This window comes from Lampetra fluviatilis, chromosome 45, assembly GCF_964198595.1.
Source record: "Lampetra fluviatilis chromosome 45, kcLamFluv1.1, whole genome shotgun sequence".
Classification (NCBI taxonomy): Eukaryota; Metazoa; Chordata; class Hyperoartia; order Petromyzontiformes; family Petromyzontidae; genus Lampetra; species Lampetra fluviatilis.
This window is the reverse complement of record NC_136319.1, coordinates 6438109-6510197: the sequence shown is the minus strand read 5'-3', so window position 1 is coordinate 6510197 and position 72089 is coordinate 6438109. Positions and strand designations below refer to the sequence as shown.

Below are 72089 nucleotides of genomic sequence, written 5' to 3'. Positions count from 1 at the left end.
CAGGGTCGGAATCCAACCAATGACCTCCTGCATACCAGGCGAGGGAGTTAACATATCCTAGCCACAACGGCGTCCCTCCTTAACGTGAGACACCAATCCGGTGTGAACCCAACCTCGAGTCTCAGGGTGTCGAGCAACGCTTAAATGATTTTGATTTGACACATTGATTATATTGTACCAGTTGAAATAATTGTGTAAACGCTAATTGCATTGTGCTCTGGGCTGTGGATGAGATTTCTATTTTCTTCATTGCTGGCATGGGTTTGACTTGTTTTGCTATTATTTTCATTTTTGTGAACCAGGTAACTCTTGTCAATGAGACTTACCCTGATCTCCTGAGTGATAACCTCGTTGAACTCAAATTCAACACGACTCGATCATCATCAGCAGAAATATCATCAGCTGCAGAATTAGTAACAACAACAGGAGCAACAGCATTAGCAGTGGTAGCTCCATCGTTAGCATCATGATCAGTATCAGAAGTAGGGCCATAATCAATAATAATACAATCATTATCAGCAGTAACAGAATAATCAATAACATAAGCAGCAGCATCATCGCTAGCATCATCAATATTATCAGGAGTAGGACCAGCAGCATTAATAATAATATAATCAGTAGTAGTAGTAACAGAATCATCAGTAGCAGCAGAAGCAGCAGCATCATCATTCTTGCAACCGACACTCATCCTAGTATCTTGAGTTCTCACCTGGTTAAACAAATCGACTTTAACACGTAGGCTTTCGCGACCAATATTATCAATAATAAAGGTTTCTTGGGTTAAATCGCGTAAATATAAGTATACTTGATTGTGTTCTGGGTTACCTGTGAATTGGAATCACGTTGTATTGTGGGTCAAGGGTCAAAATATTCTGGGTGAATAAAAATTAAATTTGAAAATTATTTTCAAGATTGTCATCCAGGCTTGAATGTTTCTCTCTCAGAGCTGAGCCTGACTGCCTTGTGTTATATTACGCGAGATTAAACCCGGTACGATTTGGAAATCTACAGCATACGCCTTCACAGGTAAGTGCTGTCTGTAGCATTGGGCTAAATTCTATGGCGTGTCTCGTGGTATTTATAACTGCACACTCAGTCAGTTTGCTTGTTCGTATTCACGATGAGCTATGATGAATTGATCCCGACTGATGGATGATGATGAAGAGTATGATGATGATAAAAAGTAACAATGACTATGCTTGGTAATGATGACCACAACCCACTCACCTGCACCCAATACTCTCCTACCCGATACCTGTCACACCTTAACCCACGACTCACCCAGCCGTCTACAGAGACCCTCCCTCCCACCTGCCCACACTCACACCTGCTCGGCCATACACCTGCCCATCCTGCCACCCGTTCCTCCTACCCTCCCACCTGCCCACCCACTCGCCCACCTACTCGACTGCCCAACCTCTCACCCGTCCACCTCATGCATATTCAAGTACCCATTCCCGGCTGATCTCCCTCCCACCTGATCGCCTGCAAACCCGCTCACTCACACACACTCACACAAAGACAAAGATCCCCCGTATAATTCTAGATTTGAAGCTTTCGTGACTGCAAAGATTCATATTCTTAGGTTTTTTCAGTAAAGTCACGTCGGTAAAGCCACGTAGGTAAAACATTAATATTAATAATTAAGGCTCACCCTCTTAAGCCTCACCTTACCATATGAATAAAAAGTGTGCTGTACTTGGCCCTTCCCCCCTCTCCAACCATTATATAAACGGAGTGGTAGCTCCTGCAATCTCTCATTTACTTGATACAGCTGTCGTGGCTGTGACGGTTCCACCTGAAGACGGAAGCTTGTGTTGCCTCCGAAACGTCGTGATTTTTATTTTATTTTACTTTTATTAATTTTAATGTTTTACCTACGTGACTTTACCGAAAAAACCTAAGAATATCCCCCGTATAGCCTGAACAGACTATTGGGCAAGTCCTGTTAGCGAGCACCTATGACTTCTGGCACGGCACACGAATGGGTTGGTGGCCAGCACCAAGCCCTTTGTCTCCCGAGTGGCGATGTTTATACTCCGCAGCAGGTACTCATTTGAGGCTGAATCGACCTAGGGGATGCCCATGACCGGTTCAGGCAATGGTCACTGGTGTTGGTGGCCGTGAGTGGATGTCGAACTTGGGTCGGCAGGTTCGTAGCACAGCGCACTCACCACTACAACACTAATCTCCACCTACACACACACCTGCTCAACCACCAATACGATCACCCTCATATCCTCCCACTCATGTACACGTGAAGTTGGGAGATGATTTGTCAAATTATTAACAATATTAAGTTAACTATTTTTTAAAGACAATTTTTATATATAATGCTCAAATAAATCCTGAACAAATAAATGGCAATGATAGAGACGACAATTAAAAAAAACTTTTATAAGAATGTTTTACAAGGTACGGTTTGGTGCAGAAATCCAACGATCCTCTCCAGAGCCGACGACATCAGTCCAAGGAACAAACCATCACCGTTTGCCTGGCCACTCTGGGTTTTGCAAAAATCGCGACCTGTAAACCCCAACACCGCGGTGTGAATGCAACGCTCCTGTCTACGCAGGTGAGAGTCGATTCGTGTCTTGGTTCGTCGCCGCCGTGTGCGCTCCAGCGACAGCGTCTCTCAGCCACAGCGAGCGGCTATCGGTGAGAAGCCACTGAGAGTCGTGGCGAGCGCAGCTCCCACTGAGAGCGTAGCGAGTGGACCTGGCTCCCGTCTGGAAGTGGTCAAAGCCGACCGTGTAACGTGTCTCACGTTGCGTCTAGACAGCTGCGTGCGATACGAAGCTCGTGTCTGTGACCTTGACCACCTGAGCACATTTCCACGGAGTGTCTCGTGAGGTTTGTAACCTCGTGCTAAGTAATGTTGGCTTCCTTGTTCATCTCCGATGTTGTGAGTCCCCAGGATGTTGATGGTTAAAATATTTTACCTGGAAAGTCGCTCGATTTAACTTCTCATTCGCAAGGGTGTTCTCGGTGTCAAGTGACACATGCGTAAAAACTTCAATAAGTTTACTGTGGACTATATTTTGTTATATTTCACCAGGTAAGGCACACTGAACAATGTAGCTCTTTTTCAGAAACGATCTGGCCATCACAGATGATAGCTCAACGAAGTGGTTTATCGTGTGGAAATGTATAGGAGTAGCTTAATACTCTAAACGCGTGATGTTGATTCTAAATGTGGAGGGGAAAAACGACCCCAGTGAGAGAGACACGCTAACTCCTAATATGCAGCAGGCGTCGGGGTCGGGATCGAATCCACGACCTCCTGCAGACCAGGCGAGGGAGTTAACATCTAATCACTCCAAATAAAAACGTTACAATCTACATCTTACACGGTTTACGTTTATAAACAACGTGAAACACATTGATACAGAGCCAAGAACAGAGGCAAGGCAAAACACCCACGAGCATCAGAGGGCAGTCAAACGCACGAAAGCGCGGTGCGCACTGACGGTTCATGTGGGACGTTCTCTCGCTGTCACAAAGTAACTCAACGCGTTCGTAAAACACTGCGTGGAGCTTAAAAGTAACATTAAACGACGTTTCAGGCAACGGACCTATTCATAGGACATCATTGAGAGTTAAAGGAGGAGGGCGATTCTGAATGAGTGCGTGCGTGCTTGGGGTTTGTACTCTGATGATCGTTGCTTGAGTGAATGTAAGGGTTTGGAATTGGTTCCCACGCACGCGTTTCTCTCTGTGTGCACGTGGCAGAGTTAAGCGGATCAACAGCGAATTAATAAATAAATAACAACGCCAGCCTCTGTAGCGCCTAAGCATGGCGAGCCGTTCTCCAATCACCAAAATGTTTTGGTGACGCTACGTTTGGCAGTGGCGGACAAATAACAACAACAAACAATCTCAGCACATTCGTAGAGTCGCTCTACCTCTCGTGCTGTGAAGAGGGGCCTTTGCTCGAAACGTCGCCTGTTGTATACAGTACTGCCTTTTAAGGCCACAGAGTGTCATGAATAAACGTGAGTTTTTATTGTTAAAAATACGTGTGTATTTGCACGTGTACATATATATTTTTGTGCATTTCAGTTTCTACGTGTCTTTGAGAGTGCAACTCACACCACTGAGTAGCTATGCGAGTGTGTGTTAATATTTACTACCCAGATTCAAGCGATGAGGTTGTCCATAACATGACACATCACACTATCTACTGTGTACAGCTCAGATACAGTATACCTGTGTGTAATGTTGTTACATACCCTCACCATGTACTATAGCTGAGTTACAAAGTGTGCTGTATAGTGTGATGTGTAATGTTGTTACATACCCATACCTGTCAACCCATATGGGTTTACCCGTATTGTTTCTTGCTGTGGTTGTCCCACCTGATGACGGACGCTTGTGTTGCGCCCGAAACGTCGTGATTTAATTAATTTTATACCTACGTGACTTTACCGAAAGAACCAAAGAGTATTAAATTATAAATATTACTTGACGCTCACGCCAGTTGGTTCAGGGCACGGGGTCTGCAACCTGCAGCTCCGTAGCGGCGTGCGGCTCTTTGAGGGACGGCTGCTTCGTGAGACGTTTTTATTTATCAAGGACCAACACCACCACCGTCTCTCGTATTCACACTACATTCTTATTTATCAAGCACCACCAGCACCGTCTCTCGTACTCACACCACGTTCTTATTTATCAAGGACCACCACCACCGTCTCTCGTACCCACACCACGTTTTATTTATCAAGGACCACCAGCACCGTCTCTCGTACTCACACCACGTTCTTATTTATCAAGGACCACCACCACAGTCTCTCGTACTCACACCACGTTCTTATTTATCACGCATCACCACCAGCACCGTCTCTCGTACCCGCACCACGTTTTTATTTATCAAGGACCACCACCACCGTCTCTCGTACTCACACCACATTCTTATTTATCAAGGACCACCACCACGGTCTCCCGTAGTCACACCACGTTCTTATTTATCAAGGACCACCACCACCACGGTCTCTCGTACTCACACCACGTTTTTATTTATCAAGGACCACCACCACCGTCTCTCGTACTCACACCACGTTTTTACTTATCAAGGACCACCACCACCGTCTTGTACCCACACCACGTTGCATTGCAGCTCTTGAAATAACGTGTTGGGTTTTTTTACTTACCGAATTGTAACAAACAAAGAAAACATGTCTCGTTATTTTGGTTTCTGAACCCCCTGGTTTAGGGGAATCGGTTTTTTAAACCCTGAATACGATCTGACAGCGGTGTAGTTTGCTGGGCAAAACGCACAGCCTCACCCTAGCCAGTGTTTTGTTTACGTGACAAACCTTTCTCATTGATTGTGTCGGGTGGTGGCGGGTTTAACGACACGTTAAATATTTACGCGATCGAACCCAAAAACACGTTTAATGAATAATATTGGTCGCGATTAGCCTACCTATATTTTTAAATCTGAAAAGACAGTACGAAGCGATAGAGGGACAGTACGGCTCCCCGGGACCATGGTTACTAATTGAAGTGCTAATGATGATTGATGGGACGAGCGTTGACAGGGTCACGTGAGGGGAAGCACGTGACCCAATGGCCGTGAAGTGTAAGATTGAATAAGAGACGGTGCGAACCGGACCTGGGAGCTGTTGTTGTTGTGGGGAATCGCCGTCGTCTCCATCGTCTGAGTAGTCTTGAGGCTAGAATTACATTGTCTCATCAGAATAGAGTCGTCAAATTACCCACGTGTATATCGTCACTCGTTACGTTGTCAGCAGACTTTATTCATAATAATTATACATGAACAATAAGACGGTGTCTCTGAGAGCTACATTACAAATGTAACGCCACGTCTACACAGGTGAGCACGGGCTGCCGCGGAGAACATTCCAGGGCGAGTCTAGTGGCGTTCATATTTTAACTGTAGGTGAAGTCAGATCGTTTCCTTGTTCGTCGTGGCTGCTCCATGCTTTTTACATATCGCTTCGGTGGCTAGGAGATGTTAACTACCTTGCCTGGTATACAGGAGGTCGTGGGTTCCATTCCAACCCTGACGCCTGCTGCTGTATATTTGTAGTTTGCGTGTCCCTCTCGCCGTGGTCCCGTGGATTTTTTTTCTGCTTCCTCTGGTGTCCCCTCGACATTTAGAATCAACGTCACGCGTTTAAAGTTTTTGGCTGAAAAAATATCCACGCGAAAAGCCGCTTTGTTGAGCTTTCAATCGTGGCTAGGTCGCTTAAAGAGCTACATAGCTCAGTGGATCTTACCTGGTAAAATATAAAGAAATATTTTTAATAGAATTTGCCAAAATCAGCCAGAGTAAAGGATGTAAAATGTTGACATTGATAAGAATAGGTGATGAAGACTTCTTTTGTTTAGGTATTGACGATTTTAAATATTGAACAATATATTTTATATTCTTGGTTCTTTCGGTAAAGTCACGTAGATATTTTTTTTTACCGAAACAATCAAAGAGTATGGATTCTTGCAGTCACGACAGCTTCAAATCAAGAACGATTAAAAGTGTCTGTCGTCAAAGTAAAAAGTCACATCGGCGATAAAATCGCGCCTAGTGAATTGAAAGAGACATTGATGAGACGTCAACCATTAATGTTGTACAACAACAACAACAGCAGCAGCTGCTGTGCGTCAACGAGCTGCGCCACCCGCACGCCGTTCGCCACAACGCGCTACAGACGCAGTCCATGGAGACACGGAGCCAAGGCGAAGTCGTCGCTGCACTCCGACAACAAAGAAAGCGGTGGATAAAGCAAAGCACTTTGTGGCAATCGCCCCGAATGTCAACAAGACGCAGGGAACTACTAACTTTTATATTTATATATATACTGTAGATGTACATAATGCAGGTTGTTTGGGTTAGATGGTTAACCACCGATTAAACTGTGTAATGGTTATTGGTCGCGAAAGCTTTACGTGTTAAACTACTGTTAGGTGTTCTAGATTTGAAACTTTTGTGACTGCAAGGATTCATAATCTTAGGGTTTTTTTCGGTAAAGTCACGTAGGTAAAAAATTTAAATTAATAAAAGTAAAATAAAAAATAAAATAAAAATCACGACGTTTCGGATGCAAGACGGAAGCTTGTGTTGCCTCCGAAACGTCGTGATTTTTATTTTATATTTTACTTTTATTAATTTTTACTTTTTAACCTACGTGACTTTACCGAAATAACCTAAGAATATTGTTAGGTGTGTTATGGTGATGTGTTAACTTTCCTTGTACTTGCGCTACTATCATGTTTGTGTACTGTTTGTTGTTGTGACGTTCTTACCCCGTGCTCCTACTGGACATCTGTTACAAAGAGCTTTACAGGTCATCGGATTCCTCCTGCAGTATAAATATTCCGATTCTGATGTACGTCAGTCCAAAGATGCCAAATTAACATATGTGATTACAAATCGCGTTACCGGTATCTGCTTTGATCCACATTGCTCACCGTAGCTGTTGGGCTGTTCGGAATGTACTACTCATTTAGCGGGGGGGGGGGGGGGGGTAGCAACAATTTTGCATTAACTTTTACTTTAAAACATAAATACACGAAGCAAGTCACAGCATGATAAAATCACTGTAACTGTTATTATACCATGATTAACAAATTACAATTTGAATCGATGGAATAGGGTAAAGTTTTTTCATAACATTGTGAAATAATGGTATAGAATCACCCCTGTGGTTGGTAATGATTTCTCCGTGGGTCATCGCAAGACAAATTATTGTATTCAATTGTAATTCAACTTTAAAGCATGTTTTAAACATGTTATTGTATTTAAACTTTTAAATATAGAAACACTTTCTTTCGTGTAAACATCCCCGATTGTAAATGTTGTTTTGGCCAATCAACAGGCGGGAAATAGTGAGCGTTAGCGTGACACACGCTGGTGCTTGTTAAAGCCAAGGGCGCGAATCTACAGGTACATCTAGACAGGTTTGTATGTTTGTGTGATGCGGGGCTTGTTTTTACATTCCTTAAACATCTGAGCACATTCTATGGGGATACCTCGTGAGGTTTGTAACCCCGTGTAAAGTAATGTTTCATCCTTGTTTCTCGTCTGTCTGCGAGCCCTGATACAAATACTCACCACTCACCATCTACACACGACAAACCAGCCGATATCCACAAACATTACTCACCATCTCATATGCACACACACACACTATTCACTCACCATACACACACACTACTCACCACTCAACATTCACACACCACTCACCATCCACACACACTACTCACCACTCACCATCCACACACACTACTCACCACTCACCATCCACACACACTACTCACCACTCACCATCCACACACACTACTCACCACTCACCATCCACACACACTACTCACCACTCACCATACACACACACTGCTCACCATCCACACACATTTCTCACCACTCACCATACACACACACTACTCACCACTCAACATCCACACACTACTCACCATCCACACACACTACTCACCACTCACCATCCATACACACTGCTCACCACTCAACATCCACACACACTACTCACCACACACACTACTCACCACACACACACTACTCACCACACACACACTACTCACCATCCACACAAACTACTCGCCACACACACACTAATCACCATCCACACACACTACTCACCAGCCGCCATTAACCAGGGGGAACATCTCCCCCAGGAATAAACCCGTTTCGCACATATTCTAATGGAGATAATGAGACCAAGAAAGAACTGCAAAGTGTAAAAACAAATCCTTGCAGAAAGAAGAGACAATGATGGCAACGAGAAAAAATTAACCCGGAAAAACAAAGTTTTTCACTATAAATCCTTTATATGCGTGGCATCGGAGCGGCTAGAGTCCTCTCGTCCTCTGGCTTGAGATGGCTGCCACCTATGGGTCAGATGATTGTCTGCCACCATTAAGCAATTGGTCATTAAATATTAAAAACAAATTCTCTAAACAGTGTAAAATTTGGGAAAAAAATTTCACGAAAATTAATTGTCACGCACAACGAGTATGTGTGCAAAATGTCAGCTCGATTGGATCACGGGAAGTGGGTTAAAAAACGACCGAAAGATTTGCACGGTCCTAAGCAAGCAAGCAAGTGAACTTAATATAAAGGATTTAAAAAGGCAGCTCCAACCAACTCGCCCTCGCATTAAATGGACTTGCTCCTCGCTACATTCATGATCTCCTTCAGCCACGAATATTCCATCAAGATCGTCAAGATCCTCAGCTTGTGCATTGCTCACCGTCCCACGGTCTCCAGGCTACACACGTGGAGGTGCGTTGGCAATTATGGCACCTACACTCTGCAACTCGTTGCCCTTCGAGGTCAAGGGGACTTCCGAGTCACTGCTCATCTTCACATCTCCACTAAAGCCGTCTCTGTGTAAAATGGCTTTCTCCCTTTAGTGATGTTTAAATGTCCTCACTTCTTTCCTTGGGTGATGTTCACTATTTTCTGCTTTACCATGCATAGCACCCCGAGAGCGATTGTTTATGGGCGCTTTGTACATGTTAATTATTATATTACCATTACTGCATGATTATGTAATCAGTAGAAATGTATTATTTAATTATAAAAATACTATTACTGCATTAGCATCATAGTATTATAGCACGAGCATTTATTTATTATTTATTTATTATTTAGGTGTCAGTATTAAACAGTTATTATAATTAAGTTATTAATACATGAAAAAACGCAAAATCATTTTATTATTATCCATTTCCAATTACATAATAATTAAATTATTATAATAACATAATAAAACTATACTACTTAAATTATTATTATTACTTGACGGTCACGCCAGTTGGTTCAGGGCACGGGGTCGTCAACCTGCAGCTCCGTAGCAGCGTGCGGCTCTTTGAGGGACGGCTGCTTCGTGAGACGTTTTTATTCATCAAGGACCACCACCACCACGGTCTCTCGTACCCACACCACGTTCTTATTTATCACGCACCACCACCACAACCGTCTCTCGTACTCACACCACGTTCTTATTTATCAAGGACCACCACCACCGTCTCTCGTACTCACACCACGTTCTTATTTATCAAGGACCAGCACCGTCTCTCGTACTCACACCACGTTCTTATTTATCACGCACCACCACCAGCACCACTGTCTCTCGTACTCGCACCACGTTTTTATTTATCATGCACCACCACCACCACCGTCTCTCGTACTCACACCACGTTTTTATTTATCAAGGACCACCACCACCGTCTCTCGTACTCACACTACGTTTTTATTTATCAAGGACCATCACCGTCTCTCGTACTCACACCACGTTCTTATTTATCAAGAACCACCACCAGCACCGTCTCTCGTACTCACACCACGTTTTTATTTATCAAGGACCACCACCACCGTCTCTCGTACTCACACTACGTTATTATTTATCAAGGACCAGCACCGTCTCTCGTACTCACACCACGTTTTTATTTATCAAGGACCACCACCACCTTCTCTCGTACTCGCACCACGTTGCATTGCGGCTCTTGAAATAACGAGTTGTTTGGTTTCTCTTTTACTTACCGAATTGTAAAAAATAAGAAAAAATGTCTCTCCTTGTTTTGGTTTCTGAACCCTCTGGTTTAGGGGAATCTTTTTTTGTTAAACCTTGAATACGAACTGACAGCTGTGTGGTTTGCTGGGCAAAACGCACAGCCTCACCCTAGCGGGAATGTTTTTTTCTTATTATTACACGCTTTTATTTAACTCACTCTGTTGTTGTCGTATCCTCAAATCTTGTAACTCAATTTTAACCCACTTTCCAATGTGGTATCGACTGCAAACTTTGTATACTTACGTCATACTGCTGACAATGCTATACTCTATAAAAAATGAAACAAGTATTTTTAAACAATCTTTTTTATATGTTATGTTTCGGCTTGGGTCTAATTGTCCACGCTCAACTGACGTTGGCTGTAAATCACCACGGTCCCTTACGTTGTAGCAAGCTTCGGGGTCACTTCCTGGAGTCGTCGAGTTCTGCCATTCCGAGTACGGTACATTTCATTAAAGCGTGTTTAAATATTACTTATTTTGTTTACGTGACAAACCTTACTCATTGGTTGTGTCGGGTGGTGGCGAGTTTTACGACACTTTCATATTTACGCGATCTACCCCAAAAACACGTTTTATGGATAATATTTGTCGCGATAGCCTACTTATGATTTTAAATCTTTAATACAAATTTACACGGTGAGGTTTACAGTGGAAAAACACAGCCTCACCCAAGCCGGTGTAACCAGTCTATAAGACAAACCATCACAGTTTTCATGGTTACCGTGGGGTTTTTGTAAAAATATATCAATTGCTACTCTTTAACCTTGACACTGTGTGTGTGAATGTAACACCACGTCTGCACAGGTGAGTTCGGGCTGCCGCGTGGAACATTCCAGGGCGCGTCTCGTGTTGTTTATAATTTATCTGCAGGTGAAGTCAGCTCGTTTCCTTGTTCGTTGTCGCTGCTCTGTGATTTTTTTTACATCTCGCTGTGGTGGCTGGAAGATGTTAACTACCTCGCCCGGTGTACAGGAGGTCGTGGGATCAATCCCGGCCCTGACGCCTGTCTATGCACTTGGAGTTTGCTTGTCTCTCTCACCGTGGTGGCTTGAATTTGTCTCCGGTCCTCCAATTTTTCCCTCCACACTTAGAAACATGCGTTTAGAGTGTTTGGCTGCTAGAAATGTCCGCATAATAAGCCACGTCGTTGAGCTATGATTTGTGGCCAGGTCGCTTCTGAAAATAGCTATAAACCTCGGTGGGCCTTACCTGGTAAAATAAAAATAGTTTTTTTTATAGAATCGTCTAAACTCAGCGATTCCAGGATGTAAAATCTTAACATTAACAATAGGTGATGAATATATATTTGTTAGGTTATTAAGATTTAAATCCTCGATTTTCTACGCATAATAGGAAAATGGACGGTGAAAGTCATATAGATAATGAGCTTAAATGAACCACGATGTTTGTTTAGCCAGGGGCTGTTCGCTGTGGTAATGCGTGAGGCCACCCATCCAAGTAACCACTAACTCAACTGCACGCCCCTCCCAGCCACCCTTCAGCCCTCTCTCACCACCTGCTCGCCCACCCTCACGCCATCCTCCTGCCCATCTGTCTCCCCTCTCACCAAATAACCCCCCCACTTACTCACTCAACCAATGCCACCCACCCACTCACATACCTCCGATTAGCACGGTTGACTACGTATGGTGTGAAAGAAGTTCAACATACGTACAACCATCGTCCACCCAGAATAAAACGGTGTCGTAGGAATAAAAAACAAAAACATATTTGACACATGAACAGAGGACGCACAAAGCCAGTTGTTCAAATGCTGATAAAGATGTTAGACGATTACAGACTGCGAAGCTTAAACAAACAGGCCTTGCAAGAAAAAAATGGATAAAGACACAGATGGAAAAAAACAAGTTAACCTTTACATCAGAATGTTTCCACAAGGTGCGGTTCCATTGTGCAATACACACGGCCTGACTACCCGGTCAATCAGCTTGTAGGATAAACCATTATTGCTGTGTCCCGGGTTGCTGCTGCTGGGTTTTGTTTGTACAAATATATCAATTGAGCCCGGTCAAAGCTATGTATGTATGTTGAACTTCTTCCACACCGTACATAGCCAACCTTGCTAATCGGAAGTCCAGGGGAAGGACAACAAACTAAACACAAAAATCAGTTTTAGCTATTACACAGTGCGTGACTGTACCGCCACGTCTACACAGGTGAGCCCAGCCGCAGTGTGGAACATTCCAGGCCGTGTCTCGAGGTATTTATAACTTAGCTGCAGGTGAAGTTAAGTTCATTTCCTTGTTCGTCTCCGCTGTGTGAGCAGCTGCTGCGATAGCTCCTCCGTGAGCCGCGGCGAGCGACTGAGTCCGAGTGAAGCCATGGGCCATGGCGAGCGCGTCTCCCAGTGATTGTGTCGACAGTGAGCTGAGCTGCCCCATCTGCTTGGGCACGTTTGACTGCCCCTCCACGCTGAGCTGCGGACACTCGTTCTGCCTCCGGTGTCTGGACGGTGCCTGGGAGACAGCGAGCAGCTTCAGCTGCCCGCAGTGCCGAGCGGCCTTCCCTGAGCGGCCCCAACTGAAGAGGAACGTGGCACTCGCCAACCTGGTGGAGCAGCTCAGAGTTGCAGAGAAGATGGCTGCAGTTGTCTTCTGTGACACCTGTGGTGATGGGGAGACTCCTGCAGTGAAGACCTGCCTGAGGTGTGAAATGTCCCTGTGTGAGTCCCACCTGAAGCCTCACATCAATAACCCCAAGTTGAAGGACCATGTCCTGGTAGCTCCCATTGTCAGCCTGGAGGAAAGAAGATGCAAGAAGCACAGAGAGGAGCTCAAATTCTACTGCAAACAGGACGCGAGCCTGGTGTGCATGGCCTGTACCATTACCGGAGAACATAGAGGGCATGATGTCGACACACTGGAGGATGAGCATGATACGCGGAAGGTGAGCACCTCAGTGTGTGAGAATGGTATCGCTTCAGTTCAAGGTAGCCATTCGGTTTTGGCAGGGAAAGGAAGGGACGAGAGTTTGAGTGTAAGGAGGAGGAGGGTGGTTCGACGCATTTTGGGTGAGGCGTGCTCGAGGAAGGTCATGTTTGGATGTTGCTCATGAAGTGAAGAGCTGTTGTGTTGAACGATCATGTCCCTGTCCCCTGATGTGGCCTTTACAAAACCAGGAGTGGAGCTGACAAATTCGCAACGTCTACATCTCATTCAATCAAAAATACCAGGAAGTTATTCTCATCACTGCGCCTTGCCTACTTGCTTACAGAATGTTAAGTCAGTCCAGCATGACAAACTGAGTACTCTTTTGGTGGACAATTATAGAGCCATCACTGTGGAGTGCTCCCTGTGGACCGTGGCTGAGAGGGGGGCCGCTCAGGGAGTGGAGTCTCCTATGGTGACTTTGTCTCTTGCAGAGTGGAGTCGGAGAGGAGACGCGAGTGGTGGAGGAGAAAAGGAAGAAGGCGGAGGCGTCCGTGGGACGGATGAAGGTCGCTCGCAAGGACGTAAAGGTACCACGCATGGGCTCTTATCTTGTAACCTTCACCCTCCGTGGAATCTGTGACTTCCTGTGAGGACAACTCCGTAGATTCAAGCGAACGTCGTGAGGCGTCAGTGTAATAGGAAAGAGCAATACATGATGTAAATTGCTGCTTGAATGTGAATATTAAAATGCAACGTTTATGACAAAAATTTAATTTCTAGTACCACTGCAAAACCATATACGGGATAACTCGAAATACTTTTTACAGGTTTGATAAAATAAAAGTGCATGGAGCAACGATTATATTGGATTAAAATCTAACACTTATAACAAGTGTAATAATCCTTCGGGAGACGGCTTCGGAATCAGTCCTTTTATTTCTACTCCACAATACACTTTGCTCACTCACTCTCCGTTGCTGGCAGACAACGGAGAGAGGACAGACTTCGCACTAAGTCCCCACCGCGCACGTGGCACCCAGAGCCCCCGTCCGCACGTGACCCTGCTCTTGTCAGTTTCAGTCTGCTCTCGATCGTTCTCTCTCACTCGCTCTTAATACCTTCGTCACGTGGTTCCCCCAGCCAATCGTTCATGGACAGCTTCGACCATTCTTGATGGTTCCCTGTCAATCCCAGGACCACGCCCCTCATCCGGCTCCCCATTAGCTGGGGCCCCGAATGGCTAGGCCAATCACTCCTGATGACCTGTCGTGATCACGCCTGGGCCATGGTCCCTATCTCAACCCTTATTGGCTACAAGCAGGACCGGCAAGCCAATCCCCACGTGAACCCTCTATGGCTGTTATTACATCACCCCCCCCCCCCCCCCCGGTGAAAAAATTTAGCCGTCTCGGCTGGGAAAAGGGTGAAGAACCAATTCCGCAACATCTTATTAGGGCACCAAGGTGCGTTTAACAAGTCGAGGGTGAACCGGCGTTCCCGCGCCTAACAACATTTAAAACAGTCACCCATAATAAAAAATCACAACATACATTAGGGCGCCCCTGCAGCGCAGTAACGACAGGGAAATCAGCGAAACGATCAAACGTTAACGAAACGGAAGAGATTTCGACCGCGTACGCGACGCGGGACCCTCTCCGCTCCCAGCGCAAGGTCGCTTTGCTTCCGGATGGACAGGAGGCGGCAGGCTCGAAGAAGAAGTCGGTTGTTGGTGCTTGGTCACGTCCAGGGCGGGCCCCGTTGGAGGGGGGGCAGCGGGGGCTTCCTCAACCCTCAGAACCTGTTCATCTGCAGGAGGCACAACACAGTCCCCCCTGGGATCAACGGGCGTGTCAAGCGGTGTAGTCGGCCCAGCAGAACCCGGCAGGTCAGCTATTGGGGATGAAGGACCGACACGCGCGTCAACATAGGGTTTAAGTCGCGAGGAATGAACATACCACCGACGTTTTCCATATTGAACGCGGATACTTTGCGAGTTCCGAACATCAACGAGCATCACAGGCCCCCGCCATGGCCTGTGCAGTTTAGGGGATGTGCCCGCCGGTACCTGGGGGCAGTGGAGCCACGCCAGGTCTCCCACTGACCAAGGCATGCGAGTATGCGATCGACGCGCGTACCATTCGTTCCTTGCCTGAGCACGGGCCGTCGCACACCGGGCAGCCTCTCGCGCCTCCGTTACTCGTTCAAGCGAGTCACGCACGTGGTCAGGCAGGGAGCGGGACGGTTGTTTACTCGGCGTACCCAGTTGCACATCGATGGGTGGAACATTTTCACGGCCATACATCAAAAACAATGGTGAGTATCCCGTGGACGTGTGCGGAACCATGCGGTATGCCGCTAAGACGCCTGGTATGTGCAGGTCCCAATCGGTTTGCTTTTCACTGACCGTGTGACAAAGCATAGCCAAAAGGGTACGGTTGAATCGTTCCACCATACCATCTGTTTGTGGATGGTATGGGGAGGTGCGAACTTTCTTTTTACCTAGCGCGTCACAAACTTCCCTAAGCAATTTAGAGGAGAAATTCCGGCCTTGATCTGTGAGCAGCCTTTCAGGTGCCCCCTTGTCCATGACATACCCGTTCAAGAAAGCGTCGGTGATGGATGCTGCCGTTTGGTCGGGCAGAGGCCAGGCCATCGGCCATCGAGAAAAATATTCCACCCCGACCAGAAGGTATTTATTGCCCCTAGCCGACGGGGGAAACGGCCCCAGAATGTCGAGAGCCACTAATTCGTTGATACGGGACACTTCAATGGAACGCAACGGTGGTACATAGTGGTTCCGAGGCGGCTTCCTCTTCGCACAATCATGGCACGAGCGGACAAAATCATTGATGTCTGCCGTCATACCGGCCCAGAAAAAATCCTTTTGCATCGCGGCCACAGTCTTTTGGACGCCGAGGTGCATCAACTTATCAGCGTGCAGAGCACGGAGCAGGTCGTAGCGAAGCGAAGTAGGCACCACCAAGCGTGGTTGGTCAGACACCCCGTCGGTACACATTAACAATCCCGACTTACCCCGGAACATCTGCCACTTCCAGCCCGCCAATTGCGATTTCTGTTTCCCAACCAATTTACGTAGCGGAGACAGCGAGGCATCGGCCTCCTGCTCGCGCAACCAGACCGCGTGCGGCAGCCGTAAGGTATCATCGGTGTCCACCGACACCTGCTGGTCATCCTCCTTCGCTTTCGCCCCTGCGTCGTCCTCATTCGCTATCGCCCCCATAGCTGGGCAAGGCGACGTGGGCGGTGCGGCGCAGCGGTGCGTGCCCGTCAGGCAAGTGCACGGAGGAACGGGCGGCAGCCTTGAGAGCGCATCAGCGTTCGCGTGACGGGCCCCCTTTCGGTATGTTATATCGAAGGAAAATTCCTGTAACGATTCCAACCACCGGGCCAATTGGCCTAACGGCTGATCCAATTTGAGGGAATATTGCAAAGCCGCATGATCAGTGCGGACCAGGAATTTCCGTCCATACAGGTATGGCCGGTACAATCGAACAAAATGGACAATTGCCAAAAGTTCCCGTCTTGTCACGCAATATCGCGTTTCCGCAGGGGACAGAACCCTGCTGCCGTACGCCACCACCCTCTCAACCCCGTCCTTACGTTGCGACAAAACGGCCCCAATGCCGATATCACTAGCATCCGTATCAAGGATGAACGGCTGCTAAAAATCTGGGTAATCTAACGTAGGCGCCGAGGCGAGGTGGTCCCGAAGTGCCATAAAGGAACTTTCTTCCTCCGCCCCCCATTTAAACCTTTGATTTTTGCCAGTCAGAACATGTAATGGTTTTGCCAACGTCGCAAAGTTCTTAACGAAGCGGCGATAATAGGAAGCGAATCCAATAAACCGCCGAACATCACCCACCGAGGTGGGTGTGGGCCACTCACGTACACACTTCGTTTTCAGAGGGTCAGTGGATACACCGTCCGAACTGACAATATGACCCAGGTAACGGACGGAGTGTTGCAGAAGGTGGCATTTCCTCGGTTTAAACTTAAAGTCAGCCGCACGCATTCTTTGAAAAACTGTCTCAAGGCGTTGGAGATGTTCCTCGAACGTGCGGCTAAAGACAATTATATCGTCTAGATATATGAGGCACGTTTCCCACTGCAGTCCCGCCAACACCAATTCCATGAGCCGCTGAAACGTGGCCGGAGCCGGGTTCAGGCCCATCGGCAACCGATTAAATTCAAAGAGGCCTTGCGGCGTGCGGAATGCCGTTTTGGCTTTTGACTCGTCATCGAGGGGAAGCTGCCAGAAGCCCGAGGACAGGTCAAGAGTGGAAAAGAATTTAGCACCCGATAAAGCATCCAATGAGTCATCCATCCTCGGTAAGGGGTACGCGTCCGCTGCCGAAATTTTGTTCAACCGGCGGAAATCAACGCAAAACCTCGTACCACCATCTTTCTTTTTAACCAGAGCGACGGGCGCGCCCCAAGGGCTGTTGGATGGCGAAATAATATCCGCCGCCAGCAATTAATCTACTGCCCCACGCATGTGTTCCCTTCCCGCCGGGCTCATGCGGTGAGGGTGCATACAGACAGGAGGCGCCGCACCGGTTTCAATATGGTGCGACAAAAGCGACGTGCGGCCGAGATCCAAATCGTTTCTGCTGAACACATCAGCGTACTGCAGCAACAGCGAACACAAGGCGTTCCTATGGTCATTTGACAAGGAAGAATTTTCTCCGCATAAATCTGCGATCCAACGTTCTTGTGAACGATCATGCGGAGGCCCATCCACGGGCATCCGAGCGCGCGGCGGTTTGTCACAAGAGGCGAAATCGGTAGTGGCGTGAGCCAGCACCGATCCCTCCGGAACAACAACGCGGTCAGGTCCCCCATTCAAGACCTGTATGAAGGGTGCCTGACCTGGGCGCACGATCGTTTGTGCCGCCGCCAAAGAAAAATATTTCGATACGGAATTCGATGGGGATAATAGCACGCCCTTCGCACCCCTTCCCATTTGAAGTGGTTTTCGGTAACGCAGCGGGATAAGCATTTGCGCTCCCGATGGAACCTCCACCGTAGCCGCAACTACAGCAGTAACTGCGTTACCTGTAGGCGCCTTGGCCAGCAGGGAAGGCAGGAACGCCATCCTACGACCCCCCGGCATTTCCAAACAGTCCTGGTCGACCCGTATTCTCAACGGCATCCGGCGCAGGAAATTCGTACCCAACAAGCATGGAACAGCTAGCGAGCGAGAAATTAACACAGGTCCTGCTGCAGTAATATTTCCGATAGCGATGCTCACATCCACCTGTCCGCAGACACCCATGCTCCCCCCATTGGCGGCAACACACGCATCATTAACCTTGCGTATCCGCGACGCAGGAATGGACAACAAATGAAAAATAACATCTGAAATGATGGTGGCCGATGCGCCAGTGTCCACCAAGATACGGACGTCAACGCCGTCGATGGTACCTCGTACCGTCGACGAGCCCGACGCCGCAGCCACAATCCTGCGAGCCCATTTCTTCCACTGTGTAGCAGAGCATGTCAATGGAGCAGGATAAGTAAAATTATCCTTAGGAGTGTAAGAATGAGTGCGAGTGGATGAGTGATGTGACACGACCTGCCGGGTGTCCGATTTGTGCCGACTCGCCCGAGGTTGTTGCAGCTCCGCAGCAGGTAGAGGAGATGGAGGTCCCCTTGGCGGAGGAGGCGACAGCAGAGGTCGGCAGCGGCAGTCACGGGCGAAGTGGCCCCGTCTGCCGCACTTGAAACACGCGGCCGACGTCGGCCGGTGGTCGGACGACCCGGCCCTCGCACGCGGCCGGCCCGTGTAGTCGCCCTGCTGGTCGCGCAGCCGCCGTCCCGGAATCCTATGCGGGACAGCAGCAGCCAGCATGTCGTCGTCGCCCGAGTCGTCGGAGCAGTGGACAACCAGTCGCGGAGACCACCCCAGAGGCGGCCCGTCGATCTCGGGTTTCCCCGTCCACGCCGCCATCTGGTCCCAACGCTTGATATTAAACTTAGCGTCCAGGCCGCGCGCCACCCACCGCGATGAAAGCGGTTCGTGGCCGCACACTGGTAGAGAGATGTTGAGCTCCCAGCGCTTCTTCCTCCGTCCAGTTGACAGATCTAAAAGCTGACGCGAAGCGCCACGTAAAAGCACTCCAATCGCCCCCGGCGATAAATTCTTTTATTTGTGGAAGGCGATGTCCGCGGTGGCAGGCGCGTGCCGCGGGCGTCTCCGGCTGCCGTTCAAGCTCTCCGATCGGTGCAGACATAATGGCGTCCGGCGGCCGCGTGGTGGTAGGCGCGCCCAAAATGGCGGGCGACGACTCCGGCGCAGCCGCCCCACCCAAGACGACGGCGTCCTCCCGCGTGGCAGGAGCAATGGTGGGTCCCGCTTCCATAGCAGGACCCCTTCCCGCGGCATCCAGCTGATCGGCGATCTGAAGACCCACGGCTGGTGAGGACGCCACCGCGGTCACCAGGCTTAGCAGAATGTCACGCAATGACTCAATCTGCTCCGCCATCAGCCGCCATTCGTCTCTCGGTCCTGCGGTGGTCGCATCCTCCCCCGGTCGACGCTGAGAGGCGTCGAGGCGAGCGTCATCAGCCGGCGGCACCAGGGCTGTAGCTCCCAACAGCTCATCTTCATCCGTCTCGACCTCTTCCTCCGATAGAGGCACGGGCAGGTTCTTTTTTCTGGGGTGCTTAGACATCTTGACGATCGTCCAAACAGTCGCAGAATTACTTCTGACACCAGTGTAATAATCCTTCGTGAGACGGCTTCGGAATCAGTCCTTTTATTTCCACTCCACAATACACTTTGCTCACTCACTCTCTGTTGCTGGCAGACAACGGAGAGAGGACAGACTTCGCACTAAGTCCCCACCGCGCACGTGGCACCCAGAGCCCCCGTCCGCACGTGACCCTGCTCTTGTCAGTTTCAGTCTGCTCTCGATCGTTCTCTCTCACTCGCTCTTAATACCTTCGTCACGTGGTTCCCCCAGCCAATCGTTCATGGACAGCTTCGACCATTCTCGATGGTTCCCTGTCAATCCCGGGACCACGCCCCTCATCCGGCTCCCCATTAGCTGGGGCCCCGAATGGCTAGGCCAATCACTCCTGATGACCTGTCGTGATCACGCCTGGGCCATGGTCCCTATCTCAACCCTTATTGGCTACAAGCAGGACCGGCAAGCCAATCCCCACGTGAACCCTCTATGGCTGTTATTACACAAGTAAAGATTGTGATAAAATATAATATAAAATCTTAGCTCTTTAATTCTAGAACACAAGAGATGACTTGAAGGGATATTACAGGTAATGCAGGGAAAACGTTTCGTCACGCATCCAAACGTAGAGACAGTGCATGGACTAGCGACCACGAATGGTTAACTTCAGGTGTGGAGACATTATAGGAGACGAGTGGTAACAACAGAGACAGTATATACGACTAGTAACCACACCAGGCCAGGAAACAGAGGGGAACGATTGAATATTCAGGAACCTGCGAGAGAGTTTGAGAAGTGGGTCATGGGCAGGAGTGGTTGCATGGGCCACGCTGGAGGATAAAAGCGGGCGAGAAGCGGGGTTCTGGGCTGCCGTGGGGATCGGGGTCGATGCTGTCATCATTGCCATCGCTGTCGGCACTGCGTCGTCAGTCATCGCTATATAGTCCGTCGTTGCTATATAGTCAGTCGTCGTTATGTCCTCAAGTCGTGACTGTGTCATCGAGCCGACGCTGTGAAAATGTCAAGAAATAAATAAACCCTCTAAAGTCAGTTTCTCTGACGTCATTACATAAGTGAAGTTGAGTTGGAGAATAGTTGAAACACTTATTTAATTCACCAATGCACAGCAACACTCGTTCCAAACCAACCCCGAACACATGTCCCACAGCCCCTTTTAACCTCTCCGCCCTTGCTCCCAATACACATCCACGTCTGGTACGCCTCTGGACTGGGTAACGTCATTTGCCCTTTAACCCCTGACCCCCGTCCAGCGTATTCCCGCGCATGTGATTGGTGCATATTCGTGAGAGCGGAGATGTCATGTCTGCTTGGTGCGTGTGAGGAAGGGTGGCTCACAGATCCCTTACATCACCCCCCTTCTTCCTTGAGACCAAGCCGTCCTCGGCTCAACAAATGTATGCCTCGGCCGTTCAAAATCAACTGCGGCCGGGTGTATGTGTAATATAGTAATTACGGCGGGAGACCACTTGACGGGTAGCACACTTTTATTAACGTTCACTTAGCCACAACGACACGTGTAGCCAACTACAGCCTACGCTACGCGTTCCACTCGGCTACACACGCGGGCTCTCCGGCCCCGTAGCTTCCAGGGGAACTCCCAGACCAACCCGACTGGGGTATGGGTCCCGACCACTGGGTCCCACGGCCGGCCCTCACACGGACGTCCGGCCCCGGGTCCCACGGTCCCGCCTCTGAACCACACAGGGTCCCGGCCCTTACAAGGACATGGGGGCTAGGGGTCTCAGGGCCCTATCTCTTCCTCCTCCGTCTTCTGTCTTCACTGGTTACCAACTCTCCGAGTGCTGCTGCGCATCACCCTAAATAGTCCTCCGCTCCAGGGGGCGGGGCCTATGCGGACCTTGATGTGGACATCTGCCTGCGGACTGCGATGTAGCCACACCCGACCCGCTCTCACACGATCCCCCCCCCTTGTCAGCACGCACCGCCACTACACCACGCGATGTAGTCACACCCGACGCGCTCTCACACGATCCCCCCCTGCCAGCGCGTACCGCCACTACATATGCAATCCAAACGATAACAAAAATTGAGTGAAATGAAGCAGTAACACAACACATGAAAAAAATTAACACAACACACGAATGAAATAGTGCAATAAAGTAAAAGTAACAAGACAATTTCCCCCTCCGTCTCCTTGTTAACAAGAGTGCCGCCTCTGTCGCCGACCTCCCCCATGATCCGATCCCTCGACCAAACACAACAGGGTTGCACGGATGTCCGTGTCCACAGCTGCGACGAGGCATGCGTGAGCGTGAGTGGGTCACGGGCCCCCGTCCTGTGGCCAAGTCCTCTGCTGCCGCTGTCTTCAGCCATGGACAGCAACTGTCGGACGTGAACATCTGAGCACAGCTGACTCCGCAGGGAAGAGGGCACCACCAGAACTTTCCAATTCAAAGTCGCATCCTAGTGCATCAACAAACCTTCCCACATGAGGAAAAACTTCCCTGATGTGGGGAGATCTTCAGCGCGTGCCGTCTCTGCCAGCCGGCGAAACGGTGCCAAAGATGCGTCTGCCTGCTACCGGTCCCTCCATTCCCGTAGGGTGAGCCCCAAATCACTATTAAGTGATACCGTCGGCCACGGCCGGTCTGTGTCCCCGGCGGAAACCGGCACCACGATCTCGGGTTGCGCCGCGGCCGGCGGACTACAGCGCTCGAATCTGTCGCCGCAAGCGCACTTATTGGGGGCTGCCAGTCTGGACAAAGCATCGGCGTTCGTATGCCTAACTCCTTTCCAATGCACCACCTGATATGTGTACTCCTGCAGGTGCTCCAACCATCGGGCCATCTGACCGGTCACTTGGTCAATGCGGAGTAAGTACTGCAATGCCGCATGATCCGTCCAAACCGTAAATTCGCGGCCGTACAGGTAGGGCCGAAACTGCTGCACAAAGTGGACGACGGCAAGCAGTTTGCGGCACGTGACGCAATACCGCTGCTCGACCTGCGACAAGACGTGACTTCCATAGGCAATGACAACCTCTCTCCCCTCCTGAACCTGGGAGAGAACGGCCCCAATGCCCACGTCGCTCGCATCCGTGTCCAGCAGGAAGGGAATCGTAAAATCGGGGCATGCCAGGGGTGGCACTTCTGTCAACCGCTGGCGCAGTGTCAAGGACACGTCGGTCTCTGGCTGACCCCAATGAAACGACTGTCCCTTCGCCGTGAGCGCATGCAAGGGCTTAGCGATGGTTGCAAAGTTCTCGATGAAACAGTGGTAATAGGAAACAAACCCCACGAATCTGCGGACTTCAGGCACGGACGTGGGTGTTGGCCAATAACGGACGCATGCCATTTTGTCGGGATCCATCGCAACCCCCGACGCGTTTACGACATGCCCCAGGTATTTAACGGAGGAGCTAACCAAATAGCACTTGGAGGGTTTTAATTTGAGCTTGGCGTCCCGGATTTTCGAAAACACTTGTCGCAACCGGGTTAAGTGCTCCTCGAATGTGCGAGCGAACATGATCACATCATTGAGATAGATGAGGCACGACTCCCACTGCAATTCAGCGAGCACCAGCTCCATCAATCGCTGGACAGTGGCGGGAGCCGTCTGTAAACCCATCGGCAAACAGTTGAATTGAAAAAGACCTTGAGGCGTTTTGAAAGCCGTTTTTGATCTGGATTCGGCATCTAATGGTAGCTGCCAGAATCCTGCCAAAAGGTCTAGCTTGTGGAAATGTTTTGCTTCTGCGAGGGCATCTAATGAGTCGTCTATGTGAGGGAGCGGGTAGGCGTCCGCCAAGGTAACTTTATTAATCCGCCTGAAGTTAACGCAAAACCGCAAGGATCCATCCGATTTCTTCACCAATACAACCGGTGCCCCCCACGGACTTGTCGATGGCGATTTGATGTCTGACTCCATCATCTCATGCACTGCCTGCCGCATATGCTCCTTCTCCCTAGGACCCATCCTATAGGAGTTCTGCCGAATAGGTGGCGCATCGCCCGTGTCGATTTGATGCTCCATCAGCGTCGTGCGACCAACATCATAGGGACCCTGACTGAACACGTCTACAAAGTTACTCAACAAAGTCCTGAGCTCCTCCGCTTCCCTTGCCAACAGATCTGTGTTCTGTGCTAGGAGCGCGTCTATCCATGACGTGTCCTCTGCGCCGACCGACGGGCCGTCCAATTGCACATAGTTGACGGTGTGCGCCTCAGGGTTCGAATGCATGGGACTGACATTTGCGAACAAGGTCCCCTCCTAAATTGTAACGGGGGTGTCGGCCGTGTTGAGGACCTGCATGAACAGAGGCAGATTTTTGCGCATGAGCGTGTCAGCTGCTGCTAAGCAATGGCGACCCACCACCAACGATACTGCGGAGACAAAAAGCGGTGCATCCGACCAGGAAGTGACGAGCGGGGTGCGATATCGGAGCGGCACCGAGGCCTGGGCACCAGGCGGGATCGAGACCATAGTCCTGACCAGCGCCTGAACTCGTGGAAGCTGCTTCGGTTCACCGTCTGGGCGCAAGAAATACAAGTGACCCCCGACGGGGTCTCGACTCAGCCTACGTCCGTCAGAATGCGCAGAGGCATGAGACTCAGCAGGTCCTTGCCCAGTAAGCAGGGAACAGTGAGCACACTGGAGACCAGTACCGGAGCACGTACCTCCAGCTCCCCGATGCGAACCGGCACTACTACTTGGCCCACTATCCCCATACTTCCCCCATTTGCGGCTATGTACCTGGCCTGCACTGGCGCGAGACGACGCTGTCCCTCTGGTAACAAGTCAAAGATACGCAGGGATATGATGCTGGCCGACGCACCCGTGTCGAACAACACGCGGACGCGAACCCCTGCCACCGAGCCTACCAACATGGACGTCCCCCTCGTGGCCGCCACCACCCTTCTGGCCAACCGACGCCACTTTTTAACCATGTCCGGCCACGGGCCCGGACCGTCAGCGGGAATCTGAGCCGCCGCCCATGAGGAATGAGATGCGTGATGGGGTGAACATGGCTTGCATGGTTCCGGCCGGGTGTCCGAGGTGTCAGCACTCGCCTGAGTCGGAACAGCCGCGGACCGAGGCTGACGATCCCGGTTGGTCGTCCCTGGCCCACTCGTCCTGCTGCGGCATCCGCGGGCGGTGTGTCCCTCCCGGCCGCAGTGGTAGCAGATGATGTCGTCGTTGACCCGAGGATGATCTCCTGCCTCGCGAGGTGCCCATCACCGGGGTCGGCGCTCCGCTTCCCGCGGGATCCTCGGATACTGCCACAGGGCTGCCACCGTCTCTCCCTCGGCCTCCTCCGCCGGCGGCGCGTGTCAGGTTGGAGGCCGTGGCCGCTCCTCGATGTTACCGTGATCAGACGCAACGTGCCACAGCTCACGCGGGTCTCGCCATCTTCTCGTGTGCGTAAAGATGGCGTGCGACCCATAGCGAGGTGCGGACTTCCTCCTCCACCACTAACAGCATCGATCCCACCTTCCTTGCCATGGCAAGGAGTCGCTCTGCCACCAGCGAGTCCAAGGCCAGCTCGTTGAGCCGCGGGAATGCGGCTTCTGCCATGGCCAACAGTTCTGTCCTGAAAACCAGGAGCGATTCGGATGCTTCACGCTGGCAGTCTTGAAACCTCTGGCGCACACCGGACTGAGGATCGAACACGTCCGCCATCTCCTTGTAGACACCCTGCAGGGTTCCTCGTTTTTCAGCCGGAATCCGGTCGAACACCACCAGCGCGGGATCGTCCAACACAGTGGGCAGCATCGTCAGGGCTTGCTCCTCTGTCCACCTCATTGCCCGGGCGGCCATCTCAAACCGGCGGATGAAAGCACGCCATTCTCCCGATCTGGACGCGAACTTCTGTATCGCGCCCAGCTGGTGGCTCCATCCTGATCCTTCCTCCGCATGCTGCCTCGGCTGAGGTTCCGGCTGCATCTCGCCCCCGGTTGCCGCTGCTGACAGAGGATCTCGGGAGGACAGACTCGAGTGTTCTCCCAGGTCCCGCGCGGGACGCACGGTCAGTGGCGTCGCTGATGCTGCTCTATCCCCGGAGAGATGCTGCGGATTGCCTGGTCGGGAAGGCTGACTGTTGGCCCCGTCTCCTCGCTGGGGGGATGTTGCGGCTGAGGTTCCCACCGCTCGTTCGAGCTCAGGACCCAGCCGGCTAAGCAGCGCGGTGACTGCCTCCAGCAACAGATCCATCCTCTGATCTCTCGAGGATGATCTGCGGTGGCGGCGGCACTGTGTCTGCACCGCCGGATTGGTGGAGGAAGGTGGCCACACGGGATGAGCAGCTGCGACGGATCTCGTCGATGAGCCGGGAGACGAATCCCGACTCGTCCATTCCGTTTCGGAGCAGATCTCATCCTGGGCACTTAGTGTCTTCTTGCTGTGTCTCCCCCCTTGGGTTCGTGCGTCGGTTGAGGCGAGACATCCCACTGCTGCCACCAGATGACGAGGAGTCGGAGAATAGTTGAACCACTTCTTTAATTCACCAACGCACAGCAACACTCGTTCCAATCCAACCCCGAACACACGTCCCACAGCCCCTTTTAACCTCTCTGCCCTTGCTCCCAATACACATCCACGTCTGGTACGCCTCTGGACCGGGTGACATCATTTGTCCTTTAATCCCTGATCCCCGTCCAGTGTATTCCCACGCGTGTGGTTGGTGCATGTTCATGAGAGCGGAGATGTCGTGTCTGCGTGGTGCGTGTGCGTAAGGGTGGCTCGCAGATCCCTTACACAAGTATACAGTAGACAATGCATACATAATGAAATGTTAAAACTGGTTTCACTTGCATTGCAGTTTGCATTCATTGTGATGTATTAATTCCTGAATCTTGGTGTCGTGCACATAAGGCAACCGATAATTATGCAATTGCGTATACTTTTAATATTTCTGCAAGGAAATGGGTCTGAGCCTGTTTGCTATCAACCACATGGATTTATATTCTAACTAAATATATGACATACAAGAGAGCATTTCATCATATAGAAAACTTGACGCCTTTGACTAGTGGAGCTTGCGACGGAGACTTCACATTCACTCTGCGAGCTTTTCTCAAATACCGGAGTCCATCGATGAACAGCAGGACAGCCGCTTTCTGAAGCAGTCACAGCCAGGAGGATTTGGCTCTGTGGATACATTACATAGGCTGACATGTTGGCTCATCACACCAGAGCTCTGCGTGGAATCATTGATGGCCTTCCTCACTATTGGAGGTGGCCCAGGGGCAGGCAGAGGCTGACCTGGACGCACAATTGAGGCCGATCTCAGGCATTCTAATCTAGGTGGCCTGCTCTTGGCATGGTGTGGAACCCAGGACAGGGTTGTATCATGAGCATCGCTATGCACCAGCCTGCTAACTATTGATTTGTATCCTCCATCGAGTCACCTTGTGATGGTAATAATAATTTACACCAGTTTAACACTTTTGCGACTAATATTATATTATCCAAAATTGAGGTTTTTTGGGGTTAGATCGTGAAAATATAAATGTGTCATTAAACCCGCCACCACCCAACACAGCCAATTAGTAAAGTTTGTCACTTAAACAAAACATCCCAATTAGTTACTAGTTCAGCACACCGGTGTGTTGGAGAGTAAACCCACAACATTTACAATTCGAGTATGACGTTTCACCAGTAATTTCAACCAGCTACATCAGGCCACAGTCAAAATTGTGGAGAAATCCTCCGGTTTTGGTGTTAAGTAGAGAGATACATGCGATGTCATTGGTTGGGTTATTCACAGTTAATCAACATACATAATTTACATGTATGTACGTTATGTTTGTGCACAAAAAACCTCTTTCGGATAATTTACACCCTTTGTGAAACGAGTGTAACATTGAGGCCTTTCCACAACCGACAAGCAAGCAGATTGCTTAACAATACTTTACCAAGTTGGTCAATGTGGGTTGGTGAAGACAGCCCTGCACCCATTCGTAAATTACTCACCAAACAGTTTGATGACCACCACACCACCACTGCCCTACCTGGTGATCACCATCATGACGATCCATGGGCAGATAGCTCGTAGTGTCTACTGTCCGCATCGTCATTGGTTTCCACTTTCCTGTCTCTGTCTTGTGCCAATATGCTCTAGTAGTGCCACATCTTTCTGGCACCAATCTTTAATGTCATCAATCCATTCTCTGTGCGGTCTTACTCTCTTTCCGGTTCCTTCCATACTTCTGAACAACAAGACACCTTCCATTTGCCTGTTGTTTTCTTTACTGCATGTGTTTATCTAGTGCCAGTTTATTTCTCATCACTGCTGCATCGTAAGATCTTCTTCTGTGTACCATATTTTTATTACTTCTACGTTGGTCACTCTTAGATGCAGTACCCTTCTGTAAAAATACATTTCGAGTACCAATATCTTATATCTGTCAGTATTTTTAATGTCCATTTCCCGCAAGCATAAAAAGCTGTACTGGACACGCATGTTCTTAAGAAGTTTAGTTTGGTCTTGTAGCTGATTTGCTTCCGAACACCATTAATTCTCAGTCCTGCATTCTATCCTAACGTATTCAGCATATGAACACTTTGCTGCAGTACAATGCAGCTTTTTTTCCATTGGATCTATGTTGTCCGCGAATCTATATTCATTCTCCTTGCACAGATATATATCCTGTGTTATTGTCCTGAATGGCATATATCACTCTAAGTATAGTGTCGTAGGTCTATTTTTCATTCTTGCTCGAGGCTTTTGTGTGTGTGTGGGTGGCATGTGTCACACACACATTCAGTCGGAAACGAGGTAGTCGCAGGAGGCACCGTCCTCCCCTTTAATTGTTGTTGAGTTCACGCCACCACTCGGGCCCCCTCTCTTCCACGACCACGCTGCCACACGACCCTGTCCACGTTGCACCGACAGCATCGACCGGTACAGCCAACTACTGTCTGGCCGCGCAATGATCGGGCGAAGGCGGCAACGTCCACAGCAACGACGAGACGAGTCCACTCCCAAAACTGGCAGCCTGGAGCTCTCACTGTCCGCTGCTTATATTCCCCTCGGCGCGGCTTTGCTCCACCCTAGCCACGCCTCCCTTCTCGAACCCACCAGAGGGTTCCAGGGGGTTCCCCACGAAGTCTACCGTGACCCTTGCCCCAGTTCCTCTGCCCTGCCTGCACACCTGTGTATATGCTCAACTACGTGCATGCTAAGTGCCCACCTGCAGTTGCAGCTGCTGTACAACAGTCAGCACTATGTCACTACACTATTAGAGGTAGAGGGAATGTAGCAATACCAGTTGCGTCAATAGGAATACCAGCAAAACTATTAGCTGGAGTCTGATCTGCTCATTCAGTCTCTAAAATCCCTTTGAAAATAACTGCAACAATGACTTGCAATATAAAGCCAAACACGAAGCCACAAATATAGTTCAATTGAAACTAATTGTCTGGGATGAAGCACACACGTATGTCAGGCTGTTGATCTATTATTGGATGATCGAACCGTAAAATGTAAATCATTTGGAGGCACGTCCTACCGGTTACTTTACGTGGTTCACGGCCTCTTACTGTTGTAAGTTGTATAAAGAAGCATCGTTTCTGGGGAGAATTACAGGTGCTGAAGCTGAAACAGAACATGTGAGCTCTGAAAAGTGGAAAGGAATTTGTGGAATTGCTCCTGGACGTTGTTGATGGAAAAACAGGCGAAACAGTAACATTAACCTCACACTTCTTCTTCCTAGCGTTGTTCCCGCTGTGGCGCAGGGTCCGATTTTTGGCATTGTCTTCTCCATTTGGCTCGGTCCAGGGCATCTTCAGGGGATGCGTTGACCGTCTTCATGTCTTCCTTTATTCGGTCCATCCATCGCTTCTTCGGACGTCCGTGTGGACGGCGGCCCTCTGGCTCAATACGCACGGCAGTCTTGGCCACTGATGACTCTTCACTTCGCATCACATGGCCGTACCACCGAAGCCTTGCCTCAAGCATCTTGTCCGCAATGGGGGCCACACCAAGTCGCTTCCGAACGTCTTCGTTCCTGACACGATCCCATCGAGTGAGCCCGAGGCTCCATCTGAGCATCCTCATCTCCATGGTGTGGAGAGCTTGTTCGTGTACAGTTGTGGCTGGCCAGCACTCGGATCCATAGAGTGCCACCGGTCAGACGATGGTCTTGTATATTTTTCCCTTCAGCCTATCTGGCATTTTCCGATCACAGAGGACTCCGGTGACTTGCCTCCATTTCATCCACGCCGCATTGACTCGTGACCTCACATTAGTCGTGATGCTACCATCTGAGCTGATGGTGGAGCCCAGGTACTTAAAGTCCGTCACTTTTTTCAGATCTTCTCCGTCAATACTGATGGTGCCGTCGGTTTGGGGGCCACACTCCATATACTCCATCTTTTTGATGTTGAACCTCATCCCGTTTTCGTCCAAACGTTCCTTCCACAGGCGCGTTTGTCTTTCCACTTCTCCTCTCTCTTCATCTGAGAGGAGGACGTCATCCGCATAGAGAATTGACCATTGGATGGGTGTGTGCAGGTCGGCAGTGATCGTGTCCATGCACAGGATAAACAGGAGTAGTGACAGGGCCGAACCTTGGTGAACTCCAACGCTGATGGGAAATGGCGGTGATATGCCCACTGCACACCTGACTGCACTGGTGACGTTCTTGTATAGGAGTTGCACCCAATGCACGTAGGTTTCAGGGACTCCATGGGATCGAAGCGAGTGCCAGATGAGGTCGTGGGGGACCCTGTCAAATGCCTTTTCAAGGTCGAGGAACGACACGTGCACAGCTTTGTTCTTCTCTCTGTGCCTCTCCAGCAGGAGCCTCGCCGCGAATATGGTGTCCATAGTGCCACATCCTTTGACGAAGCCGCATTGGTTGGGTGATAGGGTGATGCTGTTTCTAATCCTCGTGTCCAAAACTCGCTCAAAGATCTTCTTCGCATGACACAGGAGCCTGATTGGCCTGTAATTTGAGCATTCTGCCACGTCCCCTTTACCCTTCCAAATTGGAACCGTCGTGCTGGTCGACCAGGCTTCTGGGACCTCACTGGTGCTCGTGATGGTGCTGAAGAGCTGGGTAAGGAGGGCAGCACCCTGCCTGCCAAGGATCTTCCAGGCCTCAGCAGGGATATCGTCCGGGCCAGTCACTTTCCCATTCTTCATTCTATTGATAGCTTGTTCCACTTCGGTGATGGTGATAGTTGAAACCGGACCGAGGACGTGTTCAGCGCTAATAATAGGTGGGTGGGGAAATTCCTGGTTGCAGATTCCAGAGAAGTAGTCGCTCCAGCGTTGAAGGATGGCGGGCGGGTCTCTGAGAGCGCTGTGATTCTCATCCTTTATGCATTTGACCTGACCAATATCCTGAGTCGAACGATGGCGCGCCTCTGCCAGTCGATAGATCTTATTGGCACCTTCTGGAGTGTCCAGTTCGACATTCAGTTGGTCGTATTGAGCTAATTTCACCACTGCAACTACTCGCTTCGCTGCCGATTTGCAGTTTCTGTATTGTTGGTAATCCAGATCTGCGAGCGTTTGGCGCCACTTCTTGAAAGCTAGCTTCTTCTCTTTCACTGCTAGCTAAACTTCTTCATTCCACCACCATATTTGCTTGTCAATGAAGTGTTTTCCCGGCTTAGTTAGCCCCAGTGCTTCCGTTGCTGCTGTGCACAGTTGGCCGGCGAGATCTTCCCAAATCACATTCGCTGGTCGGTTGGTGTTCACGTCAATCTGATTAAAGGCGACTCTCAGCTGATCCTTGCATTCCTTCATCCGCCACCACTTAATTCGCTGCTGTCCAGTTGTTGGTGGGCGATGTCGCTGGCCAATGTCCATTTTTATGTCCATGACCAGGATGCGATGTTGTGGGGCGATGTTGTCCGATGGTATGACTTTAGTGTTTGTCACCGTTTTCAGCTTATCCCGCTTGACAAGCCAGTAATCAATTTGAGTTGATCTCCCACCACTGGCGTACGTAATGAGATGGGACGGTCTCTTCTTGAAGAAGGTGTTGGCGAGGACAAGATCATGGGCTTCCGCAAAGTCCAGGGCTCGGTTTCCCTCATCGTTCCGGGTACCATATCCTTGGCCACCATGGTTTCGAGGGTATCCATCCCGGGCGCTTCCAACGTGTCCATTTAGGTCTCCACCAATTACTAACTGCTCTTCTCCATTTATCGATTGCATGTGTCCATCAAATTGTTCCCAAAATTCCTCCTTGGTATCTGCTGGGCAGCCGGGCTGCGGCGCATAACAAGATACCACCCGGAGGCGTAGGTCGTTTGAGTCGATTTCGATGGACATGAGGCGGTCGGAAACACGGTGGACGGCCACGACGTTGTCTCGTAGATTTTGGCTGACTGCGATTCCAACGCCGTTCTTGGTGTTTCTTTCACCGTTGTAGAACAGTTTGTATCCTTCTCCAATCTCCCTGGCCTTTGTTCCACTCCACTTCGTTTCTTGGATGCATACGATGTCGATACGACGGGCCTTTAGGGCAGCTGACAATTCTCGACTTCTCCCTGTCAATGTTCCGATGTTGAGTGTTCCCAGCCGTAGTCGGACTAACTTCTTTAGCCTGCCCCATCCATGAGCAGGTAGCCCTCGTCCACTTCTCGCGTCGTTTGGGCGAGGACGGCGCGCGTTTCCCCTGAGGGGTGCCCTAGCTTGTTCCAAGTTGATTTGACGTTGCCATAGATGCGACACAGAAATACTTTGGCCGGTGGGTCGCTCCATCTGACGCCAAAGACCCTCACCGTTGGTTGGAATCCAGCCGGCACCGCGTGGAGGTGGTGATGGGATTTTGCCGGCTATCCAGAAAATCTGCTATCCAGAAAATCAAGATACATTTCCACAACTACACGGTGACATTTACTTTTCTACGATTACTCCTGAACAGCTTCAATGAAGCGCAATACAGTGTTACAAACGGAGACTCTCGATCTCAACAATGGATCTGAAGTGGTTTTCAAGAGCATGGATACTTTTGTGAGTGATGATACTGCTGATCAACTTGCATTCCCAGAAGAATTATTAAAGTCTTACACCAACCGGAATGCCTCCTCATGAACTGAAACTGAAAGTAGGAGCCGTTATCATGCTACTTAGAAAAATAATGGAATTGTGAGGACTACATAATGGTATAGGACTTACTCTTACTCAAATACAAATACACATAATCTAAGCAAAAATGATCGGTGGAGCAACCTCCGACAGAGTACTTATTCCAAGAATCCCACTCATTCCATTAGACACAAATTTACCATTCAGTTTCAAATTCTAACAATTCCCCATACGATTGGCTTTTTCAATGACAATCAATAAGTCACAAGGTCAAACGTTTGACAAAAAATGCCTTTACTTACATAAGTCTGTTTTTAGTCAAGGACAATTATATCTTGCTCGATCAAGAGTCATACCGTGTGAGTCACTTCATATAGTGCGGAAAATAACCCAGAAATTGACAATTGTGTCTTGAGATAAATCTTTGTTGAAAAAAATTAGTAAAAATTGCGTGAATGTTTCATTTAAGATCTGCTAGATCAGTGAATGTTTCACTGGGTACAGCTAGGATCATATAAAGCACTTACGAGTGGGAACACGCAGCATTCGCTCAGCCAATGAGAGCGACGCACGCGGAGCCAACCAGACCTCACCCCCCGTGATTTGATGATCAATCGATTTTGTTTTTTTAAATGTTAGCGAGGTGAGAACTCACTCGACCAGGATAGAGTTCCAGGCTCCATCTAAAAGAAACCTCACGACAGAAATATAGACTGAGGACTTCGCTAAGATCACGGATGTCTTGGAGCTGTTCTCTGAGAATGACCGCGCACTGGGAGTGTAGCAGCTCCTCCAACCTCATCTCCCACTGCTGCCATGGTAGCATGAGTACAGTATTATGCACAGTATGTCATACTTAATTAGGTTTTTATAATTAATTATTATTTTTATTCACGAAATAATGTTTACCATCTGCATTATTGGTGCTTTTACCGATACCCCAATTAAGCCCTCATATATTGGTCATCCGAAAGAAATGACGCTGATGGGAATGCAGCCCCATATATACAATGGCATAATGACCCTTTTTAGCGCTGATTTGATAAGCGCTCACTTCTTCAGGAAGCATATTGAGCATTTAGCGAGGTCTGCCGGTACTGATAAAATAATGCTGTCCAAAAAGGCCGTGGGGCCAATAGATTGTGTACAAAATACTTTTATTGGTGATGTGCAGAGATAAATCTATGAAGAAGGCGAGTCGTGTGCTTATCTGTTTGTGTAAATAATTTACAGATCCTCACCAATACACTTCTGGACGAAGGTTCCGCAACATCGCGTTGATCATTGAGGCTAGTTGGCCATATTTAGTTATGCGGGTCAGTGCAGGTTGGTGAAGGTAGAGTCAAGCACTGGCTCATATCTCACTCATCACGCAGCTCTCTAATCGTGGTGGAGGCTGGGGAGGGAGCCCAGCCTAGGCTGAGAGGCAAGTACACTCCAGTAACGTGGGGTAGCAACAGCAGCGTGGAAGGACGCGTCGCAAAAACCTAGTTTTAATTTCTGGTAATTTTAGAGAGAACAGGGAGGTACTTATTGAGGTTGCGACTGGGAATTTGGAGTTAGGAGGTTCTTAAATACTTGGCGGATTTGTTTAAAAGGAATCTTAGGATGAAGATAGTCCAGTGGTGGTCTCTAAACATATCCAGGGGGGGATAAATTGGAGGTGATGCAGAGGTTGCAATAATGTGTTGATATGGAGGCATCAAGGTCAAAGTGGGCAGCCAGGTGGTATAATGGAACAAGAGGCTAGGCGGTCGATGATTTAACAGGAGTCAAAGATGGGGAGAATGTTGGCTTGGACTATATCAAGTTGGAGCCGAGGTGATACAATTTGTTTATTTATATAGAAGATTTTGTTTATTAAACGATATGATCAATTTGAAGGGCAAGATAGCACCTAGATACCTAAAGTTATCGACCTGTTCAATGGGATGTGAGTCCAAAGACATAACGTGAAGGCAGGGTAAAATAGGTTTGGAGTAAGTGGAAAACAATGTAGCTTTTGTATTAACAGCATGGAATATGAATTTACAGATTCCATCGCATGCCCCTTGCAGGATTCCATGGTCCAGACCAAGGCTCACATCTCAGGCGAGTTCACCCGCATGAGGGTGATGCTGGATGAGGACGAGAGGGCAGCTCTGGATCGTGTGGACGTGAAGGGGCGCGAGCTGCTGTCCCGGATCGAGGAGAACATCGCTCATTACGAGCGTGAGATCAGCGAGCTGCAGGCAGCAGCCACGCGCCTGCGCGCTCTGCAGGAGGAGAGGGACTCACTCACGTTCTTGCAGGTAGAGCACTCACGGAGCCAGGGCGAGTGCCCCAGTTCACGTGTTCATTACGTTTATAAACTTGGCAGATGCGTTGCAACACAAAACACAAGATAACGCCACTTCCATTGTCAAGACAACATATAGCCCATGGGTTCTGAAAGTAAATGTAGAGTCAAGTTCACCAACTTGGATTTGTATATTGTAATAAAAATATAAACTAGCGCTGAATTAAAAAAAAAAACTATTAACACACAAATTCCTCGAGTTAATTGGTTGGTAATATATGCAGACATTGGCATTCCAAATTGTAACCGCATCATCCTGTAATGTACATCAGATTGAGGCCACTTGACACTACATTTACATTTCTTTTGACCAAATGTTTACCAACCATTAGTAATGCTGAACACGGAAGGGCTTTTAACATCAGGAAAGCCAGAAGCAGTTATATTTCAGCACTGACTGCTGATGAGTCTTTGAAATTTGAAACAAATCCCGAGATTGCTTGCCTCAACAAATGTTCACCCTGCTAACACCACGCTCTGTTTGTAATTCACGCTCGCAGTGGATCATTATTTTGAATGTTGGTTCACAATCACTGCAACTCGATGTCAAGTGCCACGGACGCCTCTTGCCATGACATCGGGTACCGAGTGGCAACAGTTTTAGAGGCCACACCTTACTGATGAGAATCATTGAGTCCTAATGCATCCATGGCTTTGTCTTGATTACAGCCAACAACACTAGGCCACGCGAATGTCTGAGTGCAGCCTCATCGCGTCTACCAATCACCGTGTGGTTAACGTGGCTGGAGGTGAACTGACTCGTGCCCCCTGTGTCTGACTCCTGCAGGTTCACCTGAAAGAGACAAACCGGTATGGACTATGAACTTGCACAGATTAACACACGGGGTGACGCCTTGTGTGGAACATGGGCTGAGTAATGATGATTATGTGTGATGATGATGATGTGTGATGATGCTGTGTTATGTTGTGTGATGATGTGTGGCATGATGCTGTGTAAGACGAGGGTTGTGTGATGTGTGCTGTGATGCTATGCGCAATGTTGCCGTTTGTGATGCCGTGTGTGATAATGCCATGTGTGATGATGGTGGGTGATGATGTTGTGTGTGATGATGTGTAGTATGATACTGTGTATGCTGATGCTGTGTGTGATTATGCTGTGCGTAATGATGCTGTGTGTCTCACTGCTGGTTTTTGTCTCACAGGAGAGACGCTCAGAAGGGAGATCCACCCTCATGTCCCAGCAAAAAAGACATCGCCACGATCAGCGCCCTGCAGGGAGCTGTGGTCAACCTGCTGGCATTCATGTGTGAGTTCCACGGACTCTTACCACCTGTGTGTGTGTGTTATTGTGCGTGTAATTGTGTCTTGTGTGTATGTTGCGGAGCGGTGGCATAGTGGTTAACGTGCTACAATATGAACCTGGCAACACAAATTCGATTCCCGTTCACAGCCAACACCAGTGACAATTTTCTGAACCGGTCATGAGCCTCCCCTAGGTCGACTCAGCATCAAATGACTACCTGGTGTAGTGTGTAAAAACTGCCACTTGGGAGACAAAGGCGGCCTGACGTGGTGCTGGCCACCCACCCCCTCATGTTCCATACCGGCCTTGAAGTGTCACTCGCTAACAATTCTTGCCCCACAGCCTGTTTGGGCTATACGGGGGGTCTTGTAATTGTGTCTGTTTGTATGCGTATGTGTAGATGAGCGAGAGTGAGTACGGATGTGCAATGATGATGGGATGCTCTGTGCACTGAGCTACAAACATGGCCACCTACACGTGACTCACGGCCATGGCTATCATCAATGGTGAGTGGATTCAGAACCAATTCTGAGCCTCTCCCCGATGAACCCTTGGCTTAAACGAGTACCGGGTACGTACTGTAAGCATCAGCACTGCGGACACAAAGGCGGCCTGCAGAATTCATATGGTGAAATGGCTTTTATAACTACATCAATATAAATTTAAATAATGTTGTGGCTTGGCTCTCCAACACACCGGAGTGCTGTACTAGTGACGAATTGGCATGTTCTGTTTACGTGACAACCCTTACTAGTTGTCTGTGTCGGGTAGTGGCAGGTTTAACGACACATTTATATATTTACGCGATCTAACCCCAAAAAAACCTCTTATGGATTATATAAACTTAGGGTTGATTGGTAATGCCCAAGGATCATACATCCAGACTAAGACACGTTGAAGATTTTTAGGCTTCATGTCAACAGCTTGATGCTCAGAGAGTGAAACTAAGGCATTTTAAGTATTCTTAGGTTCCCCAGTTAATGGCTGAGGCTCACAGAGCGAGATTAAGGCATAATCTTGGTCAACCTTGTCTATTAATACACGGCACGTGCAAACATCAACATTACGACTGTAATGTATTAATTAGATAATAATATATAGCACACACACGAGTGTATTTCACTATTACATACGCTCCATTGATATTACACGCGTGTATTATCCAGTAAGGATGCTGTTGGCCAAAGTAACCATTGTAGCAGATGAAACTACGAGTATAAGTCTTCTCTGTAATGGATGTCATCATCAGACTCGAGCCAGACTACATCACTGTAGTGATGCGTAAGATTCATTGTTAATGATGTAGGCTCATATCCAGACTAAGGCAGCCTAAGGATTCTCATTATTCATTAATAATGCTTGAGGCTGCTATATCCCTACTAAGGCATCTTAAGGATTATTGGGGTTCTATGTAAATACCCGAGGCTCACAGAGCCAGACTGGGCTATCGCTGTGGCTGACCGCGTGTATCACTGTGCAAACAGATACATTTATATTGCCCATGTATTGCAATACCTCTACGCTCACATACAGCACACACACGAGTGTAAAGTAGTATTACATGAGCTCTATTAACCCTACACGTGTGTATAATTGAGTGAGGATGCTATTGCTATTCTGCGTGTGAGTGTTTTACACAGAGACACTATGGCTGATATTCTTAGGATTCATATTCTTAGGTTTTTTCGGTAAAGTCACGTAGGTAAAACATCAAAATTAATGAAAATAAAATAAAAAAGATTTTTTTTTTCATTAATTTTGATGTTTTACCTAGACTACATCACTGTAGTGATGCGTAAGATTTTTTTTTCATTAATTTTGATGTTTTACCTACGTGACTTTACCAAAAAAACCTAAGAATATGATTGCTTGCAGTCACGAAAGCTTCAAATCTAGAATTCTTAGGATTCATTATTAGTGCTTGAGGCAGCGTGACACAGACTCAGACACAGTTAGGATTCTTAGGGTTCCGTGTTAAAGTCTGAAGCTCTCAGCATCAACGGCACTGAGCCTTTGACACATACAGGCTGTGGCTGATATTATTAAGATTCATTACACTGTGTAATAAATAAAAATTGTCCATGGGTAGTAAGTGTTATTTTATAATTGCTTATGCCTCAAAAGTACACAAAATGGCTATTATTCCCCACAAACTGGCTATTATTCCCCACAAACTTTGCTTTTGTGACCAGGACAGTGATATTTTGAAATTTACACATTTTCAATGGGAATTCCAGATAGATTCAGTGCTGAGTAGAAACTTGTAGTAACTTCTAGAACATTCAAGAACTTTCCAGTAATAAAAAAGTAGTATAAATACAGGACCCTTAAGCCCACCAGTTTCAGTTTATAGTGGTACCTCGGTATGTGTCGTTAATTCGTTCCAGAAGCTAGGACTTATACCGAAAATGACGTATACCAAACGAATTTTTCCTATAAGAAATAAAGGAAAAGGAAATAATCCGTTCCAGAGTATAAGAAATTATATTTAATATGGCATGATATACATTAATGGGGTTGTATAAAATTAGATTTAACACATTACTAAAATGCATACATAAATTAAAATAAATGCACACACGAGTGTACATCACTACACAATCACACACACGAGTGTACATCCTACACCATTACACACACACACGAGTGTACATCACTACACTATCACACACACAAGTGTACATTAATACACTATCACACACACACACACGAGTGTACATCACTACACGATCACACACACACACGAGTGTACATCACTACACGATCACACACACACACACGAGTGTACATCACTACACTATCACACACACACACACGAGTGTACATCACTACACTATCACACACACACATAGTGTACATCACTACACTATCACACACACACACACGAGTGTACATCACTACACGATCACACACACACGAGTGTACATCACTACACTATCACACACACACACGAGTGTACATCACTACACTAACACACACACACGAGTGTACATCACTACACTATCACACACACACACGAGTGTACATCACTACACTATCACACACACACACACACGAGTGTACATCACTACACCATCACACACACACACACACACGAATGTACATCACTACACTATCACACACACACACACGTGTACATCACTACACTATCACACACACACACACGAGTGTACATCACTGCACTAACACACACACACGAGTGTACATTACTACACTATCACACACACACACACACGAGTGTACATCACTACACCATCACACACACACACACGAGTGTACATCACTGCACTAACACACACACACGAGTGTACATTACTACACTATCACACACACACACACACGAGTGTACATCACTACACTAACACACACACACAGTGTACATCACTACACTATCACACACACACACACACACACGAGTGTACATCACTACACTATCACACACACACACACACACACGAGTGTACATCACTACACTATCACACACACACACACACACGAGTGTACATCACTACACTATCACACACACACACACACACGAATGTACATCACTACACTATCACACACACACACACACGTGTACATCACTACACTATCACACACACACACGAGTGTACATCACAACACTATCACACACACACACGAGTGTACATCACTACACTATCACACACACGAGTGTACATCACTACACTATCACACACACACACACACACGAGTGTACATCACTACACTATCACACACACACACGAGTGTACATCCCGACACTATCACACACACGAGTGTACATCACTACACTATCACACACACACACACGAGTGTACATCACGACACTATCACACACACGAGTGTACATCACTACACTATCACACACACACACGAGTGTACATCACTACACTATCACACACACACACACACGAGTGTACATCACTACACTATCACACACACACGAGTGTACATCACTACACTATTACACACACACACGACTGTACATCACTACACTATCTCACACACACACAGTGTACATCACTACACTATCACACACACACCAGTGTACATCACTACACTATCACACACACACACGAGTGTACATCACTACACTATCACACACACACACACGAGTGTACATCACTACACTATCACACACACACAGTATACATCACTACACTATCTCACACACACACACACGAGTGTCCATCACGACACTATCACACACACGAGTGTACATCACTACACTATCACACACACACGAGTGTACATCACTACACTATCACACACACACGAGTGTACATCACTACACTATCACACACACGACTGTACATCACTACACTATCACACACACGAGTGTACATCACTACACTATCACACACACACACGAGTGTACATCACTACATATTTTTAGGTTTTTTCGGTAAAGTCACATAGGTAAAACATCAAAATTAATGAAAATAAAATAAAATAAAACAAAAATCACGACGTTTCGGAGGCAACACAAGTCTCCATCATCAGGTGGGACCGTCACAGCCAGATTAGCTGCATCAAGTGAGGCAATGATTCAAGATGTAATCCCTTATAAGCAAGTTGAAGGGGGGAGGAGAGGGGGGGGGAGTTCATCAGAATGTGGTAGCCAATGAATGGAACGTATCGGGAGGGAGGGGGGCGGGAGGGGGAGGGAGCCAACAAAAAGTTGGCGACGGCTTGGACGCGGTTGCTGCACACGCCAACACAATGGACAGAGAGGGGGAGGGGAGGTCTGATACACATGATAGAACAAAGGAACGAAAATGCCCATGTTTATACCAATGCTGGCTGAACAATGAAGAGAGTACTGTTAAAAATAACTGGGGATGTTAACACTCGGTAAAGTAAAATAAAATAGTGCCTGTCAGATAAGAAGGTCCAATAAAGTGTAATTAAGTCTTTTTTGCGTGGTTGATAACATCTTTCCAATGATTACTTAGTTTGTACCCATCATCACGGTTGAAATTATGTCTGTGTTTGTATATTTGTATGGCTTCGTGTACAAACCTTTGATGGTATCCGGGAGGTTTGCAGAGAACCTTGGTCTCGGAAAAGACAATTTCATGAGAGCCCACCGAGTTGTAGCAATGATCGGCAACGGCAGAAGAATCAGTTCTGCCGTGTTTCAGATCTGACTTGTGCTCGCGGACACGATCAGAAACATGACGTTTCGTTTCTCCAATGTAGCAATCACCACAAATGCAACTCAATTTGTAGACTCCAGGATACTGTAAGTCAGGAACGACATCCTTCACAGATGGAATCAGATCACGGATTTGATGCACTGTACTGAATCGGACTTGGATCTTATGTTTGTTTAGAATTTTGGAGATCTTTTTGGTCACGCCTGCTATGTATGGTAACGTGATGGTTTTGGTCGGAGTTTCATGTGGCTGTTTCTGTGTGGTGGGAGAGACAGCTTGGCGGATAGTACGGTCAGAGTATCCTCCCCCCTTCAACTTGCTTATAAGGGATTACATCTTGAATCATTGCCTCACTTGATGCAGCTAATCTGGCTGTGACGGTCCCACCTGATGACGGAGACTGGTGTTGCCTCCGAAACGTCGTGATTTTTGTTTTATTTTATTTCATTTTCATTAATTTTGATGTTTTACCTACGTGACTTTACCGAAAAAACCTAAAAATATGATTCCTTGCAGTCACGAAAGCTTCAAATCTACATCACTACACTATCACACACACACACACACGAGTGTCCATCACGACACTATCACACACACGAGTGTACATCACTACACTATCACACACACACACACACGAGTGTACATCACTACACTATCACACACACACACACGAGTGTACATCACTACACTATCACACACACACACACGAGTGTACATCACTACACTATCACACACACACACGAGTGTACATCACTACACTATCACACACACACACACGAGTGTACATCACTACACTATCACACACACACACACGAGTGTACATAACCACACTATCACACACACAGACGATTGTACATCACTACATTATCACACACACACTCGAGTGTACATCACTACACTATCACACACACACACAAACGAGTGTACATCACTATCACACACACACAAGTGTACATCACTACACTATCACACACACGAGTGTACATCACTACACTATCACACACACACACTCGAGTGTACATCACTACACCATCACACACACACGAGTGTACATCACTACACTATCACACACACACGAGTGTACATCACTACACTATCACACACACACACGAGTGTACATCACTACACTATCACACACACACGAGTGTACATCACTACACACACACGAGTGTACATCACTACACTATCACACACACGAGTGTACATCACTACACTATCACACACACACGAGTGTACATCACTACACTATCACACACACACGAGTGTACATCACTACACTATCACACACACACACGAGTGTACATCACTCCACTATCACACACGAGTGTACATCACTACACTATCACACACACAGTGTACATCACTACACTATCACACACACAGTGTACATCACTACACTATCACACACACGAGTGTACATCACTACACTATCACACACACGAGTGTACATCACTACACTATCACACACACACACACGAGTGTACATCACTACACTATCACACACACACGAGTGTACATCACTACACTATCACACACACACGAGTGTACATCACTACACTATCACACACACACGAGTGTACATCACTACACTATCACACGCACACAGTGTACATAACCACACTATCACACACACACACGAGTGTACATCACTACACTATCACACACACACGAATGTACATCACTACACTATCACACACACACGAGTGTACATCACTACACTATCACACACACACACGAATGTACATCACTATCACACACACACACGAGTGTACATCACTACATTATCACACACACACGTGTACATCACTACACTAACACACACAGAGTGGACATCACTATACTATCACACACAGAGTGTACATCACTACACTATCACACACACACGAGTGTACATCACTACACTATCACACCCACCTCGTGTGCCGTGTCGGCCTTCACAGGTGCTCACCAACACCACTTGCCCCTACAGTCTGTGAAAGGTGACACACGGGAGATGTTTGTGTTTGTTGTACACACACAGAGACGCTGCGGCGGTGTTGATATCCACGCTGCTGCTGCTGCTGTGATCCACTGCCTCCCACGGACACTTCCGCACAGTGGGGCTGAACGATGAATCGATTTCAAATCGAAGTCGCAATTTGAGACAATGCGATTAGCAAATTGCAAAGGCTGCGATTTTTGAAAAGTCCTATTACTTTCTTATTGGAATGTTTTATTTTTTATTATTAGAACTTTATTGATTTAATTTAACAATTAATTCTAGATTTGAAGCTTTCGTGACTGCAAGGATTCATACTCTTAGGTTGTTTCGGTAAAGTCACGTAGGTAAAAATAAATAAAATAATAATAATAAATGAAAATAACTCAATTAAATCACGACGTTTCGGAGGTAACACAAGTCTCCGTCTTCACGTGGGACCGTCACAGCTAAATTTACTGTATCACTTATTATTTTATTATTATTATTTTACCTACGTGACTTTACCGAAAAAACTTAACAATTGCTCTATGTTTGCATTAGAATACATAGAGCAGTTCACATTTTGATGGTATCATCACATGTTTTACATCTATTACACAGTGAATATTGAACTGAAGCTCGACTTTTAAAAATGTAGATGGCGGGGCAGACAAACGCACCGCTGTACTGTACTTCTGTGCTCTCGCCAGCTGCGCCGCCTGCCTTCACCAACGCGCGGTGACCGGCGTGGTGAAGTATGGTCAAATATCCCCCGCGACCCGCACGGCGTAGAGAGGCCCTCATCCAGCAGTGGATTGACAAAGTGCCTGTTACATCTCATCACACCGACAGCTACGCATTACAACGTTGTATAACAATGCTCATTATGAATTGCTCTATTGCAGTGTACGTGCGTGTTAGTGCACGAGTGCTGTTGTTATAGTGGTGCTGTTGTTACACGGCTACTGTGATTATCGTTACTGCAGACGGACGCTCACCGACTGTGGACCCCAACTCGGTCAACAACAACCTCCAGATTTCCTCGGACCTCAGGACGGTGACGCTGACCGCTGTCTCCCAGGCTCGCCCCGATCACCCGCACCGCTTTGATGGCTATGCACAAGCCCTGTGCTCCGAGAGCTTCTCGTCGGGTCAGCACTACTGGGAGGTGGACGTGGGGGGTGTGGCGTGGGGCTGTTGGGTTGGAGTCGCGTACGGGACGATCGCACGGAAAGGGCGTGGTAAAGAGTGCAGCCTGGGACTGAACGACTCATCCTGGGTTTTATATAAAGACAACAACAGCTGCTCAGTGCGTCATGGCGGTGTATTGACCTCAGTGCCGGTGAGGGATCCTCCCCGGAGAGTCGGATGTCACCTGCACTGGGAGGCGGGTCTGCTGTCGTTTTACCGCGCCGACTCAATGGAGCTGCTGCATTCCGTCCACCACTCGTTTAGTCAACCGCTCTACCCCGCACTGTGGGTGGATGATGTTGGTGACTCAGTGAGGATTCTGGATCTGAGTCGTGCGTGCTGAGAGCACGGAGTGTGAGCAGCGCAGAGAAACGGGCGCAGCGCACAGACTCGCGCACACAAAGACACAGATCCCCCGTGTAGCCTTCACAGGCTGTTGGGGCAAGTGCTGTCAGCGAGCACCTATGGGGCCGTCCATAAATGACGTCACACACGTGGGGGGGGGGGGGGGAGTTAGAAATGTGACGTCACATCAAAATGCGCAACTTAAATAAATATAGACAACACGTTCTACTTAATTAAATAAACTTTTTTTTATAAATGTTTTCTCCTACAACATAAGAGTGCAGCGCCACATTAAATATGCACTACAATGACAATCGTTTAAAGCGATTTGAAGCATGTTTTATTTTCTTTGGGGGGGGGGCAGAGCTTTGTGACGTCATATTTGAGGGGGGGTCTGACTTTTTGTGACGAAGGGGGGGGGGGGTCAAAAATTGCGTGACGTCATTTATGGACGGCCCCTATGAAGGCCGGCACAGCACACTAGGGGGTGGGTGGCCAGCACCACGCCCGGTCGCCTTTGTCTCCCCAGTGGTGACGTTTACACACCGTACCAGGAACTCTTTTTTCAGGCTGAGTCGACCTAGGGGAGACCCATGACCGGTTCACCAACACCAGTGACGATTATCAGAATCGGTCCAGGCTCTCCCCTAGGTCGACTGAGCCTCAAATGAGTACCTGCTGCGATGTGTAAACATCGCCACTGGGGAGACAAAGGCGGGTCGGGCGTGGTGCTGGTCACCGACCCCCTCGTGTGCCACAGTGTCGGCCTTCATAGGTGCTACTAGCAAACAGCACTTGCCTCTACAGTCTGTTAAGGCTACACGGGGATAATTTTCTTTGGGTTAGTTTTTTGGTCTGTACGCCTTTGTCTGTGTGTCTTTGTTACTGTGTCTTTGTGTCTTTGTTATTGAATCTTTGTGTATTTGTGTGTCTTTGTTACTGTGTCCGTGTGTGTCTGTTTGTGTGTATTTTTGTTTTGGTGCTGGCCACCCACCCCCTCGTGTGCGAGAGTGACAGCCTTCACACGCTCTGCTACTTGCTACGAACAGCCCTTTCCCCAACAGTCTGTTAAGACTACACAGACACACACAGATAGACACACTCACACGCATACAAACACACAGACACACAAACAGACACACGTACATACACACAGATACATACATACACACAGATACATACATACAGACACTCTCACACACAGACACACACTCACACAGACACATACAAACACAGATAGATACACACAGATATACAAAGACAAAGATCCCCCGTATAGCCTGAACAGACTGTTGGGGCAAGTGCTGTTAGCGAGCACCTATGAAGGCCCGAACGGTACCCGAGGGGGTGAGTTGCCAGTACCACGCCCGACCGCCTTTGTCTCCCCAGTGGCGATGTTTACACACTGCCCCAGGTACTCATTTGAGGCTGAGTCGACCTAGGGGAGGCCCATGACCGGTTTACAAACAACATTGATAGCGATTATATGAATCGGCATTGGGTCTCCCCTAGGTCGACTCAGCCTCAAATCACTACCTGGTGCGATGAGTAAACATTACCCCTGGGGATACAAAGGTGGGTCTCTCCCAGGCTGGCCTTCATAGGTGAAACTCACTAACAGCACTTAACTCAACAGTATTTGAAAGCTATACGGGGGATCTTTGTCTTCGAGTAAGTGGGTTGGTATGTATTCCTTTGTCTTTGTGTGTCTTTGTTATTGTGTTTGTGTCTTTGTTACTGTGTCTGTGCGTGTCTCTGTCTTTGTGTGTCTTTGTTATTATGTTTGTGCCTTTATTACTGTGTCTGTGCGTGTCTTTGTGTGTGTATGTCTGGGCGTAGTGCTGCCTACCCACTCCCTCGTGTGTCACAGTGCCGGCCTTCATAGTTGCTACTCGCTACGAACAGCACTTTCCCCAACAGTCTGTTAAGGCTACATGGGGGATCTTTGTCTTTAGTGTATAGAGCCATGTGCGTAGTGTGGGGTGGAGCGGTGGTGCAGTGGTTAGCGCACTGGTGGGGGAGGGCAGGGGGAGCCAAGCTTCTCTCTGACGTCATCGTCCCTCGCGCCGCGTGGCGCTCAACGCCGAGAGGGCGGAGCTCCACCGCGGGCGTGCTGGGAACACGAGTCACGTGACGCTGCGTGGTGACGCGCGCCGTCCCCCTCGCAGTCACTCGCTCGTTGGGTAATAAACCCGGGGTGGGAATGGGATGGCATCCCTAGGGGGGGACTACTCGTGGTGTGTGCCGAGTGTCGCTGGGCCAAAACATTGTTGTTATAACCTGGGGTCGAGTGACCCCCTCCTCCCCCCACCCAAACTAGTTTTATTTTACAGGGCATAGAGAGAGATATAAGCCATTTTAATACCTAGTAGTAGTAGGAGGTCTTTCACCACCAATATTCGTAAATATTTGTTTTGATTAATATTTTATTTATCTGCTCTAAGACTTGGGCCTGAAGCCACAACCTTCGATTCATGGGATAACGCTTCTGATGACAACAATAGGAACTGTGTTTTGACTTTGAAGTGGGTTAAAGTTATTAAGCGCCTGATATATATCTAGAGTGAGGATCTACCTTACAATACGACACGACTAACATTGTCTCAACACGCATTAATAACACAGACACTGTGTGTTATTACAGGGATAGAGACAACACAAACTCCAAATTTCCAGCAACTGTCAGGGTCGGAATCCAACCAATGACCTCTTGCATACCAGGCGAGGGAGTTAACATATCCTAGCCACAACGGCGTCCCTCCTTAACGTGAGACACCAATACGGTGTGAACCCAACCTCGAGTCTCAGGGTGTCTAGCAACACGTAGATTATTTGTAACGCATTGATTATATCGTACCAGTTGTGTACTTGTGTGAACGCTAATCGCATTGTGCTCTGGGCTGTGGGTGAGATTCATATTTGCTTCATTGCTGGCATGATTTTGGCTTGTTTTGCTTTTTTCATTTTTGTGACCCAGGTCACTCTTGTCAATGAGACTCATCCTGATCTCCTGAGTTCTCACCTCGTTAAATTGAAATTCAACTCGACTCGATCATCATCAGCAGCAGAATTAGTAACAACAGCAGGAGCAACAGCATTAGCAGTGGTAGCTCCATCGTTATCATCATGATCAGTATCAGAAGTAGGACCATAATCAATACTAATACAATCATTATCAGCAGTAACATAATAATCAATAGCATAAGCAGCAGCATCATCGCTAGCATCATCAATATTATCAGGAGTAGGACCAGCAGCATTAATAATAATATAATCAGTAGTAGTAGTAGCAGCAGAATCAGCAGCATCATCATTCTTGCAACCGACACTCATCCTTGTATCTTGATTTCTCACCTGGTTAAACAAATTGACTTTAACTCGTAGGCTGTCGCGACCAATATTATCAATAATAAAGGTTTCTTGGGTTAAATCGCTTAAATATAAGTATACTTGATTGTGTTCTGGGTTACCTGTGAATTGGAATCACGTTGTATGTGGGTCAAGGGTCAAAATATTCTGGGTGAATAAAAATAAAATTTGAAAATTATTTTCAAGATTGTCATCCAGGCTTGAATGTTTCTCTCTTAGAGCTGAGCCTGACTGCCTTGTGTTATATTACGCGAGATTAAACCCGGTACGATTTGGAAATCTACAGCATACGCCTTCACATGTAAGTGTTGTCTGTAGCATTGGGCCAAATTCTATGGCGTGTCTCGTGGTATTTATAACTGCACACTCAGTCAGTTTGCTTGTTCGTATTCACGATGAGCTATGATGAATTGATCCCGACTGATGGATGATGATGAAGAGTATGATGATGATACAAATAACAATGACTATGCTTGGTAATGATGACCACAACCCACTCACCTGCACCCAACACTCTCCTACCCGATACCTGTCACACCTTTAACCCACGACCCACCCAGCCATCTACAGAGACCCTCCCTCCCACGTGCCCACACTCAAACCTGCTCGGCAATACACCTGCCCATCCTGAAACCAGTTCCTCCTCCTACCCTCCCACCTGCCCATCCACTCGCCCACCTACTCGCCCGCCCACCCTCTCACCCGTCCACCTCATGCATATTCAAGTACCCATTCCCGGCTGATCTCCCTCCCACCTGATTGCCTGCAAACCTGCTCACTCACTCACACACCCACACAAAGATTCCCCGTATAGCCTGAACAGACTGTTGGGCAAGTGCTGTTAGCGAGCACCTATGACGGCTGGCACGGTACACGAGTGGGTGGGTGGCCAGCACCAAGCCCGGCCGCCTTTGACTCCCGAGTGGCGATATTTATACTCCGCACCATGTACTCATTTGAGGCTGAGTCGACCTAGGGGATGCCCATGACCGGTTCAGACAATGGTCACTGGTGTTGGTGGCCGTGAGTGGATGTCGAAGTTGGGTCGGCAGGTTCGTAGCACAGCGCACTCACCACTACAACACTAATCTCCACCCACCCACACACACCTGCTCAACCACCCAATACGATCACCCTCCTACCCTCCCACCTGATCCCCCCACTCATTTACACGTGAAGTTAGAAGATCATTTGTCAAAAAAATTACAATATTAAGTTGATTCTTTTTAAAGATAATTTGAAACTGTCATGCTAAAATAATGGCAATGATAGAGAAGACATACTTTTTTTTTAAACCTTTAATAATATTTTTTTACACGGTACGGTTTGGTGCAGAATCCCACGAAGCCTCACCATAGCCGACGAAATCAGTCCAAGGGACAAACCATCACCGTTCGCCTGGCCTCTCTGGGTTTTGTAGAAATCGCGACCCGAAAACCCCAACACCGCGGTGTGAATGCCACGCTCCTGTCTAAGCAGGTGAGAGTCGATTCGTGTCTTGGTTCATCGCTGCCGTGTGCGCTACTGGGACAGCGTCTCTCAGCCACAACGAGCGGCTATCGGTGAGAAGCCACTGAGAGTCGTGGCGAGCGCTGGCAGCTCCCACTGAGAGCGTAGCGAGTGGACCTGGCTCCCGTCTGGAAGTGGTGAAAGCCGACCGTGTAACGTGTCTCACGGTGCGTCTAGACTCTAGACAGTTGCGTGCGATACGAAACACGTGTCTGTGACCTTGAACACGTTCCTTCGGAGTGGGCAGGTAGGAACTTGGTTAGACAGCACATTCGTGCACGACAGAAAGCTCGCGGTCACGTGATGCACTTCAACCAATCCCTGAACATACATGTTTGGGAGGGGCGATGCACGCCAGACAAATAATCCCTGGTGGGCAGTGTGAAACTGTTGTTCCTACCTGTATAATTCCACTCATTGAGTTATCCTTCAGCGATGAGGATTCCAAACTGATGTTCTTCTCACCCACTCCGTTCGACCACCACTCGGCAGGTCACAACACTTTTCTCTCGGCTTCCTCCACGCACTGCTCAAATTTGGAAGTCCATCCTACGGTTATCTTGATCATTTTCATAAATATTTTGATTTCACACTTGATGACGATTGCTTGTGTTGCAGTCGAAACGTCGTGATAATTTTATTGTTTTATTATTTTATTTTTTCCCTTCTACGTGAGAATATGAATGCCATAAACATGTTAACTCTTATCGACTACAACTTTGATTGTAGTGATGTTCATTGCTGACATGTTGGTCTTCTGGATCTGTGCTCAGCAACCATAACGAATGAAAACAAGCCACGCATATTCCTTCGAGTAAAATTGTCCACTGGAAAAATATCACCTCGTGGAGATGCCGGGGATTGACCCCGGGGCCTCACACATGCGAAGCGTGCACTCCACCACTGAGCTGCATCCCCATGGTGGTTCTACCTGGGCTCAGTTTCACCTCGATACGGGGTGAAACTTCGTCATCAGCTTCTTCCTCTCCCTCGTCACCCGACTCACTCTCCTGTTGGCCCTGGGCCCTGTACACATCAAGTCTGCACAGAGTCCAAGCAAAATTTATTTATTTGAAAGAAATAAAAATAACAAGCATACATGTGGATGGATACTATGATGCTTTCCCAATTTATTTATTATTGGAAATATTAATTCGGAAATAAAAAAGTGTTTTGGATACTTTTAAGCACTGGTTTTCATCTCCAAATTTTGAAGTAAACCATTTGATCACTGTGTGCATCGCTAGTTATACAAATAGCAAGTTCCTGAAATCAACACAAATTCACCCTCATGTATCGTTCATATAGGGTTATACTGGTAGGAAGCACCTGGTTCCACCAGCCCACAGGGGATTATTGTGTCCGTCTGTCGTGAATCTAAAAATGGGAGGGGTGGGGCTGGGTGGGGCTGGGTGGAGAGGGGAGTGTGGGGAGGGGAGGGGAGGGGCTGGGTGGGGGAGGGTGGGGAAGGGCTGGTCACCCCGTGGTGCCTTTATAAAACTCAACGTTTAACCGACTCACGCCGGCTTGTGCCCAACCTCACAGTTGGCCATATTTGCGAAATACACCACGCCGCCATTGACCCTGGCCATTGACCGAGAAAACCAACGTACCTTCCAGCTCCCTCCGCAAGAATGTGTTTACGAGAGTTCATGTGCACCCCGATTACAGGGACATGGACACAGCCAATTGATTTTGAAAATCAACCTTTGTTGGAAACATAAAAAAAAAAATACTTCCAACATGGATTCCAGATCCAACATGGAGATGCCAGGGATTGACCCCGGGGCCTCACACATGCGAAGCGTGCACTCGACCACTGAGCTACATCTCCATTCTGGTTCTACCGGGGCGCAGATCCACCTCGGTACGGGGTGAAACTTCGTCATCAGCTTCTTCCTTTCCCTTGTCACCCCACTCACTCTCATGTTGGCCTTGGGCCCTGGACACATCGAGTCTGCACAGAGTCCAAGCAAAATGTATTTCTTTGAAACAAAATAAATAACAAGAATACATGTGGATGGATACTATAATGCTGTCCTAATTAATTTATTATTGGAAATATTTAATTCGTAAATAAAAGTGTTCTGGATACTTTTAAGCACTTGCTTTCATCTCTAAATGTTAAAGTAAACCATTTGAACACTGTCTGCATCGCTGGTTATACAAATAGCAAGTTCCTGAAATCAACACAAATGCATCCGAAGGTATCGTTCATATAGGGTAATATTTACGAGAGTTCATGTGCACCCCTATTACAGGGACATTGCCACAGCCAATTGATTTTGGAATTCAAACTTTGTTTGAATAAAATAATTAAATAAAAGCTTCCGACATGGAGATGCCAGGGATTGAACCCAGGGCCTCGCACATGCAAAGTGTGCGCTCTCCCACTGCGCTACATCCCCACCACGCTGGCAGCCAGCCAGGTAGCCAGCCCCCTGAACTATCGGCCCCTCCCCTTACCCCCCCTTCCTTAGGCCCCTCCTCTGACCCTCCTCCCTTAGGCACCTCCCTTCTCCGTACCCGGCAGTAGGTCTCCACCAATCAAAGAGCTGTTTATGTTATATATTTATTTATGCACGACAGACAGACAGTCAGACAGACAGACAGACAATAAATCCCTGGTGGGCAGTGTGGAACATTGTTCCTACCTGTAAGACATTACCTTGGTGACAAAGAAAAGGGCCAGTCTTCTTCCACTTGTATGTTGAACTTCTTTCGCACCGTACGTAGCCGTCCGGGCTCAGCGGAGGTGAGCGGGAAGGGCGGCTTCGCTCTCGGCATCATTGAAACAACACAAACCCCTCCACCACGACACGGTGGCGATCCACGGGGGAGGCTCGGTGTGCGTACATGGCATTCGATAGACCACGTTTTGGTTTAACGAAACTTTGGATTTCTTTCACCAATATTTTACACGGAGAGCTAATGATAAAATAAAACAATGAATGCACTGAAATTAATAGGCAGCTATTTGTAAGATCTACCGTACTGTCTAAATAATATGACGTCTAAATGCGGGCAAAACATGTTTTTTGTCTATTTGTTTGTGTTTCTCCCTTGTGATGGGACTTTGTAGAATGAACGTTGAGATTTATAAGGGGCACGGCGTGACCATTAAGCTCTGAATTGGTCTGTATTAAGGTAGGGAACTGATAATGGGTTCACAGCTTTGCGTTTCTTCACTGTGCTGTAAGTCACTTTCTTTTTTATACTGTACAGTATAACATTTTAATATTATGCTCTATATAAATTGCCTTCATTGACCATATGAGGAGTAAGCTGTGAAGTGTTCATAGTGTGAAATGGTAAGTAACCAAGGCTGGGAACGTATCCTCGTGGCACCAATGTTGTAAGTCATTCACTATACGACGTTTCAATATATGAGCAAGCTCCAGGAACGCGTCTCCTTCGTATACCGCGCTATCACTGTGTGCGCGGCTAGCCCATTTCTACCCAAAATTCAAGACACAGTACGCGGTTTGAGTTCACTCGTGTGGCCATGTGGTCAAACGTGGGATTACTGTACTGTGCACTGTATGTACTGTACCGTGTGTACTGATTGCGTAAGGGAAGCGGTGGTGTAGCGGTTAACGCTGCGCTACGAACCTGACGACCCGAGTTTTGAATCCTCGCTCACGGCCACCAACACCCAGTAATAGCGATTATCTGAACCGGTCCGGGCCGCCCCTACATCGACTCAGCCTCAAATGAGTACCTGGTGTAGTGGTGGTGGTGTAGCAAACATCGCCATTGGAGGGAGACAAAGGCGGTCGGGCGTGGTGCCGGCCACCCACCCACCCACCTCGTGTGCCACGGTGCTGGTCTTCATAAGTGCTGCTTGCTACTAACAGCACTTGCCCCAACATTCTATTACAGGCTAAACGGGGAGATCTTTGTCTTTGTGTACATATCATTTGAGGCTCAGTCGACCTAGGGGAGTCCCGGGACCGGCTCAGATAACACTGTGTAACAATTTTTTTTTGTTCCTAGGTAGTAAGTGTTACTTCCTAATTGCAGTCTTTGCCTTTGGGACAGCAGGGACACCAAGGCGCACGACCACAGGCGGGACTGGCCACAGCGGACCGATTTCTCTGTGGGGAGGAACAACGTTAAGTTGTAGCCACTGGTGGACCGCCGGAAGGTGCTGATGCCACCACTGCACATCGAATTGGGCCTTATGAAACAATTTGTCAGAGCTGTAGTTAAGAAGTTGGCAGCCTTCACATACCTTCAATACTTCTTCCCTAAGCTGTCTGAGGCAAAGGTCAAAGCCGGTGTCTTCGTCAGACCACAGATAAAGAAGACCCTGTAGTGCAATGAATTCCCTAAGAAGCTCACTAGTAAGGAGAAGGCCGCTTGGAGCAGCTTTGTCGCAGTGGTTCGTGGATTCCTGGGCAATCACAAGGTCGAAAACTATGTGGAGCTGGTTGAGACTGGTGAAGAACTACGGCACAGTGGGCTGTAGGATGTCCCTCAAAGTCCATATCCTTGATGCTCATCTTGATTAATTCAAGGGAGCGTACTCGGAAGAGTAAGGCGAGCACTTCCACCAGGATATACTGGACTTTGAACGCCGCTACCAAGGACAGTATAACAAGAACATGATGGGAGACTACATTTGGGGGCTGATTCGTGAAAGTGATTTGCAGTAAAATCGTCAATTTTGAAAAACTACTCACTTCTAGATATTTTAAAGTTATTTTTTATTACTTTAGTATAAATACATGTTAATTTTGATTCATGCTTGTTTTTCTAACTTTACGTGAACGAAAAGACACAAATTCGCCCGTTTTCTCATTGAAAATAGGTACATTTCAAAATATCACTGTCCTGGTCACAAAAGCAAAGGTTTGTGGGCAATAATAACCATTTTGTATACTTTTTAGGCATAATCAATTACGAAATAACACTTACTACCCAGGAACAAAAATTGTGTGACATAGTGTAATTGTGGCTGATGTTCGTGGCTGCGAGCGGGAATCAAACTCGGGTCGCCGGGTTTGTAGCGCAGTGCACTAACCGCTCCCCACACACACGTGTGAATGCATGCACGCACGAGTGTGTGGAAGCGAAGCAATCTTTACTTCACACATTGCACATTTATTCACACAAACACTGCACCTCAGCCAACTTTCCATTGGTGCCCGTATCTCCATGTGTTTCTCTGTGACCCCGTGTCTCAACTTGACCCCACGTGCCTCCGTGTGGCCCAGTGTGTCAACACGTGACCCAGTGTGTCACCACGTGACCCAGTGTGTCACCACGTGACCCAGTGTGTCACCACGTGACCCAGTGTGTCACCACGTGACCCATTGTGTCTCCACGTGACCCAGTGTGTCACCACGTGACCCAGTGTGTCTCACCACGTGACCCCAGTGTATCACCACGTGACCCCAGTGTGTCACCACGTGACCCAGTGTGTCTCCACGTGACCCAGTGTGTCACCACGTGACCCAGTGTGTCACCACGTGACCCAGTGTGTCACCACGTGACCCAGTGTGTCGCCACGTGACCCAGTGTGTCACCACGTGACCCAGTGTGTCACCACGTGACCCAGTGTGTCACCACCTGACCCAGTGTGTCACCACGTGACCCAGTGTGTCACCACGTGACCCAGTGTGTCACCACGTGACCCCAGTGTGTCACCACGTGACCCCCAGTGTGTCACCACGTGACCCAGTGTGTCACCACGTGACCCAGTGCAAACTCCAAATATGCAGGTGTCAGAGTCGAGATCGAACCCATGAACTCAAGCATACGAAGTGAGGCAGATAACATCTCTCCACCTGATGCAGGACGAATATATTGGCGTTTTTTTACGGAACGTATGTATGTTGTCAATGTAGTCAATGTAGTATATTGGTGTCCTGTATCGTAGTTTAGTGTAGTGTATAATCGTGTATTGTGTGTGGTCTATAGTGTGTATCGTGTGTGGTTTGTAGTTTAGTGTATGATGTGTAGTTTAGTGTATGATGTGTCGTCGTGTAGTGTATATTAGTGCTATATTCTTAGGTTTTTTCGGTAAAGTAACGTAGGTAAAATATCAAAATTAATGAAAATAAAATAAAACAAAAATCACGACGTTTCGGAGGTAACACAAGTCTCCGTCATCAGGTGGGACCGTCACAGCCAGATTAACTGCATCAAGTGAGGCAATGATTCAAGATGTAATCCCTTAAGTGTGAAAGCGATGGGTATTACCTTGTTATCTCGGCATCTCTTGAGGAAGGCCAGCGTCTCGAGAAGCTGTGACTTCCCGTCTCGTTGTCTGTTAAAAACTCTAACAGATAGGTGGAATTCCTCCCCGTAGAGGGCATTAATTCTAGATTTGAAGCTTTCGTGACTGCAATGAATCATATTCTTAGGTTTTTTCGGTAAAGTCACGTAGGTAAAACATCAAAATTAATGAAAATAAAATAAAACAAAAATCACGACGTTTCGGAGGCAACACAAGTCTCCGTCATCAGGTGGGACCGTCACAGCCAGATTAGCTGCATCAAGTGACTTGTGTTGCCTCCGAAACGTCGTGATTTTTGTTTTATTTTATTTTCATTAATTTTGATGTTTTACCTACGTGACTTTACCGAAAAAACCTAAGAATATGATTCATTGCAGTCACGAAAGCTTCAAATCTAGAATAAATTTTACTTATTTTTCACAGGCGACAGCTTGGAATCGAAAGCCCGCATCTCAGGATGTGTTATTTTTACGATTATGATCATGTTCTTGCAAAGTCCATTGTTGGCACTGGTTAAAGCTAACGGCGCGAATCTACAGGTACATATAGACAGTTTTGTGTGATGCGGGGCTTGTTTCTACATTCCTTAAACATCTGAGCACATTCCATGGGGTGCCTCGTGAGGTTTGTAACCCCGTGTAAAGTAATATAAAATAATTGGTTCTTGTCTGTGAGCCTTGATTTTAAAAAAAATACTGTATTCACCACTCACCATCCACACACTACTCACCATCCACATAAACTATTCAATACACACACATACTACTCACCAGCCGCCAACCACAAGGGAGAACATTTCACCCCGGGAAAAAAACCCGTTTCACAGATTTCTGAAGGAGAGAATGAGACCAAGAAAGAACTGCAAAGCGTAAACACAGATCCTTGCAGAAAGAAGAGGCAATGATAGCAACGAGAAAAAGGCAGCTCCAACCAACTCGCCCTCGCATTAAATTGACTTGCTCCCGACATTCATGACCTCCTTCAGCCACGAATATTCCATCAAAATCGTCAAGATCTTCAGCTTGTGCATTCCTCACTGTTCCACCGTCTCCAGGCTGCACACGTGGAGGTGCGTTGGCAATTATGGCACCTACACTCTGGAACTCGTTGCCCTTCGAGGTCAAAGGGACTTCCGAGACACTGCTCATCTTCACATCTCCACTAAAGCCATCTGTTTAAAATGGCTTTCTCCCTTTAGTGATGTTAAAATCTCCTTCTCACTTCTTTCCTTTGGTGATGTTCACTATTTCCTGATTTACCATGCATAGCGCCATAAGAGCGATTGTTTATGGGCTCTTTGTAAATGGGAATTATTTAAGCATTATCAAATTAGGACCATTAAATCACAATTCAATTATTATTAACTAATTAATAAAATATCCTTTGTAGATTATAAAAAAGCATTAGTACATTATTATTTATTATTCAAGACCTTTTTTTAATTACCACTATTAAATTTGGAGCATTAAGTTATAATTTAAATCAGTATTACAATATTGTTATTTAATCATCATTATTTATCATTAAATAATAATAATTAAATTGTTATCATTAAATGATAATCATTCAATATTTCTAAAATTATTACGATTAAATTATCATTACTTGACGGTCATGCGACTTGATCCAGGGCACGGGGTCTGCAACCTGCGGCTACGGAGCGGCGTGCGGCTCTCTGAGGGACGACTGCTTCGTGAGACGTTTTTATTTATCAAGGACCACCACCACCGTCTCTCGTACGCACACCACGTTATTACTTATCAAGGACCACCAGCACCGACTCTCCTACTCACACCACGTTGCATTGCGGCTCTTGAAATAATTAGTTGTTTGGTTTTTATTTTACTTAAGGGTTTGTAAAAAACAAAGAAAAAATGTCTCTCCTTGTTATTTTGCTTTCTGAACCCCCTGGTTTAAGGGAATCGTTTTTTTTTAACCTTGAATACGAACTTACAGATGTGTGGTTTGCTGGGCAAAACGTACAGCCTCACCCGAGCCGGAATGTTTTGTTTACGTGACAAACCTTTCTCATTGATTGTGTCGGATGGTGGCGGGTTTAACGACACTTTGATATTTACGTGATTAACCCAAAAACACATTTTATGGATAATATTGGTCCCGAAATCCTACTTAGAATTTGAAATCTTGAATAAGAATTTACAAAGTGCGGTTGACAGTAGAAAAAACACAGCCTCACCCAATCTGGTGTACAGTCTGTAGGACAAACCATCACCTTTTTCGTGGTTACCGTGGGGTTTTGGTAAAAATATATCAATTGCGGCTCATTAACCTTAAAACATCAACTCCTTTCACCGGAGAATCACGTTTAATCACAGGCGACAGCTTGGAATCGAAAGCCCGCATCTCAGGATGTGTTATTTTTACGATGGTGATCATGTTCTTGCAAAGTCCTTTGTTGGCACTGGTTAAAGCTAACGGCGCGAATCTACAGGTACATCTAGACAGGTTTGTGTGATGCGGGGCTTGTTTTTACATTCCTTAAACATCTGAGCACATTCCATGGGGTGCCTCGTGAGGTTTGTAACCCCGTGTAAAGTAATTAACAATTCTTGTTTCTTGTCTGTGAGCCTTGATACAAAATATTCACCACTCATCATCTACACACTACTCACCACCCGATACCCACACACTACTCACCATCTTATATGCGCACACTACTCACCACTCACCATCCACACACATTACTCACCACTCACCATCCACACACACTACTCACCACTCACCATCCACACACACTACTCACCACTCACCATCCACACACACTACTCACCATCCACACACACTACTCAACATCCACACACATTACTCACCACTCACCATCCACACACACTACTCACCACTCACCATTCACACACACTACTCACCACTCACCATCCACACACATTACTCACCACTCACCATACACACACACTACTCACCACTCACAATACACACACACTACTCACCACTCACCATCCACACACATTACTCACCACTCACCATCCACACACACTACTCACCAGCCGCCATCCACAAGGGAGAACATCTCACCCCGGGAATAAACCCGTTTCACAGATTTCTGAAGGAGGGAATGAGACCAAGAAAAAACTGCAAAGCATAAACACAGATCCTTGCAGAAAGAAGAGGCAATGATAGCAACGAGAAAAAGGCAGCTCCAACCAACTCGCCCTCGCATTAAATTTACTTGCTCCTCCTACATTCATGATCTCCTTCAGCCACGAATATTCCATCAAGATCGTCAAGATCCTCAGCTTGTGCATTCCTCACTGTCCCACCGTCTCCAGGCTACACACGTGGAGGTGCGTTGGCAATTATGGCACCTAGACTCTGGAACTCGTTGCCCTTCGAGGTCAAGGGGACTTCCGAGACACTGCTCATCTTCACATCTCCAAAAAAGCCGTCTCTGTTTAAAATGGCTTTCTCCCTTTCGTGATGTTCAAATATCCTTCTCACTTCTTTCATTGGGTGATGTTCACTATTTTATGACTTACCACGCATAGCACCCCGAGAGCGATTGTTTAAGGGCGCTTTGTAAATGTTAATTATTATATTACCATTACTGAATGATTATGTAATCAGTAGAAATGTATTATTTAATTATAAAAATACAATTATTGCATTAGCATCAGTAGTATAGCACGAGCAATTATTTATTACGTGACTTTACGTGACTTTACCGAAAAAACCTAAGAATATGAATCCTTGCAGTCACGAAAGCTTCAAATCTATAAATATTTAATTATTGTTTAGGTGTCAGTATTAAACAGTTATTTAATTATAATTGAGTTAACAATACATACAAAATAGCTAAATCATTATTTTATTATTATCCATTTCCAATGAAGTAATAATTTAATTAATATTATAACATTATACTAATGAAAGTACTGTATTATTACTTGACGCTCACGCCAGTTGGTTCAGGGCACGGGGTCGGCAACCTGCAGTTCCGTAGCGGCGTGCGGCTCTTTGAGGGACCGCTGCTTCGTGAGACGTTTTTATTTATCAAGGACCACCACCAGCACCGTCTCTCGTACCCACACCACGTTCTTATTTATCAAGGACCAGCACCGTCTCTCGTACTCACACCACGTTCTTATTTATCAAGGACCACCACCAGCACGGTCTCTCGTACTCACACCACGTTTTTATTTATCACGGACCACCACCACCACCACCACCATCTCTCGTACTCAAACCACGTTTTTATTTATCAAGGACCACCACCACCGTCTCTCGTACTCACACCACGTTCTTATTTATCAAGGACCACCACCACCATCTCTCGTACTCACACCACGTTGCATTGCGGCTCTTGAAATATTAACTTACCGAATTGCAAAAAATAAGAAAAAATGTCTCTCCTTATTGTTTTGGTTTCTGAACCCCCTGGTTTAGGGGAATCTTTTTTTGTTAAACCTTGAATACGAACTGACAGCTGTGTGGATTGCTGGGCAAAACGCACAGCCTCACCCTAGCGGGAATGTTTTTATTATTATTATTACACGCTTTTATTTAACTCACTCTGTTGTTGTCGTATCCTCAGATCTTGTAACTCAATTTTAACCCACTTCCCAATGTGGTATCGACTACAAACTTTGTATACTTATGTCATACTGATGACAATACTATATTCTATATAGAAAGTATTTTTAAACATTTTTTACATGTTTTTTTTGGCTTGGGTCTAATTGTCCACGCTCAACTAACGTTTGCTGTAAATCATCACGGTCCCTTACGTTATGGCAAGCTTCGGGGTCACTTCCTGGAGTCGTCGAGTTCTGCCATTCCGAGTATGTTAAATTTCATTAAAGCGTGTTTAAATAAAAAGTATTTTTAAATATTACTTATTTTATTTACGTGACAAACCTTACTCATTGGTTGTGTCGGGTGGTGGCGAGTTTCACGACACTTTTATATTTAAGCGATCTAACCAAAAAACACGTTTAATGGATATTGGTCGCGATAGCCTACTTATGATAATAAATCTTTAATACAACTTTACACGGTGATGTTTACAGTGGAAAACACAGCCTCACCCAAGCGGGTGTAACCAGTCTATAGGACAAACCATCACTGTTTTCATGGTTACCCTGGGATTTTTGTAAAATATTTCAATTGCGACACTTAAACGTTGACACTGTGTGTGTGAATGTGACGCCACGTCTACACAGGTGAGTACGGGCTGCCGCGTGCAACATTTCAGGGCGCGTCTCGTGGTGTTTATAATTTAGCTGCAGGTGAAGTCAGTTCGTTTCCTTGTTCGTTGTCGCTGCTCTGTGATTTTTTTACATCTCGCTGCAGTGGCTGTAAAATGTTAACTACCTCGCTTGGTATACAGGAGGGCGTGGGTTCTGTTGTATCCTAACCCTTCTTCCAAACTTGATATTTTTATATATTATCATCATTGATATATAATGAATGAAAACACCCCAAAAAGCAGCAAACTGCAAAACACCAGGTGTTGTTAAGTAATGAACTGGAGGAGGGCTAGGATGACAGAATTTGCAACCTTGCTTCAAGGAAGGAGGGGGCCTGATGAACGGGCATATGTCACCCGTGCAGGCGGCAGAGACAGTGGGAGAGTCAGCCAGACATAATTAAGGCAAAAAGCCAACCATCCTGCATGGTTTTAAGGAATTAAATTATTAAATCCAGGGTGAGTGGTCAAATGAAGTGGGTCAGCAACGCTGTGTGCACAGGGGAGGGAGCTGATTAACAACCCTGCGCGTCTGAACGTGAGGGGGCCTTTGACCTGAAATTAAGAATAACACTCCCAGAGCAGAAGGTTGGATGACCACAGTGAGACGAATAAGAGCGTTGTATATCAAGGATGCAGACTCAGCTGAATAACAAGGCTGCGGAGGTCACCAAAAGTTCGTGTTCGCCTAGTTAAGTCGAAAAGCTCAATTATTCTGTATTGCTATTAAAGTAACACGTTAAAGTCAGAATTTAACAACAGGGTAGGCTAAAGTTATTGATATTCACACCCACTCCAATTAAACCAGGCCACAAGTTACGCCTACTGAACCATCACCATCATTAAGTCAATATGAAATGTTATTTCCATACTTTAATATACAACTCGACCCAAAGCATATGACAATCAGAACCTTCCTAAGTCAAAATTGAATCGCACCCAGACAGGAGCGAATAGTCGATATAAGGTTGAAGAGGGAAGAACAATAAGAGCGCGGCGAACTGCAAACGTAAGCAAAAGCCGGGAACGACACCAACCCAGCGACACCAGCCAGCAACAGCGAGTCGGGCTTCGACAGGCCATAAAAGTAGGAATAATAACTCTCGGGGTCAGGGGACATCAGAAAAAGCAAGCAGACAAAAACCAGAACTGACTCCAAGGTTCAACCGCCCTCACCTACAAGGAGTGACGGAAATTAATGAGGCCTTGAGTTAACGGCGTCAGCTGGACAGCAACAACACCGGCGAGCAGAGACAGAGTGAGGCAAAAACCTGCGAGGCTATGAAATGCAACTTCATGTCAGTGAAGCCCTGACCAACAAGTTAAGTTAAAGACATCACAATACATAATATCGTACATAACATCAATGTTAACGCCATTCACCGTCAACTATATTCCGCTTATATAACCATGCAGACACCAAGGAATACGAATTCCTAGGATCAAGAAACTTACCCCTTAACCTAAGATATCGGAAATAAATTAATAATAATAAGCCTATGCATGAAAGACAAAAGTAAAACTTATGAAAAGCCAGGATAGCGGGATAAATCACCACTAGGTCGAAATAAAATACATAATAAAAGAGCGATGTTAAACCCAGGGTCGGAGAGAAAGGGAGATCCCGGCCGTCTTTGTATCCCCGCAGCGCGGGATGGGAGTGTGTATGTGCTCGGGGAGGCACCTCCACTTGGGTCAAGCACCACGATGGGAAACGACACACCTTAGGCTACATACAGAATCATAACTGGGAAATGGTAAGGGACAAATGTTAATTTAAAACTTTTTAACCATGTCTGTGTGCGTCTGTGAGGATCGGAGGGAGTGTGCCCCTCCCTCCAGGTCGTGCAACACGGACAGAGGTGCCTATGAGACGATTTGTACGTCTGTGTTTTGGTTCATGAAGAAGGCCAAACAAGGGATAAATCGCACCCAGACAGAGAGACGACCTCGAGGCAATTTGTAACACCTGATTGTTTGCTCGTGGATTTTATGGAGGGAATATGACCACGGGATATATCGTGGGTGATGCACACAAGGACACACGGACGTACGGACACACACATGAACACACCTACACACGGACAGATCCTGACACAGTAAATCAAAAGAAACCCCGCCTTGTGGGCAGGACCCAAAGGGATTTTTCGGCATAAAAGAAAGGACTCTGAGCATTGGAAACCAGTTGGACCAGGAGAGTCAACTCATCACGAGGGCGACCAACGGGTCGACTCATGAGCGAGCTCGACCGGAAGGGTCGGCTCGACTCATCAGCCGAGTTCGACCAGGAGTCAACTCATCACGAGTGCGACCAACAGGGTCGACTCATGAGCGAGCTCGACCGGAAGGGTCGGCTCGACTCATCAGCCGAGTCCGACCAGAAGTGTCAACTCATCAGGAGCTCGACCGAGCGGGTCGACTCACAGGCGAGCTGTGACTAACGGGTCGGCTCGACTCTTCAGCTTCTGGGACTCAGCCGAGTTCAGCCGGCTCTCGGGGCTCGACTCGAGCGGCTCCCCGTCTCCTCTGCAGGCGGGCAAGACCCGCTTGACAGCTCAACCTGCCGCGTCAGAGGCCCCTGCTGGCAGCCAGGGTCGCGGTCTGGCGACGAGAGGACGACGGTGCGCTGCGAGCGAGCTGCGGGCGCCACCTACCGACCGGGTTCCGAACTACGACAGCGTATCAACAGGCATCCAACCAATTCCCCACGGCGACAGAGGAGCGACTAATACGTATGACGCGCACCGCCCCCTCACCACACGACCACCAGGCGTTTGTTTGATATAAAGAACCGACTCCGAACACTGACTATTGAAGACAACTCTTACCACTCAAACCCACTCGAACCCATAAGCCATCCGTGGCTGTGAAGAAAAACTCGAGACCGAGTGATGGCCATCCGTCATTTATAAGAGTATTATCTTTAATATTTAGTGGACTGTACTCTTAATCGCATAAATTCCCAACAGATCCATCAATACGAATTGATTCTTGGCACCTCCTTCCGCCGAGCCACTCTGTTGTCAGATAACCTGCGATGTATCTGTTGAGATTGGTGCCTTTAAGAATAATAACTGTTTTGATTGTGTTTTATCGCCGTATAATCTTTCAAGCATCTTTCATTCATTAACGTTAAGGTTTTCTTAGCATAGTATTTGCATGTTTTAACGACTCTCTCTCTCACTAACAACCATCGCGTTACGCGGGATCCATGTGCCGTTGTCAAGTGAAATCAGACAATCATTGATGATACTGTATTGATGCCGTGTTGACGTTCCGGGATTGAGAGTTCGCATACTATATCATAGTTGAGGTTGAATTAGTAATAAATTAATTAATACAGAAGTGGTTGTGTGATTCTTTCCTGAAGTCTATGCATAAGATCTGCTTCTGCGTTGAGATCTGAACTTGGTGACCTTAATAAACACACTAACACATACTCAGTAAATGTTAAAGCGATAACGGGGTGAACCGGGGACCTAAAGATAAGCGAGAATGAGACGAACCTAGACAACGATGCCGAGTTAATCTAAGTTAATCTTGCATACTTACACCACACCTGCATAACTGCATACGATTAATTGCCTTATTCAGATCGATAACCCACCCTCGTCACCGAGGCGGGGTCTGGTTATCATAACGACTTGCATTATCATAATTACACCCACTCGCATAATTACTACAATTACCTATCGAATTGGCATAATTAAATGTGCATAACTACATAATTAACCTATTTCCGGATAATTACACATTTGGCCAAATTTCAATTGATTATTATTATTTTCACTGAATATTCATAACCCACATATACAACATAATAATTTCACCCACGCACGCATACAACACATCAAAATTTCATAACCCACATATACAACATAATAGGGGGTGCGTCGCCCGGGATTTCTCGCTGACAGTTTATGCATGAATTCAGGAACGAATCACTGTTGTGTTAATCAAAGAGTTGTGAACTGACGTTGCTTTGTGATTGTAAACGGGCGTAAAACAAAACAAAACGCGCTCTGAAGGGAAATACCAGAGTAGCAGAGTGTTACAAAGACAGCTGGGCTGAAATTATTTGCTCGAGTTGAACTGACGCATCCTGTGATACAATTGTTTATAAGTGCTCTGAAGGGGAATTCTAGAGTAACTCCTGCCACTTGAGATGATAGGATTAAGAATAATTTTTGAATTGGTGACGGGGTATGGGGAACTTGTGTTAAAACGTACCGACCAATCTGTTACAAAGCAGTACAGTCAGAGAGACATATGGGGAGGGAGCTGTATCGATAACACGAACACACCTCGGGGGAAACTAATTGACTGGATAAAATGTAACAAAGGCGAACACGATGCAAAAGCTGCAGAGAAGGCAGGACAGGACTCATTCCTCCTCACACAGGCATACAGTCAGGGATGGTGGAATAAAGGAAAATTCGGAAAGGAAACAGGAGAGAAATCGTCTCTAATAAACGAGGAAAAATGTCCTCACACCATCGTAAGGGAGGAGAAATCAGGGCTCGCGACACCAGCGGAACTCACAGACGTGGATCCACAGAATAAATATGGACGTAACATTAAATCACACTCATTCGAGAGAAGGGATGGAGAGATACATATGCAAACAAAAACATGTGAGATTGACAACTTCACAGATAGAGGGAAGCAAAATGTTAAGGTAAAGTCGACGGGACGTGCTCCGCTAAGGGCAGAGGCAAAAACTGAAGGGAAATGGCAACACGAGCGACACGGCACTGGGCGCGCACACAGGAAATGCACACCGCTTAATCACGCCCCACACAGAACAGATAAAAGTGACAGATTGCCTTATGATAACTTGTTTGATGATGACGCTGACGACGATCAACTTTCGGAATACTTATTTAACAGTAAAACCCTTAAATTGATGGACAAGGCTCTAGTCAGAATTCCCGATTTTGACCCCCACAGTAAGTCCATGGATATCCACACACATATCGCGACAGTGGAAGAGGAGGCAATGATTAGAGGGTTGATGAGACGGGATGAAAAAGCGAGTTTGTTGAAACGAAGCTTAAATAAAGATTCTATTACATGGGTAAAGTCACTACCACACAAGGTTAGAAATGATTTTAAACAACTGAGCCTGGCAGTGATTCGGAAGTTTGGAGAATATTCGACACTCACTGAGGGGTTTTATGCTGTAAAATCGATGACCCAGGGCATGGACCAAGATCCACGTGACTACCTCGTGCAATTTAAAAGAGCGTATTACGCAGGCGATGTGAATCAATACCACGAAGGAGATAAAATGTTCAAAATTATGTTTTTTGAATCCTTGAGCCCAGAGATTACAGAAAGGGTGAGAATGGTTTTGAATCCAGAAACCGCATCCTTACGCCGCATAGAGAGCAAGGCGTACATGGCGTGGTTATACAGAGCTAAGAATCATAATTCGGATCCAGAACACAGGGAGAGGGATAAAGAACCCAGCCTCTCAGAGAGGAATAAAAATCACCGAGCAGTCCCACAATGCAGGACGGAGTAAACAAACACGCACACATGGCAAAATAACCCAGAGAGAGGTTGGCACGAGGATGAGAGCGGCACAAAGCCGGACATTCAGAGGAATCGCAGGAGGGGGAGGTTCGGAACAGAACCATACCAACACCCCATGCCACGACACACACGAGGCCAAAATTACGCACAGAGATGGCGAGATAACCACCTAGCGGGAAGGTGTTACACAGACCGCGGAGGTATGGATGCGAACATTCAGAGTAATCGCAGGATGGGAGGTCAAACACAATCGATCCAATTCCGACCAATTCCTCCACCGGCTATACCAGGAGGGAATAGAGGAATAACACAGAATGCGGTCCAAAGACATGATGAACTACCCACAGTGAGCGCGAGCAAGCGGCCAACACGCGTCCCACCCGCCGAGGTATTAAACCCGAAACTCAATGAGAAATACGGGCAGGCTGCAGGTGACAGGGCGGGCAAAGGCGTGGACAGTACTCCCGTAAATGACGCGCGGATCGAATACAAGGACAGGGTTGCATTGAAGCGTGATCGGACAGTACAAAAACCGACAGCAGGGACACGCCCTGAGGAGCGCAGGCATGAGCCTTTGAATGGAAAATATCCAAGGGAAACCAAAATTTATGTGGATCGGAGTGCTAAAATGGAGACGAATGTCTATGACGTATCGGGAATGGTGTTGGAATCCAACACACTCGTAAAAACAAAGAGGGCAACATTACGAGGGACAGAATTAAATCGACACACTGACTCGGCAAATGTGCATGTAATCGCAGAGAGAGCGAATGCCAGTGATGACGGAGTAGAGAAGTTGGTTGTGTGCGCGAATTCTGATTATGTGCAGCACAATTTTACACCACACACTCCCACGACGCGAGAGAGTGAGAGGGGAAATTACAAAAACGAACCGGAAAACCGTGATCGAATGATCAAAGTGATAAGTGGTAAACCAGACACTCAGAACTTGGTAAAAAGATTGCAAGGATGTAACAGGAGGGAATTAACGCAAAAATGCGTTCTAAACCGCTACCTATCGTTTCCCAGGATTTAACAAAACCAAAAAAAATTAATATCCGTCGGAGTTATGAGGGATGAGAACCATGTAACTGGGGATATCGATGTTAAAGTTTATTTCTTTTGCTTATTTCAAATGTAATCTTGTTAAGATTGTGATACATATGCGCGCGCTTTGGAAGGAATGCGTTATGGATTAGTACCGATGTTTAACGTTGTGTTTTATTTTTTTTGCTTATTTCAAATGTAACCATGTTACGATGGTGATACATATGTGCGCGTCGTAAGAAATAACTGCCGAGAGTGAGGGCGGCTTATAGATTCATAACACAAAAGAAAGGGGCATTTACGTGGTTTGAAAATTCGCCAGTGGCCAAATCGACCCCTGATAATTATTCAAACGGGCGAATTGTTGTGTCTATTTTTTTTTAATTAAGAACAATTCAAAAAAATATAATAATATTTTTAAATTTATATATATACCTTGTTTTAATTAATTAATGAAAACAACTCACTTCTCCTCACAAGAACACCAGGAATCCATGAAACATGGAGGGCGGTTAAAGTGTTGAGAGTTCGGTCACAAAGAGGTCATGGACATCCAAATGGACAAAAGATGTATGGACTAGCCTCCCAAGACATCTAGAGATACAGATAAGGGCAGAATAAATAACGGTTGAAACTTCGCGTTTCTTAACGTTTTCCGTACCGAAAAGTAGAAACTCAACAAAGATAATTAACCAACAAACAATACTTTTTTATTATTATATGTTTCCTACCTATACGACCTTCCAAAAAAAAATAAAAATAAAAACTAAAGAGTACGAATTCCAGAAAGCTTAAGTGGAAACATAATAACGCTTAACCTTAGGACATAAAAATTAACTCAGAATAAAACACCAATCTCTGGGGAACTAAACTAATGGGCATATCACACTACGATAATGTGTAACATGTTTTCTAAGAAATGGCAGCCCTCTGCTCACGCTCCTGCTAACGTACCTTGCCAAGCGAGAAGGGAGCCAAGGCCTGATGATGCCACCCAAGAATAACCGTAGAAACTATATTTTCAACGATATCTCCTATAACACGTAGTCAATAGAATAATTTCTCCCTCCCTTATCGTTTTACCTTCCTTTAGAATTTTTTTTTGTCACATATAACCATGTAAGTTGTGACACGTACGCGCGCGTTGTAAGGAAATAGCAGCAAAACTTGAGGACAATTGATGGTTCATGATGGAAGAAGGGTATACATTTTTTAAAAATAACCCGTGGCCATTTGACCACTGGCCATTTTTAAAAGGGCGGAATGTTGTATCCTAACCCTTCTTCCAAACTTGATATTTTTTATATATTATCATCATTGATATATAATGAATGAAAACACCCCAAAAAGCAGCAAACTGCAAAACACCAGGTGTTGTTAAGTAATGAACTGGAGGAGGGCTAGGATGACAGAATTTGCAACCTTGCTTCAAGGAAGGAGGGGGCCTGATGAACGGGCATATGTCACCCGTGCAGGCGGCAGAGACAGTGGGAGAGTCAGCCAGACATAATTAAGGCAAAAAGCCAACCATCCTGCATGGTTTAAAGGAATTAAATTATTAAATCTAGGGTGAGTGGTCAAATGAAGTGGGTCAGCAACGCTGTGTGCACAGGGGAGGGAGCTGATTAACAACCCTGCGCGTCTGAACGTGAGGGGGCCTTTGACCTGAAATTAAGAATAACACTCCCAGAGCAGAAGGTTGGATGACCACAGTGAGACGAATAAGAGCGTTGTATATCAAGGATGCAGACTCAGCTGAATAACAAGGCTGCGGAGGTCACCAAAAGTTCGTGTTCGCCTAGTTAAGTCGAAAAGCTCAATTATTCTGTATTGCTATTAAAGTAACACGTTAAAGTCAGAATTTAACAACAGGGTAGGCTAAAGTTATTGATATTCACACCCACTCCAATTAAACCAGGCCACAAGTTACGCCTACTGAACCATCACCATCATTAAGTCAATATGAAATGTTATTTCCATACTTTAATATACAACTCGACCCAAAGCATATGATATTCAGAACCTTCCTAAGTCAAAATTGAATCGCACCCAGACAGGAGCGAATAGTCGATATAAGGTTGAAGAGGGAAGAACAATAAGAGCGCGGCGAACTGCAAACGTAAGCAAAAGCCGGGAACGACACCAACCCAGCGACACCAGCCAGCAACAGCGAGTCGGGCTTCGACAGGCCATAAAAGTAGGAATAATAACTCTCGGGGTCAGGGGACATCAGAAAAAGCAAGCAGACAAAAACCAGAACTGACTCCAAGGTTCAACCGCCCTCACCTACAAGGAGTGACGGAAATTAATGAGGCCTTGAGTTAACGGCGTCAGCTGGACAGCAACAACACCGGCGAGCAGAGACAGAGTGAGGCAAAAACCTGCGAGGCTATGAAATGCAACTTCATGTCAGTGAAGCCCTGACCAACAAGTTAAGTTAAAGACATCACAATACATAATATCGTACATAACATCAATGTTAACGCCATTCACCGTCAACTATATTCCGCTTATATAACCATGCAGACACCAAGGAATACGAATTCCTAGGATCAAGAAACTTACCCCTTAACCTAAGATATCGGAAATAAATTAATAATAATAAGCCTATGCATGAAAGACAAAAGTAAAACTTATGAAAAGCCAGGATAGCGGGATAAATCACCACTAGGTCGAAATAAAATACATAATAAAAGAGCGATGTTAAACCCAGGGTCGGAGAGAAAGGGAGATCCCGGCCGTCTTTGTATCCCCGCAGCGCGGGATGGGAGTGTGTATGTGCTCGGGGAGGCACCTCCACTTGGGTCAAGCACCACGATGGGAAACGACACACCTTAGGCTACATACAGAATCATAACTGGGAAATGGTAAGGGACAAATGTTAATTTAAAACTTTTTAACCATGTCTGTGTGCGTCTGTGAGGATCGGAGGGAGTGTGCCCCTCCCTCCAGGTCGTGCAACACGGACAGAGGTGCCTATGAGACGATTTGTACGTCTGTGTTTTGGTTCATGAAGAAGGCCAAACAAGGGATAAATCGCACCCAGACAGAGAGACGACCTCGAGGCAATTTGTAACACCTGATTGTTTGCTCGTGGATTTTATGGAGGGAATATGACCACGGGATATATCGTGGGTGATGCACACAAGGACACACGGACGTACGGACACACACATGAACACACCTACACACGGACAGATCCTGACACAGTAAATCAAAAGAAACCCCGCCTTGTGGGCAGGACCCAAAGGGATTTTTCGGCATAAAAGAAAGGACTCTGAGCATTGGAAACCAGTTGGACCAGGAGAGTCAACTCATCACGAGGGCGACCAACGGGTCGACTCATGAGCGAGCTCGACCGGAAGGGTCGGCTCGACTCATCAGCCGAGTTCGACCAGGAGTCAACTCATCACGAGTGCGACCAACAGGGTCGACTCATGAGCGAGCTCGACCGGAAGGGTCGGCTCGACTCATCAGCCGAGTCCGACCAGAAGTGTCAACTCATCAGGAGCTCGACCGAGCGGGTCGACTCACAGGCGAGCTGTGACTAACGGGTCGGCTCGACTCTTCAGCTTCTGGGACTCAGCCGAGTTCAGCCGGCTCTCGGGGCTCGACTCGAGCGGCTCCCCGTCTCCTCTGCAGGCGGGCAAGACCCGCTTGACAGCTCAACCTGCCGCGTCAGAGGCCCCTGCTGGCAGCCAGGGTCGCGGTCTGGCGACGA

General features: G+C 47.1%; 1 protein-coding gene across 1 annotated transcript; it reads left to right on the top strand.

The window, feature by feature from the left end:
- Positions 1 to 12840: 12840 nt before the first annotated feature.
- On the top strand, positions 12841 to 45509 carry LOC144947552 (E3 ubiquitin-protein ligase TRIM11-like). The gene is made up of 6 exons (XM_078876774.1): positions 12841 to 13462; positions 13938 to 14033; positions 35241 to 35474; positions 36309 to 36331; positions 36685 to 36788; positions 44891 to 45509. Exons 1-6 carry the CDS (start codon positions 12905 to 12907, stop codon positions 45436 to 45438), a joined length of 1563 nt encoding a protein of 520 aa, XP_078732900.1. The 5' UTR covers positions 12841 to 12904; the 3' UTR covers positions 45439 to 45509.
- Positions 45510 to 72089: the final 26580 nt, after the last annotated feature.

Bases quoted from the DNA above. Each gene is read 5' to 3' on its own strand.
- LOC144947552 (XM_078876774.1), top strand. From the start codon at position 12,905: ATGGCGAGCGCGTCTCCCAGTGATTGTGTCGACAGTGAGCTGAGCTGC. The intron at 13,463-13,937 runs GTGAGCACCTCA...TGTCTCTTGCAG, and splicing joins ATGAGCATGATACGCGGAAG to AGTGGAGTCGGAGAGGAGAC. The intron at 36,332-36,684 runs GTATGGACTATG...TTTGTCTCACAG, and splicing joins CACCTGAAAGAGACAAACCG to GAGAGACGCTCAGAAGGGAG.